Source organism: Miscanthus floridulus, chromosome 8 (genome assembly GCF_019320115.1).
Source record: "Miscanthus floridulus cultivar M001 chromosome 8, ASM1932011v1, whole genome shotgun sequence".
NCBI classification, from domain to species: Eukaryota; Viridiplantae; Streptophyta; class Magnoliopsida; order Poales; family Poaceae; genus Miscanthus; species Miscanthus floridulus.
Genome location: NC_089587.1, coordinates 88,942,789 through 89,014,120, shown reverse-complemented (window position 1 = coordinate 89,014,120; position 71,332 = coordinate 88,942,789). Strand labels below are relative to the sequence as shown.

Genomic DNA, 71,332 nt, shown 5'->3' with positions numbered 1-71,332 from the left:
CACTGCTCCTAAGTAAGCATCACTTCTAGATCCTTTTCTAACTCATTATTGAACTGCTCCTGAGTAAGTTGGTCCTCTAGTGCTTGCTCCTCATAGGTTGGCTGCTCATCATGATTGGGGCATCAGGCTGCACTGTCTGGTGTCCGCAATATTATTTCGTGCTTTGTTCTAATAGATGTAAAAAATGTGCTTTAGATACGCGAGAAGGTATAAGAAATTAAAAAGGTCTATAAACCAAAGTAGTCCTATAAAACAACAATATATTAAAAAATGAGTAGTAGCAGTAGCAGAGGCCTCAGAAACATGTCAATCATCATTTGATCATGAACTTAGAGCATCAAGGCATCATAAACAGAGAAGAGAGGAGAAGGTACTAGTACAGAAACAAGCTATACTCCCGACTGGGAAACCCCTTCAGTCCCGGTTTTCCAACCGGGAGCACGAATCCGGGACTAAAGGGCTCCTCCTTTAGTCCCGGTTTCTCACCCGGGACTAAAGGTCCATCTTTAGTCCCGGTTGATAATACCAATCGGGGCTAAAGAGGCCTACCGGCCTAGCCACGTGAGCCGGCCCTTTAGTCCCGGTTGGTATTACCAACCAGGACTAAAGGTTTTTTTCTTTTTTTTGTTTCTATTTTCAATTGCAATTCGTTTTGGTTTTCCAATAGGTTTTCGAATACGCCGTGAAACTTGCGAACTCTCAACGGTGCTGCATGATGTCCTTGTATGGCATCAACCTATCTGATTCCACTCCTTTGTATCTGCAATCTTCAGATAGATCAAATTGTTTCAGGCAGAGTGAAAAGCCACTACCACCATCAGATGGGTCAATTCTCAGACCTTGCTGTGAATGCACATGACAATTGCGGAAAGAACCGAAAGTGACAAATCAGATGGAGTGGTTCAGAAATTGGCACAAAATATTTGAGTTATACAACGACTAAGCAGTTTCTGACAAGCATAACTAGAACACACCAACCAAACACAGCTATTGTACTATCAAGTCTCACCGTTGAGAGTTCGGATAAGATTTAGGGAACATTGTGCCAATCTAGACAGTGAATATAGAAACCTATTTCCTAGCGAGTCCATCCACGGGGCACCGCCGCTGCAGTCGCTCGCCGCCGGGTCCGGTCTCCCCGCCACCAGATCAGGCCTTACGACCATCGGATCTGGCCTCCCCGCCACCGGATTTGGCCTCACGGCCACCGGATCTGGCATCCCCGTAGCTCGTAGGTCCGTAGCTCCTGCACCGATCGCTCCGTCGTCCACTGGATCTCGCCCCTCCTAGGTGGAGTCATGCACTGTTGAGGAGCTATGGGAGAGAGGGACGCCATGAGGTAGCCCAAATCCGGTGGAGAGGGAGGAAGGGGCCGGGGTTTGCCCCGTGCCCGGCGTGCCTCCGCCGCCGCATCGGTAGAAAGGGAGGAGGGGGCCTGGGGCCACACGGCGCCCAGATCCGCTGGAGAGGGAGGGGGGCTAGGGGTCGCCCCACACCTGGCGTGCCACCACCGCCACCGCACCGAAGGAGAGGGAGGAGGGGGCCGCTGCTCGCTCTGGAGGGAGAGGAGTGAGGGAGGGAGAGGAGTGAGAGAGGGAGGGAGAGACGGAGGAGGAGGAGGGATGCGCTGTGCGATTGAGGGAGAGGAGATGGGGGGAGGGAGGTTGACGGGTGAGTGTTTTTGTCAGGCTGAGATGGGCTGATATGGATGTGAGTGGGCCCGTCCACTATTAACCGAGGTGAGGGGACCTTTAGTCCCAGTTAGAGACATCAATCAGGACTAAAGGTTCTTTTCTAGTCCCGGACGGAGCCTCTAGCCGGGAGTAGACTTTTACTCCCGATTGGAAGGACCAACCGGGAGTAAAAGTTAACCTTTAGTCCCGGTTGGTAGCTCCAACCGGGACTAAAGGTCCCCTGCAGCAAAAGCCTGTCGCAGTAGCCATTGGGTAGGGACCTTTAGTCCCGATTGGAGCTACAAACCGGGACTAAAGGTCTCTCTAGTCCCGGGCATGAAAAAATACCGGGACTAAAGCCAAATTTCGAAGTGGATCAAAAGCCGTTTCTCTACTAGTTCATGCTTACCCTCTAAAAATCTAAAATTGAACTTCAGCTGCCTATCCCATAGTTTATCATTTTTCTTCTCTGGTACCTCTTTCCAGTTAGGGATTGCTGGGTTCAATTTATCACTTACTAGGGCCCCGATCGCATTACGGAATCGTCCTCTTAATTCCTTCGGCTCAAGGATCTCCCCTGCTGGCCCGACCTCTGTTATCACATAGCATGCCTTATCTGGATATTGATTTGCTTTTCTATCCCCTCGTTTCCTCTTAGGCTTGGTAGTCGTGGTTGTGTCTTGAGGTTGTGGAGCAGAGGCCTCAATGTCCGTCTCTGTGGCTATTGCCTCTGCTCTCCTTTCCTCTACTCCGTCTTGTCTAGCGAGATGTCACGGATGTCGACGTCATCTTTTTCGAGTTTCAGGAGAGACCAGTTTATACGATAGGTCAAAGTGTTAGCAGAGGTAACACAGCCAAAGCTTTAGCAAAATTTACAAGCTAAGGCTTTATCTCTACCTCCTCGTTCGGGTCAAAATCCTTGTCCAAATCTTTCTCCGTTGGCCTCCTTTTGGCTTCACGTGGGAAAGGATCCTCGGGACTTACATATCCCTCTTCTGAGTCATCATCATCATCATCCTCTTCTTCTTCGCCTTCAGCAGCCTCTCCTGCTCTTCCTTCTGCTCCCCTTTCTCCTCGTCACACTGCTCCTAAGTAAGCATCACTTCTAGATCCTTTTCTAACTCGTTATTAAACTGCTCCTGAGTAAGTTGGTCCTCTAGTGCTTGCTCCTCATAGGTTGGCTGCTCATCATGATCGGGGCATCGGACTGCACTGTCTGGTGTCCGCAATATTATTTCGCGCTTTGTTGTAATAGATGTAAAAAAGTGTGCTTTAGATACGCGAGAAGGTATAAGAAATTAAAAAGGCCTATAAACCAAAGTAGTCCTATAAAACAATAATATATTAAAAAATGAGTAGTAGAACTAGTAGAGGCCTCGGAAATATGTCCATCATCATTTGATCACAAACTTAGAGCATCAAGGCATCATAAACAGAGAAGAGAGGAGAAGGTAATGTAGGGGCGGCTGCTAATGATGCCAAGTTCCTCATAAGTTCTTGATCATCAGTTCATATTCCATATAATGTATGGACTTAGACAATTTCATCATCGGCAAAACAAAGGAGAGGAAAGGAAATGGGAGATTTGGCAAAAAAAAAAAAGCAACAGTTGCTTAACAAACATAGAGAGGAAAATGTGTAAAAAAAAAGCAACAGCTGCTTCCCAAACATAGAGGATATGAAAGGTGACAAAAAAAACAACAGATACTTATAAGTAGGGGTCATTCGATCATCATATGAGCTACCTCATATGCCTGAGTTGAGTCTAAGTTGTGGCATGGATTGTCATACTGACTTTGCTTGATCACACATGAACATCATATACTTAATATCTTCCGAACCTGATAGGCAGATCGGACAATCAGAATACACCACCGACTATGTCAATATAATAGTTGGTATATGTTAAAACGAAAAAATCCAACTGTGCTAGGTGGCCTAGTACATGAACCGGAAGAAATGCTACTGGAAGATTTTACCACATCAAGAGTAGAACATGTTCCTAGAGAATGTACTCAAGTAGCTCGTGAGCTTGCCAAGCTAGGGACTTCCTATTAGCTAGGACATGATTATGTAGCATATGATGTACCTGGTTGTATTATGGGTTTGGTGGCCAGCGATTTAGCTGGATCACTGGTTTAATGGAATCTCACAAAAAAAAACTTCTCAGAAGCAGCAACGAACCAGTTCAGTGGCGCCAAACACAGCAAATGGATGATACAATTTCTCAGGATCTTCAACGATTTAGACAAGAAACATAGTGGGTTGCACCTAATATTAATAAGTTCATAACAATTTTTCCAAATAAGTTCATAACAGCATCAACCATTGCAACACTTAAGCAGCAGGTCGAGGTTCTACTTCTACCTGTCATCAGGACGACAGTTGCCTGTTTAACAGACCAGGCCATACACTTGAACGACAGCGGGTTAGCGGCTAGCTTCCTTGTGCCTACCTGAAATGCTCTCTGGCTGTGCATGTCCTATAAACCATTAATGCCATTATCTTTTACCTTTCAAATTTTCATTTGCTAGTTTGCTGTCCACAGATTATTTTGGTCCAGGTTGTTACTTTTATAAGTTCAATAACTGTGATCCAACAAATATCATCACCTGGTGCTGTGTTTTTGTTTAAAAAAGCAGTGCACCAATATATTTTGCTCAGATTTAATTTTGTGTACACATTTGCCAGAGCTGGGTATGGATCAGAAAGTGAAGTAGATGATGAAGCAGCAATGGTAAGCCTGCCAAGTGATGTTGACAAATTAAACCGGGCATCGAGAAAAAGCGTTGTCAGACTCCAGGAGATTGAACCAAGGATGACTATGCGCCTAGTTAAAGTTGAAGCTGGGCTATGTTCAGGAGATGTCTTATACCCATGGCCTGGTGAGTTCCATTTAATGCTTTGAACACCTTAAATTATTCCCAAGTATTGATGCATCTTTGTTTTTTTTTTTTTGACTGATTTCCTTTTTATGATACAGTGGAGAAGGAAGTGGTGGGAAAGAAAGGAACAGAAACTGGGGAAGAAGTAGGACAAGAAGATGAGGATAATGCTGATGCCACAGATGAGTCCGAGGATGAGATGGAGGTATAGGATTTTAGATGTATCCGACAATGCGAAGGCTATATTTATGAAGTTGAGACTGGGGCAGAGTAGATGCAGCTGCCTCCCCTTGAGCAATTGAACCCACGGAATGGAAGGCTCCACACCCTGCCGGCCGGCCCTCCGACTCGGCGGGCACAGGGGCTGCATGACGGCAAGAGCAAAATGACAGTGGATGCAATGACCAGCGTCACCCAGACTCAACCGACAAGCCCCAGCTTCTCTAGACAAACCCAACAAATTGTTCCCTCTCAGTCTGCTAGCAGATCCCGATGACAGTGGAGTCGTGCTAACCTCTCTCCTGATGCCTTTCATTCTCATAGGAATCCCTTCTCTATTGTCCCCTATTTTAATTTTTGTTACTCTTGCCCCTGGAGACCTCAAATTAAAGAAAAAGAAGGGAAGAATAAGCTGGTTCCTATCGTGGTGGATTAACTTATATATATAACCACCAAACCACACTGAAGCGGAGCCTTATTTGTTATCGGTTTGCCTGTTAACTAGGATGACGGTTCCTATAAATAACATTCAATATGGGTATGTAAAATGAACCATTTGAAAGAGTGAAAAAGAGAGTGTAAGTACATCCACATCAAGCAACACCGTACCACACACCCACTGTGAACATGTGTACCCTAAAGAGGGTACAGACCCGTGTCCTACTGGAGCATTCTCTGAGGACGCATGCCATAGGCAGCGGGTGTTGACATGACGAACGTGTGGCACAATTTGAATTAGGATATTTTTGTGATATCAATAGACAACAACAGATAAAAAATTGTGTTTATGTCCTTTATTCCAACTTCGACGTCCCCAACACATGGATATGATATATACTTGAATCCAAAATACTATGATGTCAACATACAAGAAAATTTAATAAAAATCTAGGTTTCACTCATTTATTCCACGTTTATGGGTTAATTTGATCAAACACAAATTTTACTTCTATGTGTTTTCGTAAGTCAAAATGCACATGCCGGCAGGAGCGATGTGCATGCTGAATTTCATAGTTCAGGAACCACGAAAGATGTGGGCCCAAACATAAATCGATTTTGACAATCGTCTGGATAAAAGATTATAGGGTATTTAAGTTAATTAATCTTGACACTTGCACCGGACCTAAATGTATCATGACATGTCTATGAAAACTGCTATATCTCCATTTCAGTTGCTAAGGCTGAGTGGCCATGGTGTGTATCATATATATAATAATGCTGGTTGTAAATGAATGTCCAGCACAGTAGTTGCACTTCCACCTGAACCTGGTTGGTAGAATAGTAATCCAAGTATCAGCGGCTAAGTGGCGAGTAACTAATAAGCATTATTTGCAGGTATGTCTTCTGGGCCAGTGTCGTATATGCATATTCATCGCGCATGCCAACCTATCGTGCCAATCTGCAGAGGAAATATACGTCCCGGTACCTTCCATTCCTACTATATATAAATAAATAAATATACCCTTCTAAGAATGCTTCTAGGATCGAATGTATATGTGCAGACCGAGAGAAACAACTATTTCTTCTGTGAAGTTGCTGATATACTTTCTGGAATTATTTTAGATTCATATTATCTATAATTTTTCTATCCTTATTTATTTTGATATTGTTTGCCTATAAGAAATTTCTCAATGCTTATGCCTTAGCCCTGAATATCATTTGTCTTAGCCCTGAAATTTCTTCTAGCAGAGAGCGTGGCAACTATTTCTCAATGCTTTAACCCTGAATATCATTTGCCTATAATTGTTGTATCCTTATTTATTTTGATATGAACATACATCATGTAGGGATTGGAGAAGAAGCAGGAATGGAGAAGGGGATTGGCATACCTGGAGGAGACGGAGCCTTAGCGAGGGAGGTCGAGGACGGAGACGGACGGCGACAGCTCTCCAGGTCAGAGGAAGAACCCCGCGCGGCGACGCTGGAACGGCGTGGTAGCGGGCCGAGAGACCTCAAGGACAGAGCCAAGGGACGGAGGTCGCAGCGTCGGAGGTCAAGGTCTGAGATGGGGCGGCGGTGGGCCGGCCGGCCTTGGCCTCTCAAACCCTAGCCGCCGTGGAGATGGGGCGGCAGCGTCGCGGCCTGGGGATGTCGAGCTCCGGCCCGAGGGTGAGGAGATCGGGCGGCGGCGTCGGGGCGGCGGCTTCGCGGAGCGCGTCAGCGGCGGAAAGGTCTGGGAGGCGGCGGCGGCGGGAAGATTTGGCAGCCTGCCGGCGTCGGTGAAAAGAGTCGCGCCCAGGACTTAGCTAAACGTCAGGCCTAGGCACGCTGCGGCATATATACACGACGCGATTTGTAGGGGCGGCTTAAAACACCGACCGCCCCTACAAATCGATTTGTAGGGGCGGTTCCTGAGTAAGCCGCCCCTACAAATATTTTTCAATTTATTTTAATTAATAATTTTGTAATTTATATATAAAGAACACAATATAAATTTATATAATACTTTTTTTATTATTCTATATATGTATAAATAAAAATATATATATATAAACAATTTCATGATATATATATACAGATATAATTATATATTTTGTTCTTTACAAAAAGAATATTTTAAAAATTTAAAATTTAAAATTTAAAACAATTAAAACAATTTCATCTCCACTAAATCACCTTAAATGAAAATTTTGTAAACATCAAAGTTGTAGAACTTATCAAGATGTACAACTTATATTTTGGTCATCTTTTCATTTGATCAAATTTGAACAGTTCAAATTTTGAATTTCAATAAATGTCAACTTCAAATAAGATTTTGAAACCTTAAATTATTTCAAATAAGAAAGTCATGAACATAAAAGTTGTTGAACACATCACTATCTACAACTTTATTTTGGTCATCTTTTCATTTGATCAAATTTGGACAGTTCAAAATTTCAATAAATGTCAACTTCAAATTAGATTTTGAAACCTTAAATGATTTCAATTATAAATGTCGTGAACATAAAAGTTGTTGAACTCTTCACTATCTACAACTTTTATTTTGATCATTTCTTCATGTGACAACGTATTAGTAAACATTGTTCACAAATCCACATATCACTCGTAGTTTCATAAACTATACGAGAGACATGCTGATTTGTGAACAATGTTTACTATCATTTTGTCAGATGAAGAAATGATGAAAATAAAAGTTTTAGATCTTGATGAGTTATACAACTTTGGTATTCATCACTTTTTCAGCTAAAATCATTTGGTGTTTCAAAATCTTGTTAGAACTTGTCATTTTTTAAAATTTGAAAATTTAAATTGTTCAAACTTTGTCAAACGAAAAGAATGACCAAATCAACACAGTAACTTGATAGGGCATGATTTTAGAAAATTTTAGGAAAAAAACCATCACATTTAGAGTTAGTATGAGAAAGAAAGACTAGTTACAAATTTTACCCAGAGATTAAAAAGAAAAATCACAACTGTTCATGATGATCACTGACGAGTGTGATTTCTCTTTTTAATCTGTGGCTGAAACTTGTAACTAGTTTTTCTCCCTCATACTAACTCCAAATGTGATTGTTTTTTTTCTTAAAATTTTCTAAAATCATGCTCTATCATTTTAGTCTAGTCATCTATCTTTGTCACTAATTTTGAATAATTCAAATTTTAAATTTCACAAAATGACAACTTCAATCCTGATTTTCAATCACTAAATTATTTCAGTTGTAAAGGTGATGAATATAAAAGTTGTTGAATACATCACTATCTACAACTTTTATTTTTGTCATCTTTTTATTTGATAAAATTTGAACAGTTCAAATTTTGAATTTCAGAAAATGACAGCTTCAAACCTGATTTTCAACCACTAAATGATTTCAACTGTAAAGGTGATGAATATAAAAGTTGTATAACTCGTCAAGATCTCCTACTTTTATTTTAGCCATTTCTTCATTTCATAAAGTGTTAAGTGCTTTCATAAAGTTTTAGTAGTAATAGAGTGGATGTTGAAATAAATTCATCTGGATGTTGCAAAGGGTAGTCTCACACACATGTATAAATGTAGTCTCACACACACATAAATATATAGTCTTACACACATACATAAATATATAGTCTCACACGCATGCATAAATAAAGTCTTACAAACACACACATACACAAAACACTCCACGTTCAACAACTAGCTAGCCCGATGTAACGACTTTTCCCTTAACACCTTTTTGCTCCCATGGCAATATGTCTTTGGGCAGGTTCTTTTCCACAACACTGATCTTCTTAGGAAAGTCTGTGAATAGCGGCATCTCATCGTAGTTATTGTAAGCTTCAACATCATCCACGCCATCAACTCTGATAATGTGTTGTTTTCTAGAGGCAACCACGTGCTTTGTCTTCTTCGGGGGAGGTAACTTTGTGGGTCAGGCATATAGAAAACTTGTGCGACACGTGAAGCGAGCACCCAAGGGTTATCTTGGTAGCCTAGATTCTCGAGGTCCAGGACTCTCAATCCGATCTCGTTCAGTTGGTGTTGTTTGACCAACGGCATCAAAATAGGGTCACTGTTATATCCCTTCTATAGTCAAGTTCCCATATCTCTTCAATGATGCCAAAGTATTGGATCTTTCGCCCCAATCCATCGAGAGCTTCTATTCGAACGCTGTTGTTTTGGTTCACATATTTACTATCCTTTGCATGGGTATAGTATGTATATCCATTGATGTCATAAGCATTCCAAGATGTCACTTGTCTCGATGGCCCCTCCGTCAACCTACTGATGGTAATAGAGTCTATGGTTTCTTCAGGCGGTATGTTTTGGTCCTTCAACCATGTAGTTAGTTGTTGCTTGTGTTGTTTCATGATCCAATCATCTAAACGACCATTTCTCTCCACCATAATGATAGTCAAGTGTTCATCAATGTGCGGTTGCATCAGTTGTGTACTCTTCAAGACACTGTAATGCGCCTGACTCACCTCTTTGTAATCATGGTCGATGAACACTTTTCTACCACTGGTGCCCTTCACAGCGAGCTTACCCTTGTGATGAGAATCAGGTTTACCAATCCCTTTCTGTACTTTTAGGTACTCTTGACAGCACTCGACGACTTCTTTTGTACTGTAACCCTCTATCATGGAGCCCTCTAGGTATGCTCGATTATGCACGTATCGACTTAGAACCGACATGAACCGCTCGTAGGACCATATTTCATCCAAGTAGCAAGGGCACAGCGCCTGTATCTGATGAACCATGTGAATCATGAGATGTGGCATTATATCAAAAAAAGCAGGAGGTAAACACATCTCTAGTTGGTTTTGTGTCTCCACCACAAATTCATGTAGGTCACTCAGCTCTTGCTTGCCAATCGTCTTCTATGATATCTTCGAAAAGAAGTAGCACATGCGGGTGATGGCCATTTTCAAGAACTCTAGCTTTATAGCCCTGATTGCAATAGGTAGAAACACTGTCAGCATCACATGACAATCGTGAGCCTTGCAGTGTGTTATTGACAAGTCCTTCATCGACACTAGCTTCTTCACATTTGCTGAAAACCTAGTCAGGACTTTGACCCCTTCAGGAAAGTGCATATAGCTCTCTTCTCGTCTGGTGTTAGGTTGAAGCACGCCACGGGCAGAGTGTATTTTTCATTAGCCTCAGGTACCGGGTGAAGCTGTGGCATCACGTTTAGTTGCACCATGTCTTTCCGTGCTTTTAGACCATCCTTTAACTTGCATGTGTCCATCAAGGTAGCAATGAGACTCTCAAAGACATTCTTCTACACGTGCATAGCATCAATGGCATGGGAGACCTCCAAGTCTGGCCAATAAGGCAGATACTGAAAGAAGATCGATTGTTTCTTGAAAGGTACGCCTTCGACAGGAGGTGTGCTTCTATCTCTGTTCATCCCATCTAGATTCTTCTTTCCATAGACGACACGTATGTTTTTCACCATTCTGTACACGTGTTCTCCATTATGACGTCTCTCCGAAGGGGGTTCAATCTCTGGGGTGTTGTCATAAAATCTAAAGAACAATTTGTTGCGATACTTGTGACTTGTCTTTAAGAAGCGTCGGTTCCTTAGGTAAACTATCTTCTTGGATGCATCTAGGTACACGCATGTAGTACCATCCAAGCAAACCAAGCATCTCATCTTCCCTTTGATCTGTCCAGATAAAGCAAACAGCATGGGGTAATCATTGGTAGTAACAAATATTATTGCTCTACATATGAAGTCCTCCTTTCAGAACGCATCATACATCGGCTCCCCGTGCCTCCATAACCTCTCCATGTCTTGCATCAAAGGCTCGAGAAACACGTCTATATCAATGCCTGGTTATTTAGGGCCAAAAATAAGAATAGTGAGGAGAAGGTACTTTCTCTTCTGACACAACCACGTTGGGATGTTGTACATGGTCAAGATCACTGGCCAAGTGTTGTGGTCGTTCATCCTCTTATTGAAGGGATTCATTCCATCGGTGCTCAAGCCAAACCGTACATTCCATGGGTCATCGCTGAATTCTTTATTCTTCTCATCGAATCTTTGCCACTGACTACAATCAGTCGAGTGTGCAATCTTATCATCATTCACCTTGCGCTCATCATCCCACCATGTCATGAGTGTGGCTTCTTTAGGGATTAGGAAGATACGTCTCAAGCAGTTGGTCACTGGTAGGTACCACATTACCAAGGCCAGAATTCTTCTCTGCTTTGCATCATTGCCTAATGGAGTGTCCTCTAGGGGCTGAGATTCTTGTAGCACCTTTTTTGTACCCTTCTTATTCCTTTTTTCCCCATGGAGGCTTCGTCCCCACCGTAAAGGTCATTGTTCTTGTACCGGCTGGCCCCACACCGGGACATTTATCCAGTGACTTGAACGTTTTGCCACGAAAAAGTATACAGTGGTTGGGGCATGCATGGATTTTTCAACCCCCATTGTCAATGGACTTATGACCTTCTTCGCTTGGTATATGTTGGTGGGAACTGAGTTTGGTTGTGGCAGCACCCATGACAGGAGACGCAATAGATCATTGAAACTACAGTCTGACCAGCCGTACTTAGCCTTCAGGATGAGTAGCTCAAGCACAAAATGTAGCAATGTCTAATATGTCGGACAGCCCTTTTCAACACCATACACAGTCTCCTTCGATGCTTTTGTCACCCTTTCCAAATTTTCTAGACCTTTTGGGCTCTTTAGTAAAATCTCTGGTCCAAGGGCTCGAATCATGTCCTCCAAATCATCTTCATCCCCGACACGTGCTCCATCATCATTATCGGCACCACCTTCATCGTTACCATCCCAACCACCAGCATCACCACCTTGTTCATTGCCAAACTTAGGATCCATTCGTGCACCAAGCTCTGCTGAATATTAGGACAGGGATTCTAGGGTTTCATCATTGTATTCCTCCTCATCCTCGTCGCTAACAATAACCGTTTCACCATGATGAATCCACACTGTGTAGTCCTCAACAAATCCTCGCATAATCAAATGTGATCTGATGATAGTCACATCTATCCATGCCATACAGTTCTTGCAATCTTTACAGGGATAAATAATTGTATTCTTATTCTCTGTCAACGTTGTTGCATGCTTCTTTGTGGCTTCAATAAATTTATCCACCTCTTCATGGAAACCTACCTTGAACCTTAACGAACCATGCATCCAAGAGTTCCTATACTCCATCTTTTACAACAACAACAAAACAAACATTGTATATACTTCAGATATATATGAATATAAATTAATTATAATTACATGAAGCATACAAACACACCATGGTAGAGGAAAATAAATTAATGGCCCATTTATCCATAAATAATTAAAATACATATTTGTTGATTACAATAAACAAATTTAAAGACAACAATTAGCAACAATTATATTTTACCCAATATCTTTCATGCAAACCCTAGTCCAACTTCATCAAACATAAATTTTCAAAAACAAAATTAATAAAAAAACCAAACCCTATATCTAGATCTACATGCACATGAAACATCCATAAAACTAACTAATTGTTCAAGAAAATCAAGAAACGTGGACCAAATAAGGGTATGATCTTGTTCCCCTACCTAATTTACCCAAGTACATTCAAAACTTGGTCTAATTTGCTTCATAAGTAGCTCAAGCACCATAGAAGAGAGAGAAAAGCAAAACTCTAATTACTCACTAACCAACCATTAAAACTTCAAAAAAAAGTGTGGAATAGCATTTTCTTACCTTCTACAACCTCTCCACCAAAGGATTTGAGACCAAAACCTTCCCCCCTTAGTAGAGCAATTTTTGAGAGGTGCCCAAGGCCTCCCCACCTTTCTTTCACGGGTTGGAGTGAGTGACCCGAGGAGAAAGAAGGTGTTGCAGTTTGTTTTATATGTGAGTCATTTGTAGGGGCGGCTGGTGATTGAGCCGCCCCTACAAATCGGAGGTATTTATACGCGGGCATTTGTAGGGGCGGCTCAATCACCAGTTGCCCCTACAAATAGCAACACCGGGGGCGGCTGCTGAGTGAGCCGCCCCTATAAATCCGACTCATTTGTAGGGGCGGCTCGTATTACCAGCTGCCCCTACTGTTCTATTTGTAGGGGCGGCTGGTCTCGTGGCTCCCGAGTACGCCACTGTAGGGGCGGCTCCATCACCAGCCGCCCTTATAAAAAATTTGTCCCATTGCTATAAATTGTTTTTCACGTAGTGGATGAGCCAAGGGGGTGACTTTAGCAAAAGCATGTCAGCAAGGAAAAGCTCCTTCAGTTCACACTGTAATCAGCTAGGCCATGTACCATGGTTAGTAGGAAGGAGATGTTTCCTGCATTCACCATGATAGTAGATGAAATGAAGAAAGTGCTAATCAGGGGTGCAGAAACTACAATCACGTCTTTATTGCCCAAGCAACTTTTTCATTGGCATCCATGATTGCCTTAAGAACCACTTCTCTATGTGCTACATCAGTTAAACCCTTACATTTCAGTTAAGCAGAGTAAGGCCATCACTTATCATCCTTAACCAGAGCAAACAACAAGTCTAGGGTAACCAAGAACTGAGTTTTCATTAAACTAAAACATCAGACCCCAGAGCATCACACTCACACTAGGTTGGAGACAAATGCAACCATAGGGCATCAAAGCCATGTTCTCCATGAGACTTGCCACTACACCTAACCAAACACACAACATCTACAAACTTATTATGGGTCAGTCAAAAGACTAAAACCAAACAACGCTACTATTTTAGAATGGTTAGCATACATCAGGCATATACTTTGCAAGTTCACTAAATGGTCAGAGCATTATGATCAGTTTGACCACTCGTTATGGAAGAGCCAAAATAGCCTTTGGTTGTCTAGGTGATCCAACACATCCTTGACTGGAGCGACTTGACGATCGTCCATTTTAACATCCAACTCGATAGCATACCACTCAGATCGCACGGATTGGTCCCACCTTGAAACAGCATGTCTCGCCTGAGCCTCATTTGCCACACGAAGAATAATAAAGTACTTTGGGGAAGGTGTAGCAGATCAAAGCTAGTCCACCGCTAATGCTTTAAATATTAGGCTATAATGTTTAGCGGCGACCTTCTTCAAAAGGTATAAAAAGGTATAGCGGGCTATAGCGGAAGATGTTCATTTAGCAGTTTTATAGAAAAACATGAAAATTCTTAAGGAATTATGCATGGAAATATTTAACTAAACAAAAAATTATGAACAGAACTACTCAAATACATGTAGAATATCTAGGAGAATATGTTTTCAAGTCCATTATGTTGGAATAGACAATTTTGAACAAGAGAGAGAGGGAGGAGAGAGTTTGGCGGTGGAGAGGGGATACACGCTAGGGTTTTGAACAAGTGGAAATGAGTGGGAGGTGGGTCCCTTGCCCTCATGCCCTTGGGCACTTATATAGGCAATGGTTATTTAAAAGTGTCCCCTTGGTGGGGTTGGATTTCATATGACACTAATCTAGGTACTAGTTGGGACTCTTCTAGGGAAGACTTGGCCCATATACCACATGGTCTCCCCCAACATTGCCCCCGGCAAACACTTCAGCAAGAAGGGCTTCACCAACACTTCAGCGACTATAATGACTCACCCACGCCAACACTTTGATGCGAGGGGCCTCAACATCATATTCGGTGAGTATATTGACTAACCTTCGGGGCCAAAAGGTACAGGGGCTTCCCCAAAATCTCTAACATCAACAATAACAACATATCTTCGTCAATATCTTCAGCGACTTTAACAACTTTCCTCCACCAAAACTTTAGCACAAGGAGCTTTGTTGACATCTTCAGCACCTTCACCAACATCGCCTTCATCGATTCCTTCAGCACGTCAAAATTGGGCCTCAATGGCTACTTTTGGGCATCAGACGATGGCCCCACGAGCACCCAAGCGAAAAGCATCAGTGCAGGAATACATCTTCGGAGGTAAGAACACACTTGGCAGGCACCGAAGTGGCAGAGGCTCCAAGATGGGGTTGGTCGACCCCACCATGGACCCCTTTGCCCACTAGTCAGCATCCACTCCTCTTCAACATGCTTTTTGACTGGTTTGCCATGCTCCTTTCCACTTTTGATGCATTTTCCATTACTTTTGCTTATTTCCCTTTTAAAATAAAATAAAAATAAAAATAAAAACAAGAAGATCCACATCTAAAAATGAAGTTTGAGAAAGTGACATTATTTATGACATTAGAAAGATAGAAGCTTCATAAGGTCTAACTCTTTGCATATGCTTATGCTTGTGGGAAATATATCTTGATAGGAGCATCATATTGACTAAGTTGTAAACAAATGTGATATAGTTCTTGGCTCATGATTCGTACCTTTTCTACTCAAAAGTGCTTAGAGGTTTATTTTTGAAAATGTCATAAAACCATAGCATCACTTACTCCTCAATAGTAAGAAAATTTCCTACCAAAGCCATATATGTTCATACAATGTTTAGAAACCTTCTTCCTATGCTACATGTTTTTGCATTTAGTCAAACCTTGTGACCCTTGTCGAGAATTCTATCATAGTTCCAAGATCAAGATCACATACACATGCTGCTTCTATATTGGAAGTACGCAAAAACATGCTTTCCATTTTTCACCAAATAAATACTCCAAGTTTAGTGTGATCTCTCTCTGAAATTCTTGCAAAAGAGACGGCTATGCAAAAGTATTCAAAAAAAGAGAGCATAAAGTGAAAATCTCATGTAAAAGAGACAGAGAGAGAGATAGCCATATCTCAACTAATCATAAGTAAGAGAGATCATGCTTGCCTAAGGAGTACAATAAAGTCTATCTTCATTTTTCCACACATCTTGATCTAGGTTTATGACATTTTTCTCCTTGGATCCTTGTTTTGATTTTACAATATATGCAATGCAAGTATGCTATCATGTTAATCCCTACATGAGGTCCACATAAGCCTGATAAAAGTAGGATGAAACACAAGAAGGCAAATTCATGCTATGCCTTGGTAAGGAACCATACACCTTTTGAGTGATCTGAGAGTGCTATTTGAGGAATCATACACATCTTGAACTATGTGCTTTATTTTGAAAAACTTATCAAAAACTCTAAGTACTAAGATGTGAACGGGAAGATGACTTTATTTTGAGAACTGTTCCATTTTTTAACATTTGAAGGATATATGTTAGACAGTGCCACATATCCCACCTGTATAGGATGTCTTGAAGAAAACTTTACGTTTGTTGTATATCTTAAAGATGTCATAATCATTGTTTACTATTTTCTTTAACCTTTACTCGAGGACGAGCAAAGACTTAAGTGTGGGGGTCTTGTTGACGGTAATTTCACCATGTTTTACATCACCAAAACCATCAACAAAACACTCTTTCTGGGAGCTAACAAGCAAGGACTTAGTGACTTAGGTACAAATAACCTGGTTCCACATGTACATGTCATTATTTACTTGTAGGTACACAAAACATGAGCTTTGGGTGGCTAGAGGCTCCACCTTGGCATCGGGCGACGACCATATGGGCCCACTGCCCCCTCTCAAGCTTTGCATGATCCTTCCACACACACCGAGAGTCAATCTCCACCCTTGGATCCTAAGCTTCTCTTCTCTCATTGGCCAAAGAGGTGAGCACATGGATCCATGGGCCCACAAGTGAATCAACCAACGTGACAACTCAAGTTCCAAGGCATCAACCACATACTATGACAAGTGGGCCAAGCTTCTAGAAGGAAGAGGGAGGCCCCATCTATCATAGGGGGTCGGCCGACCCCCATTTGGTGGCTAACCGAACTCAACTTTCTTCCACCGCCTCTATGCATACCTCCATGCATGAGGTTCAATCCTCACCGTTGATTGAAGTCGGTTCAAGGTCGGTTTGATCCAATGGTGGAGGTGGAGAAGCACACGGATCGCTGACGTGGCACTCTCCCTCACTCTCATTCATGACACATTAGAGTAAACCACCCTCTAGTAGCTTTTAGCGAAGCTCTGCTGTAGTGCTATGCAATTAGGGAGAGAGTGAGGGAAGTCTTCAGGAGAAAGCCCCAGGCCTATCGAGAGTCTTTCCCAAGGTGTACCTCGACAGATGCTATCTTCTTGTAAGTAACATATCCGAGTTCTTTATAGTATTTGATGTTCCGTCTCTGCTAGTAGTTATATAGCTTGATCTTACTTGTACACCGCATTACTTTAGTAGAGTGCTCTAGCCTCGCTAAGGGAACTTAGTGGGCCAAGGTTAGAGTAGTAAGTGTAGTGTAGACTAAAGATGGCAATGGGGACCCGATCCCCGATTCCCCGCGGGGAATTCCCCTATTAAGGGACGGGGATGGGAACAAATTTATCCCTACGGGGAACTAAACAGGGAAGAAATGCCCCCCGTCGGGTCTCATGGGGTCGGGTACGATTGTGCATCCCCATCCCCGTATCTCTGATTCCCGCTTCGCAGATCGCAGAGCTCTGCGCTCTGCACAACTATGTCCGCTCGGCCCATCGTGGCCCATCATAATTCATAGCCCACATAAACCCTGCATATAAAAGCAACGAAACCTAAGTGTCCAACCTCCCCAGACCCTAGGTCTCGCTCGCTGCCGCTCGCCTAGCTTTGAGTTACGAGCCGCGCCGCCGCTGCCCTTCTGCAGTCCATCACTCTCTCGTTCCTCCCGCCGTAGCATATCCTCGCAATCGCGCTCCTGCAGCGAGTTCGCAGCGTGTGCGTCCATGCCATGCTCCCTCGAGAAGTAAAGATGTATGCTTCAGATCAGGAACCAGCTGCTCAAGCTCAGTGTGGAGATGAGATGACGGCATGTCTTTGCTGGAAGCGACCGCTACAGCTCCTGTTGCGTCCTGCAGGCTGCAACCAGCGCTAGGTCTCGTCAGTGAGTTGCAGAAGACAGATGCAAGATGCTTAGCAATGGATATTCGTGGATTTGGGGTTTTCATGTATTTATGCCTTGTATTTTATTTGCGGTTTGTGAGACAGTAATTAGCAATATTTGTTGGCAATGGACATGCAAGAAATATTTGCACAGTTAATGTACGTTTTGAATTTTTTATGCATTTTCCCCTCATCTATCTAACGCGGTGAAGCGGGGACGGGGAACCTGCAGGGACAAATTCCTCGCTCGGGACGGGGATGGGGGAAGAATTCTCTCCGACAATGTTCACGGGGACGGGGATGGGTGAACTTTGCCCCCGCGGGGACGGGGATGGGGAGCCGACCCCCGACGGGGAATTCCCCATTGCCATCGTGAGTGTAGACGTGGTGTCTAGACTATATCTTGCCTGTGTAGACAGCTTGTCGTACGAATAGATAGTGGTAGGTAGCAGGTGGTGACAGCCCTGTCTAGCCTTCGTACCCCACCACGTGTTGTGGGCAAGTTCTTAAAAGGTAGAGGGCCCATAACAAGATAGCCGCATCGGATAGGGTTTCACTCCCTATTGTTCGCCTATCACCTCTTGTAAGCATGTGGGTGACTAACCCTTTATAACTACTATCTTTACCAGATATCATTGCTACAAAGATCCTCTTTACCCAAGTTTCATAGGCTCTTTTGTATCATCATAGGACGATCTTGATCCTTAGTTAGTTCACTTCATGTTCCCTATGGAAATCACGATACCTGGAATACTCCTGGTGAAGACTACATTGGCAATTGTACACTTGCGGTTTACCCATTTGCCACTTTAGGTGTCAACGTATGCTAGAGTTGTGTGCGTACTCTTTCTCGCCATGCCCTTTTTCCAACAGGGTTTTGGGATGGAGTTTTAGTGAGGCACACACGTGTAGGTTGCAAAGGGCGATCCTCGTGACTTGGGTTCGAGCTCTATTTGCGCCTCTTCTATTATGAGCATCTATTAGGTCGTGTTGTACTAGCCATAACCTAATAGCTTAGGGGCCACTGTTGGGGGAGCTCATGAGGTCTGTGGACCAAATCTCTCCCCCTAGAAGAGGCTCAACTAGCAGCTAGAGTAGTTTCATGTGAAATCTAACCCCACCAAGGGGCCACATGTAAATAGTCATTGCCAATATAAGTGTCCAAGGGGCATGTGGGCAAGGGACATCAACTCCCACTCATTTGCACTTGTTCAAAACCCTAGTGTCCTCTCTCCACCATTGGGCTCTCTCATCCCTCTCTCTCTTATTTGGAACCATCAGTTCCAACACATTACTTAACATTCATCATATCGATCAACATACTATTGTAATCAGCACTTGGTATTCAAAAGTTCAATAATTACTTAATGGTTTGTTACATCATTTATTAGTAAATAACCAAAAGAAGAGAGAGACATAGATTATAGTAATGAATATCTACCTCAGTCAGGATTAGTTGTGCTAAAAATTTATCACAGCAAAACCAAATAGCGATGTTTAGCAAAGCTAAAATGTCATTAGCAGGAATAGTGGAAGAATTGCTAATAGCATAGCGGTAGACACTTTGAAAAGCTATATCGGCCTATTTAAAACCATGTCCATTGCCTAGTCAATAACATCACCAATCTTGCTTGGCTGACAAATATATGGTGATGTCTTTGCCACCATTGAGCATACCAAGACAGGCACTACATAATCAACTATAGGAGCAAATTGTCCGACCCGTTCAGTGTCCTTATGTAATACTGAGACAGGCATTACATGATCAACTATAGGAGCAAATTGTCCGACCCATTCAGTGTCCTTCTTTAATCTCTCAATGCGGCTCCAGTTGTTGTCAACAATATTCAATGCATAGTTGGTATACTTGGTAGCCAAGAGCCTCCTCCATAATGGAGTCTTTCACAACTTCAACTTGAAGACTGAGCATTGATTTGCACAATACCTAGATACAGAGAAATCCAATCCAATTCAAAGTGGTTTTCATTCCCATAATGTACCCACTTGTTGAATTAAGATTGCAATTAAATTGCAAGATTGAATCAAGTTGAATCAAGATTGGTCATGAAGAAAGGCATTCTGGATATCAATCTGACGAAGGGACCAACCTTTTGAGATTGCAATTAATAATATGAGATGGATTGTTGTAGCCTTGACTACTAGAATAAAGGTGTCCTCATCGATGCCATAACATTGTTTATACTCTTTTGCAACAAGCCGTGCCTATATATCAATCATGCCATCAGATTTCCTTCTCATTTTATAGACCCACTTGCACCCTATAACATTCTTGCTTTTTGGAGGAGGTACAAAGAGTCTTGTTCCAAAGCAAAGCTTGATATTCACTTTCCATTGTTGAGACATATTTTTTGTCACTAAGGGATTCATCAACAGTTGTAGGCTCTTTTGCAGAGGACATAGCAAGCGGAGCATACACCAACTGTGGCATCAGTTTAAGTTTTGGGTTTGCTAAATACCTTGTTGGAGCAAAGTTGTTGGTCGTTCCGGTGCTGGAGTCACAGAGGGGCTGACAGAGCACTAGCCATAGACGATCCGTGCGCCACCCAACGTTGGAACCCAACAGTCCACGGTTGGCTTATCGAAGCAATCTATTGAGGATTCTTTGCAATAAAAGCTAAAAAGAGGGCAACTTAGAAGATGAAGATCAATTGTGTTGCTCTTCTAAGTCAAGTTGTGACCTCCCCTTGTACCCTAGAATGTGATTAGTTCATTTAGATCTTTTTGCCCAACTTGACGGCCCGCTAAATCTAGAGAACTGTTTGCGCTACTGGCAAGTGTAATTCTCTCTTCTCCTTATTAATATATGCCAGCTACGTTCTAGATCTTAAAAAAAACGATTACAAATGGGCTCTGCACAGCCAATTCGAGGGGAAGCTGAGCGAGAACGGTCAAAAAGATCCAAATTCGAATCAAGAGTTTGAGGATCCTTGTTCTTCACTTGCAACTGATTAAGGTTCAGAATGCTTTCCCGAACTATCAAAGACTGAAGATTCAGGAAAACAGAAACGATCAAAACCTGATGATTTAACATGAGCCTGCCTAACTGAAGGTTGAGCACTTGTAGAGGTATCAGCATAAAATTTGCCCTTTTTCTTCTAAACTTCAGCCCAATCAAACTGTGGCTAAGATTAAGTGGTGATAGAAACCCGAGCTCTAGCTAAACCATTAACATTATAGAGGTGAAAGTAAGCTCTAAAAGTTCTGCAAGAATTACCTCTCAAATTTATAAATAAACAGTCCAACATTTTTGCACGATACTGCAAATATTAAAATTCTGTCTTCAGTCTCAACATAAAGTAGTTGTAACTTGCAACTTATAATTGAGTCAGATTACTCATTCTTTCACTGTTTTTTAGGAACTTCTGGGTGCTGCTAGATAGGGACTTGTCAGCAGCAAGCCGATCAAAATGATAATGGAAGTGCAACCAAACAATACGTATAGCTAGCTTGGTTATTATAGTGAATTATGGACTTTAAGTAGTTTGATTGACTGGCTTCCATGGACAACATAAGTTATACTCAAGGATATGTGTAAATCAGTATCGAGTGTGATAGATGTTCATTGTGACATTCTAGAACTGAACCTACATGAATGAATCAATGTTGTGATGATGTCTTGACATGGATACCATTTTTTCGGTACAATGTATATTATTACATTCAAATTAGTTTTCTTTTTTTATCCAACTTAAATCATCCTGGTAAAAGTTTATATCAATGCCACTCACATCGATTAATGTGAGTAGTCAGGATAGGTTTATACTGACTGGTAGTGTGGCAGTATGGCTTTTACTGACCCTAACAAAGTCACAGATTTGGGGTTGTGGTATAGTAACTATTAACCAGAAATCACTCAAGTACCCAACATATTATGGTCACATTTATTTCTATCATTACAAAATTCATTTTGCTACTCATGGTAAATACTCTTGAAGTCTTTTGATACAATGCACATGGTTATTCATCGCATCAGCGGTTTTAACCTTTAAGCATAGATATACAAAATGAGGGACGCAATATGAACTCTGTACCAAACAATCTAACTCGAAATAAGGCAAGCATACCGTATGAACGCTTTTGCAAAGTGCAACTTGGCATCTTCTGCAGTCCGACAACTTGGAGATACGGCAATGGACGGAAGACACAGTTGAAAATACCAGATTGGCTACTAAAATTTCCATGAAGATAATGGCGGGGTCTCAGAGTCCTTCCAAGTGTTGGCCACTTGAGCATACCGGTCACCCAAGACTTCACCTGCCGCAGCATAAGACTCAAGTTCAGCCATCTCATCTGGTGTAAGCTTCACAGACAGTGCCTCCACATTCTGGTTAAAGTTCTTGATTTTTGTTGTGCCAAGTATGGGGCAAACATTGCTTCCTTGGTGGTGAACCCAAGCCAATGCAAGTTGTGGTGGCGTGCATCCTTTTCGTGCTGCCATTGCATTCACACGCTCGAATATCTGAGCATTCTTGACAAGATTCTCTGGTTGAAATCTAGGCATACGCTGCAGAAGTATGAAATCATCCTTAGAAAGGCGCAATACACCATATTTCTAATTCTTTTTCTTTGAGCATGTAATGAGACCATTCCATATATCAAATAAACTAGACCAACCTAGGAGGAACTAGGTGGCATTTTATTAAGAAGAAAATAGGCACCCAAATTCGCCTCGACGAGGACTTATACCTGGGTATACATCCACACCCTTGACCAACTAAGCTAGTTCAGCTTCTTATGAAGAAGTTGAACCGAAGGATAATAATAAATTATCATGCTACCAAAGCCAATCAGTGTTCAATAGGTAATAGTTTGAGTTCACCTTGCGGGAGTCCTGCTCAGATAGTGAGTCAACTAGTTTTGCTCCACTAGAGAAGAAACCTCTGCCAAGTGGACTGTAAGCCATAATTCCAATTCCAAGTTCTCTGAAATTGTCACAGAAAGGTGATAATTCAGAGAATAAAGCTTCCTACTTATTGACTGCAAACTCTAGTGTCTGTTCATGAAAGTACCTGCAAGTGGGAATTATATCTTCTTCTACATCTCTAGACCATAATGACCATTCAAGTTGTACTGCGGTGATAGGATGGATTGCATGAGCTCTTCGGATTGTTGATGCAGATGCTTCGGATAATCCAATGTACTTTATCTTTCCTTCTTCCACTAGCTTCTTGAGTTCACCAATCTAGCAGCACAAAAAGAAGACAATCTCAATTGTCCAAAAGGAAATGGTTCATCTCTTACAAACGTGAAGAATGAATTGGAAGAAACAGCACAAACAGGACTTCATATGTGAAATGGCAACAATGGCAGCAGCAACACAGGCTAATAGTAGTGTTAGCCCCAAGCCCCCAAACAGAAGTAGGCCATGTAGATAGGAAAGTACTCCGATATGAAGCTACCGATTTTCCCAACAGAAAAAAAAAACATCGTTGTGTTTTTGCTCTTGCCCCAGCACGCACCTTGGTGAGCACTTCAACCTTTTGTGAGATAGAGCACTCGGCACCTCTATAGGCTTCTCTAACGCCCTGCAAGACTGCTAATAACCTGGTGAGTGCTTCAACCTTTCATTCAATAAAGCTCTCGGCACCTCTTCAGGCTGCTCTGACACCCTGTGAGACTACCGATCAGTGTGATTTGAACCCCAGCTGCCTGCATATGTGGGGCTAGGCTTGAGACCACCAGCCATCCTCTTGCGTTGGGCTGCTCTAACATGAATGATCCAGAAAGGGTAGTAACTACTAACTAGTGCTTGCCGGGACACATAATTCCAGATACAACTTCGGATATGATTGATCCAATTGTTGCCTTGCCTTGCATAGTACTCCCTCCATCCCAAATTGTAAGTCATTCCAAGAATCTTAGAGAGTCAAAGCTTCTCAAGTTTGACCAAAATTATAAAAAAAATTACAAAAATTTATGACATCAAATAGGTGTACTATAAAAATATAATTAACAAAGAATCTATTAGTACTTAGTTGGTATCATAAATGTTATTATCTTATTATATAAACTTGGTCAAACTTGAGATGCTTTGACTCTCCAAGATTCTTGAAATGACTTACAATTTGGGATGGAGGGAGTATATGCCAATATGCAATGGTGCCTCATAAACCTCCTAGAAGTTAGTACTCGACTAGTTCTTGGGGTTTGAGCTCTGCTAACAGTGTGGGGGTCCTGCCAGATGCGCCCTTCTCATACATGACACGTTAGATAAAAAAATTGATTTCTTTTGTTTCTGGGTTAAATTCCGGGTGGTCGTTGAGATATATAGAAAGAGAAAACCTTGCATCATATATACCACCAACCACCATCAGTCCCACACTTTCACTGCCACGCAAGAACACTCCCCTCACATTTGCCAGCCTCCATTTGTATGTCCACATCAAGCCTCCATAGCTACCAAATAAAGAAATCAAAGTGCACAAGGACTACTCACCGTGACCTCGATGGGCACCCTCTTGTCGATGCGGTGCTGGCAATAGAGGTCGATGCAGTCAACGCCGAGCCGCTTGAGGTTGGCCTCGCACGCTACCCGCACGTAAGCTGGGTCGCCGCGGATCTCCTATTTCTCATCGGCGAAGGCGATGCTGAACTTGGTGGCCAGCTCGACCTTCTCCCGCACCCCACCTTGAAGCGCCTGCTCAGAATGAATTCAGAAGCTTTACATCGAACATCTTCAGTGCAAACTGGAAAAAGGCCGAAGATGTCCAGAATCCGAAAGGTCCGAGAGACCGACCGAGACCGACCTTTCCCAGGAGGACCTCCCAGGAGGACCTCGTTGGTGTGCGGGCCGTAGATGTCAGAGGTGTCGAGGAAGGTGACCCCGGCGGCGACGGCGTGGTGGATAAGCTTGATCATGTCAGGCTCGGGTTTTGGCGGCCGTAGAAGGCGGACATGCCAATGCAGCCAAGGCCCTGCGCGGAGACCTCCAGCCCCTGCGAGCCCAGCTTGATGCGGGGCACAGACACGGGAGCGGCAGCCATGGCAGTGGCCTACAGGGAGTCGGGTGGCACTGCAGGGTGCTGGTGAGTGCTGGGCTGCTGGCCTGGTGTGTAGAGAGGTCTGCACACCGGACAGGTGTGGGCTTGGAGCTTCATAGAGTGAGAGCGATGCCCTGTCCGCTGTGCCAGCTGGGTAGTCGATTTGATTTGATAACGTCACTGCTCATGTGAGGTTATACGCCATGTTCGCTTGATTTGTTTGGCTGATAAGGCATAGCTGAAAGTACTGTTGGTTGATTTGGTGTGGGAGAAAAATATTGTTCGTTGGTTGAAAAAGTACGTCTTATAAGCCAAACAAGCCTAAACAAACCGGATGAATAAAAGATGACGTCTATATTTATTAAGTACATTGGCAAATTGGCCAGCCTGGTATAATATAATTACAAAATGGTAATGTTGCTGATAGTGCGTCCGTCTGTCTGGACGAACCCCGCTCGTGTCGCCAGCTCAAGGATGGATCCCGCCCGCGCCGCCCCCGTACGCGTCGCCCGCTCGCTCTGCGTCACCCTAGCTTGCGGGATGGGCCTGCCCTCGCTAGCGCCTCCTGTTGTGACCGCGGTCCCTGTCAAGGTCTGTGCCGCCGACGAGTTCCACACTGGCGACCGCCGCGCCACTCCGTAGCATCAAGCTCGAGCTCCGCGTCGACGAGCCTCTATTTTCATCCAAACAGAAAGTAGATATTACGCTTGAAAGCGTATGTTGCAAGCATTTATTTCAAATATTCTAGATGTTTTGAGAGATATATTGTAAATATTTCATATGGGTGTTATAAAAGTAGATCGAGATGTTGCATATGTTGCAATGGTTGTACACGTATGTTGTAAGCTTTTGTTCATAATGTTTCATCTATTTTTTTAGACTTATGTTGTAAGTGTGTTTATCTGGATGTTGCATATGTTTCACACATTATGTTTATAAATGTTTTATCTAGATGTTGTGCATGATTTTACAATGGTTTCAAGTGTTTTTCAGGTGTTTTTGCAAGTGTTTCAAATGCATATTTCAAGTGTTTCATCTGTCTTCAGACGTATGTTGCAAGTGTTACATCTAAACGTTTTAAAAGTAGATCAGGAGTTGCATCTCCCTCCTCGCCTTCTGCTACCTCGCCTCGGTATCTCCTACTCCCGGCGCCAGCTAGGCATCCTTCTCCTCCTCCTCTTCTCGATGCTAGTGACGTTCGGGGCAGCGGCGTAGCGCGAGCCCCACGTAGACGCATGAAACGGTGCGAAAAAATAACTACAGTGCATCCGAACGTTCGGGCGCTAGCAAACCTGATTACACAATTGAGAAAGATTAGGCCCGGTGTAGCCCATGTTTTATGCGGACGATTGTCATCGCCGGATGGAAACATTACCTTCCTCGATCAGCAATCAATGTGATTCATTTTTCTCCTTATAAAAAAAATCATATATCCTATATTTGAAATTACTAGCAAACATGTGTGTGTTGCAAGTTACAGTGAGACATATAATTTGTTATACGGTGTCCGTACCAATGATAACGAGCTTGCTATTTTCATTTTTTATAGAATTTAATTAGGCTTGGAAAGGCACCCAATTGTCGATGCGGGACCCACAGGATACCCCGCAAGGGAGAGAGAAGATCTAGTTCAACTAGGATTCTTTCCATGTAATCTTAGTAGTAGAACTATTAAGTAATCCTACTAGGAAATCTCATTGTAAACCGACTAGGACTCTGGCCTCCTAACTATATAAAGGAGGGCAGGGCTCCTGAGAGAGGACAATGGTACAACACAACACATCACAATCAATCCAACGCAAAGGCGAACACCGACTGGACGTAAGGTTATTACTCGATCTACGATCGAGGGCCTGAACCAGGATAAATCGACTGTCGCTTGCGTTAACCATCGAGTTCAGCATACGCCGAAGCCCGAACATACTGCCCCGGGTACCCCCGTGGCAGGCTATCGGTGGTGAAACATCGACAGCTGGCGCGCCAGGTAGGGACCTTCGGCGACTTTGCATCCGAGAGCTCAATGGACCTCGATAACATGATCTTCCCGACGGGATCAACTTTCATCTTCGGCTCATGGATCTGCGAGGCGGACAACTACGATAGGCTTCAAAGCCATCTCCTCAAAGATCCGGATCATCATGAAGAATTTCCTATTTCGGCAACTACGACGAATCAGCTCACCAGAAGATTCGCGCAGCTCACAATATCCGATTCAAATAAGATTTCACGGCTACGCGCATCCGACTCGAATTCAAGCTCCGTGTCCGAGATGAAGTCTTATTCGAGTGCTTTCAAGAAACCGAGTTCTTTTTTGGCAGGATTCCAGAGCACAACCCAAAACAACTCGGATTACCCTCAGAGTTCTTCCAAAGAGTCGAGTTCTTTTCCACTTGGCCACTGACAGGAGCTCAGGAGGGTCTCGTACTAACGATAACATCGCAAGACTGTATCATCCACTGGCCAGGTTCCGTTCCTGAAGATAGCGGAACCCAACTAGTCGGCACAACAACAACAGCTATTCTACCTTACCAAGAAGGAGACTCGATCTGCGACATCGAGGCGTCTACTGAAGTCATCAGCAACTCTGACGGTATGAAAACTAACACCAATAACGGAACGGCTCACGCACAGGAAGTGCTCATGGTTCGACGTCCTCGGTCACCATTAAACCCCCCAGAAGCACCCGATGTCAGGTCATCAGATGAGTCAGAATCCAACATATCACCCTTTGCCCAGGGCTATGATGGAGAAACCAAGAGTCAGAGACAGGCTAGAGAAAGGAAAAACAAGTTGAAGCAAGGGCGCCAACACCACGCTAGGCAGCGCAGAGAAGCCTGGGTCAGATACGAGTCAGATTTGGCTGAATATGATAAAAGAAAATCACAACAAGAAGCCGAAAAAAGACGCACGGTGAATACACCTTACGATAAGATTCGAGAAGCATTAGAAGAACTCAGGGCAACTTCACATCGCAGAGAAAAGTACGAACAGCTCCAGGACTTGCTCCGGTCGACGATCCCAAGAACACATGAAGAGAGAGCCCGATCGAGACTACTCGCCAGATCAACAACCCGCAGGCAAGAAGATCAAAATCAAAGGAAATCCGCTTTCGAAAGACTTGGGCCAAGTGGAAGCCATAACGGAGAAAGTAGGAAGGAACATAATCAAGGCCACCAATTTGAACAACCAAGGAAGACCAGGAGTAGGGTGCCTACCCAGACAGCCTCGTAGACTTATTCCCATCAAAACAACACTTGGCCAGAAGAAGGGGCCGAATCCGAATTCAAAGAAGCCGGAACGCACGACAGATTCCCCTGTTTCACGAATAGGTTGGCATCAGTACGATTACCTCACAAATTCAAACCGTCTAACCACTCCAAGTATGATGGCAAAACCGAACCAAGGCAATGGCTCAGAATATATTCACAATCAATTGAACTAGCCGGAGGAGACGACGATATCAAAACCTTGTTCTTTCCCATGGCACTAGAAACTATGCCCCTCCAATGGTTCGACAAGTTAAATCCAGGATTCATCAGAAATTGGGAGGACTTGCAAAGAGCTTTTTGTGAAAATTTTGCAGGAATCATTACACACCCAATCACTCATGCAGAACTGAAAGGACTCAAGCAAAAGGGAGGCGAGAGTCTCAGAAATTACTATCGACGATTCGGCGAACTACGGGCTCAAGTGCATGACATCACCGAACGAGAAGTGATTGAAGCTTTCTCTCACGGAATCATGGCTAGGTGGCAATTTCAAGATTTCTGCAAAGAAAATCCGAGAAACAATGAAGAATTCAGGCGGATAGTGGAAAAGATGATTACTGCAGAAGAAAAAACACGAGAGAGGTTTCCGGATAGAAGCAACCAGGACAACCCGGACAAGCAAAATCACTGAAATAGTAGACATCAAGAAAGGAAACGTAGACCAGACAATACCGTGGCGATGGCCGACAAATCAAAGAAATTTTCCAAACCTAGAAGATATGATGACATTGAAAACATACGTTGCCCATTACACCCTAATGGGAGGCACACCATCGGAAATTGTTACACTTTCAATGATCGATACACAAGAAAAGATAGTAAGGAGAACACCAAAGAGGACAATCAGAAAAAAGACGAAGACAACCACGAGGACAAAGGATTCCAAAAACCCAGGGGAACGGTAGCAGTGATCTTCTCAGGGGCTCCAGATTGCAGAAGCAAACATCAAGAAAAACTAGCACTACGGACTATCATGACAGCAGAACCAGCTACACCAAGATATCTCAATTGGTCACAGTACCCTATCCAATTTACCAGAGAAGACCAATGGACTAGCATGGGAAACGCAGGCCATTATCCACTGGTTCTAGATCCAACTATCGCTGGTATGACTGTCACCAAAGTATTAATCGACGGGGGAGCCGGACTCAACATCATATTTTCGGAAACACTAAGGAAGATGGGACTACAACTCGCCGGGATGATCACACCAACAAGCACACCTTTTTACGGAATAGTACCCAGCAAAGCAGCCATGCCGCTCGGACAAATTACTCTACCAGTCACTTTTGGAACACCCTCAAACTACCGTACGGAATTCATCAAATTTGAGGTGGCGGACTTTGAGTCATCATACCACGTGATTCTTGGACGACCAGCACTAGCAAAATTCATGGCGATACCGCATTACCCGTATTTGCTGCTCAAGATGCCAGGACCTAACGGAGTACTTTCCCTTCGAAGTAACTTGAAACGTGCCTTTGACTACGATGTTTAAGCAATCCAGATTGCAGCCAGAGCACAAGATGACCAAAGTAGAAAAGAAATAGCCACAATTGCTACACAGATGAGCCAAGAAGAATTAGAAATATCGGCTAAAAAGCCCAGCATCATCACACCGCCAAAAGAAGCCGACATCAAGCAAATCGACTTGGGCACCGGCGATACCTCCAAGACAGCAACCATCAGTGCTCACCTCTCGACGAAATAGGAACTCGCGCTCACCAACTTTCTTCGGGACAACAAAGATATCTTCGCTTGGAAGCCGGCCGACATGCCAGGTGTCCCAAGAGAGTTGGCTGAGCACAGAATTGATGTTAATGAAAGCTCCAAACCTATAAAGCAACGACTACGACGATTCTCACCCGACAAGAAGGCAGCGATTAAAAAGGAAATCACAAAACTGATGGCAGCCGGGTTCATCAGAGAAATCATTCATCCAGACTGGCTAGCTAACCCGGTCCTTGTGCAGAAGAAGAACACGGACGAGTGGCGCATGTGCGTCGACTACACAGACCTCAATAAACATTGCCCAAAAGATCCGTTCGGGCTACCACGCATTGACCAGATAGTCGACTCAACAGCAGGGTCTGCACTATTATCATTTCTCGATTGCTATTCAGGGTATCACCAGATCGCATTAAAAGAACAAGACCAGAGCAAGACGTCTTTCATTACTCCGTTCGGTGCTTACTGTTACAAAACCATGTCGTTTGGACTAAAAAACACTGGCGCCACATACCAAAGAGCTATCCAAACTTGCCTTGGGGATCAAATCGGTGAAAATGTGGAGGCATACGTGGATGATATAGTAGTAAAAACAAAGAACCCAGACACTCTGATTGAAGATTTAAAGCAAACCTTTGAAAACTTGAAGAGATGGAGATGGAAGTTGAACCCAAATAAATGTGTATTTGGAGTTCCCTCGGGACAACTACTCGGATTTTTGGTCAGTCAGCACGGGATTGAAGCCAGCACCAAGCAAATTCGAGCTATAACAGAGATGGGCCCACCTAGAAGTATCAAAGATGTGCAGAAACTAACAGGATGCATGACGGCCCTCAACCGTTTCATATCAAGGCTCGGCGAAAAGAGGTTACCTTTCTTTAAACTACTAAAGAAGACAGAAAAGTTTGAGTGGACAAAAGAGGCCGATGAAGCTTTCAAGAAACTTAAGGCATACCTCACATCCTCGCCAATTCTCACACCCCCAAGGAAAGACGAAGATATGATGCTATACATTGCGGCGACTACTGCTGTGGTCAGCACGACTATAGTCGTAGAAAGAGAAGAAGAAGGACACGTGTATAAAGTACAACGACCCATATACTACATCAGCGAAGTATTATCTGAATCAAAAATCCGGTACCCGCATGTACAAAAACTACTCTACGCTCTACTTATCACCTCACGCAAGCTTCGCCACTATTTCGAAAGCCACAAGATTACCGTGGTGACAGACTTCCCGCTCGGAGACATCTTACACAACAGAGATGCGACGGGACATATATCAAAGTGGGCAGTTGAACTCAGGGCTCTTAACATCGATTTCACCCCGCGGAAAGCGATCAAATCTCAAGCCCTTGCCGATTTTGTGGCCGAGTGGACAGAGATTCAACAGCCTTTATCAGATACAATACTTGTTCACTGGAAGATGTACTTTGATGGGTCACTCAAACTAGGCGGAGCCGGCGCAGGCGTTCTCCTCATTTCTCCAGAAGGAAAACAACTCAAGTACGTCCTTCAAATATTGTGGCAAGCTACAAATAACGAAGCAGAATATGAAGCCCTCATCCACGGGTTACAAGTGGCAATTACCCTCGGAATAAAGAGATTACTCATATACGGCGATTCAGCAGTAGTCATCAACCAAGTCAACAAAGATTGGGATTGCACAAAAGAAAACATGGGTGCTTACTGTGCTGAAATACGGAAACTTGAAAAACATTTCCAAGGATTAGAAATTTTACACATCCTGCGCGATTCCAACATTGCAGCAGATGTCCTTGCCAAGCTCGGATCAGACAGAGTGAAGGTTCCACCCGGCGTATTTATAGAAGAGCTATCAGTTCCCTCTATCAAACAACCCAGTGAAACAACCCATGAAATTCAGGCTAAAGACGTTCAGATCTTGGTAATCAACACTTCATGGAGCCAAGTTTTCATCGACTATATCAAAGAAAATAAATTGCCAGCAGATAAAGCAGAAGCCACCCAAGTTGTTCGCAGAAGCAAAAACTACGTTCTAGTAGGAGATAGACTTTACAGAAGAGCAGCATCATCAGGAGTACTCCTAAAATGTGTCTCATTTGAAGAAGGCAAAGAGATCCTAGATGAAATACACTCAGGTTGCTGTGGAAATTATGCTGCTTCAAGGACACTGGTTGGCAAAGCATTTCGCACCGGATTCTACTAGCCAACCGCTTTGAAAGACGCAGAAGAACTTGTCAGAAAATGCAAAGGTTGCCAAATGTTTGCAAGACAAGCCCATGTACCAGCTCACAATCTTATCTGCATCCCACCCGCTTGGCCCTTTTCCTGCTGGGGGCTGGATCAAGTGGGACCCCTGAAGAAAGCAAAAGGCGGCTTCGAGTACATCTTCGTAGCAATCGACAAGTTCACCAAGTGGATTGAATACAAACCACTCGCGAAATATAGCGCAACCAAAGCAGTCGAGTTCATCCAAGACATTACACATCGCTTTGGCATGCCCAATCGAATCATCACAGATCTAGGCTCCCCCTTCACAGCTACAGAATTCAAAAGCTGGGCACAAGACTATGGTTTCAGCATAGACTACGCATCTGTTGCACATCCAGAAGCCAACAGACAAGTAGAAAGGGCTAATGGACTCATACTAGCCGGATTAAAACCAAGGTTATACGAAGAACTAGTGGACTATGTGTCCAAATGGATTGAAGAATTACCTAAAGTAGTATGGGGGCTACGAACTCAAATAAGCAGAGCAACAGGCTACTCACCCTTCTTCCTAGTATATGGGTCAGAGGCCGTACTGCCTGCCGACTTGATCTGGACATCACCAAAGATAGAACAATACGATGAAGGAGAAGCAGAACACACAAGAAGATTAGAACTCGACAGCTCAGAAGAAGTTAGAGTAAATGCTACCCTCCAATCAGCCAGATACCTACAAGGTTTAAGACGACACTACAACAAGAGTACCCATCCTCGATCACTACAGGTCGGAGACTTAGTGCTAAGAAGGATACAAAAGACTGACGGATGACATAAGCTACTCAGTCCATGGGAAGGTCCGTTCATTGTCACAAAAGTCACCGGACCAGGCACATACAAGTTAATAACCGAAGATGGAAAAGAAGTCAGCAATACATGGCACATCAGCCAGTTAAGAAGATTCTACGCGTAAAAACAACTCAAGAAAAAACAGATATGCAAGCCACAAGGGACCAACGTTCACAATCGACGAAGGACAATATTCTTCAACAACATATGTATTAGTTTATATTCATGATCAATAAAGATGATATTCATCCACAGCATGTCTTGTCATGACTTCCAACGAGTTGTTTTCACGAAACAAAAAGCAAAATGGCTGAAAACATGCCTGAGCATCCTGGCCGAGAGCAAAATAGCTGAAAAGATGCTTGAGCCCGCCGATGAGGGTAGCTAAAAGCTAACACCCGAAACAAAAAGCAAAATGGCTGAAAACATGCCTGAGCATCCCGGCCGAGAGCAAAATAGCTAAAAAGACGCTTGAGCCCGCCGATGAGGGTAGCTAAAAGCTAACACCCGAAACCAAACGCAAAATGGCTGAAAACATGCCTGAGCATCCCGGCCGAGAGCAAAATAGCTGAAAAGACGCTTGAGCCCGCCGATGAGGGTAGCTAAAAGCTAACACCCGAAACAAAAAGCAAAATGGCTAAAAACATGCCTGAGCATCCCGGCCGAGAGCAAAATAGCTAAAAAGACGCTTGAGCCCGCCGATGAGGGTAGCTAAAAGCTAACACCCGAAACAAAAAGCAAAATGGCTGAAAACATGCCTGAGCATCCCGGCCGAGAGCAAAATAGCTGAAAAGACGCTTGAGCCCGCCGATGAGGGTAGCTAAAAGCTAACACCTAAAACCAGTCGACCGAAATTGAACTTCAAAAGACCCTCCAGCTCTTCGTTCCAAAAAGTAAGAGGCTCGGGGGCTACATCCAGATAGGCGCCACTCAAAAAAGCATTCGGATGCCGAAGTTCATCAAGGCAACATTCTATGCCGAGCCGTTTTTACATAGCGCGGACGAAAGGTTGTCAACACAAAGATTTACATCTAACAAGTCATAGCGTGGACAAAGCACTCGACGGATCACAAAAGAGGAAGAAAAGAAAAGTACTCGACAAATCAAGGGGTCTCGTCAGGATAACGCACAGAGTTGTTTTGAGGAGCAGAGACGAAAACGGGACAAAGTATTCAGCAAGCCAAGTAACTTCGACCACACCCAGGCAAAGAATACATCAACGAAAATAAAGAATCTTCATTTAAAGAGGAGTGTAATATTACAAGGGGCTAGTCAATCGGATCAGGCATTGTCATCAGGAAGGGAAATATCAATATTTAGACTGTCTACAATCCTACTGGCTAAACCTTCGACCTCAGGTTCCATCCTTTCAACAGCATCAAGGTATTCTTGGCTTTCAGCTTCCTCTGCTATCTTGGACAGAGGCGCCTCCGGAGCAAGGACCCGGACCTGGGCCAGCACATTCTTGGTACATACTTGAGCACACTTCTTCGCGAACTCTTGGAAATGAGTCGGAATCTGGGGAATGAACTGCGCCCAAGACTGCCCGTCATCCGCTGGAGTTCGGAGAACATCAGCTACTGAACGAAAAGATTTCCACAAAATGTTCCAATTTTCGGTAGCCGTCGCCAGCTTCCCGGACAAGCCTTCAATAGTTTTTTGGGCCTGCACAAGATCTCTGTCAGCTCCACGCCTAATCAGCTTAGCAAGAGCGAGTTCTTCCTCAGCATGAGTAATTACCTCCTCAGCCTTATTATGACTAGAGCGGACAAGAGCCTTCATTTCATCGATACTCTCCGAGAGCTTCTGTTTCTCAACTCGGAGAACTAGACAAGACACCGAAGAACAAGTCAGCGAAAAAAGAAGTCAAAATGCAAGAAGAAACAGGCAGAACCCGTGACACATTTGCATTCATTCTTCGCAGACTCCACCATGGCATCTCTCTGCTTCTCCGTCTCCACTACCTGGGCACGAAGGATCTTCTCCTCCTTTTGGTGCATTTGATGCTCTGTCTCCAACTCAGCCCGGAGGAGGTCGAGATCGGCTTTCAGAGCGTCCACCTCCGAAGACAACTTTCTCTCATTTTCAGATGAGAAAAAGAAGCCAGAATGATCACGAGAGAAAGACTGAGCAAAAAGAGGCAAAGAGAAACAAGGCGTAAGGACAGAAGAAAAACAAGCATGCAAAAGAGGAGTGGCAATAAAACCTACCTGGAGCTTTTCACCAAAAGAAGTCGCAAGGGTCGACAAGCTCCCCCAGGCTGCGCTCAGCTCCGATAACCGATGGGTGGCATCGAACTGTTGCACCACGTCACTGGAAAAAGAGGGACCGCCGGAAGCAAGAGAAGGGGAAGGAGAGGCCGGCCGGGGCGAAGAAGGAGCGACCAAAGCAACCTCCAGGGAAGCCGGAGCCAAACCCTCAGAAGGACCCGGCGCGACAGCCACAGTCACCTCCGGAGCGGCCAAGTCCACAACTTCGCCAGGTAGCTCTGAAGCCCCCGCAGTAACTTCATCAACAGAATGTTGTGAGACCTGAGGCTCAGAACTCGTTGGCACGGCGGGAGGCAGAGAAGAAGTCGATGAAGAAATGAGAGAAGACGAAACACTGAAAAGTGATAAAAAGAAGCACCGATAAGAACCAGAGGAAGGAAGATAGAAGCCAAAAAGATAAAGCTAGAATCTACTCACCCAGCGACTTTCTTCTTCGCGAAGCCAAGAGAAGGCCTCACAGGGGGAACCACGACGGCGAAAACGTCCCCGCCACCCGGCAATGGGAGCAGGATAGCCGACAACAGAGCCGCGGAAGAAGCCAGGGCTGGAGCAGTGGAAGAACTCCACACTAGAGGAGCGGTAGAGCTCAGTACCGAGGCTACCAAAGAACTCGACACCAGAGCTTCAGAAGAAGTCGGCACGGGAGCCTCGGAAGAACTCACACCCGACCTCCGATTACTTCAAAAAGTTCAAGACTAAAAGTCAAAACAAAGAAGAGAAATTCAATGCAACATGAATATGAAAAACAACTCACCGCCACATGATGAGGGGTACTTCATCATCCTCTTCTTCCTCAGCCAAGGAAACCAGAGCACCTGCTGAAAAGAGGATGAAAAGTACTCGGTTCAAGAGAGAAACAGGAAAATAAAGGAACGAAGAGTATTAAATGTGCTCACCTAAGAGCATGCTAGCAACAACTGGAGTACCTGAGGGAGTACTTGGTTTGCGAGGCTTCTTGGAGACAGGCAGGCCAGATGAAGACCCGTCCGTTCGCCCCCTCTTCGGGACACTGCGAGGACCGCGAGGGACTAGACGAGGAACATATTCTTCATATACATCAACATATCCGAAAGAAACCCCAGGAAGGGTGGTAGAGGTTTGGGACTTACTAATTGCAGAAGTTCCAGCAAGTTTATCCCCAGTCTCCGCCACGGCAGGGAGAACATCAAGAGGGACCGGGTCGACAAAGTTCCGCCCAAGCTCCTGTGAAAAAGGATAAAACACCAAGACAAAGAAAAGCTAAGCAAGAACGGATGCAGCAAGAGTACATAAAATACTCAAACAAAAGATAGACAACTCATAGCTGGGGGCGGGTTGTTGGCTGAGAACTCGGGGACAGCAGGAGGAATAACGCTCACTCCTTTCAGCATCTTCTGGAGACGCTCGAGTACCTCCTCACCGGTCAGCTCAAGAGCTGGGACCATGCGTGAAGGATCCTCGGCCCCAGAATACTCAAAGCCAAGATGCTCCCGCTCTTTCAAAGGCTGAACCCGGCGACGAAGAAAGCTCGAAACAATACCAAAGCCGGTCAAACCCTACTGTTTCAGCATGCTAATCCTATCAAGGAGTGGCTGGATCACTTGAATCTCAGCAGGTGACTCAAGCTTCTTATCCCATTGGTCATTCACCACAGGACCAGATCCGGAGTGGACGACAAGGGAAGGGATCAAATTGGCAGCGTAAAACCACTCGGCACGCCAATCTTTGATAGAATCGACCAGGTCATAGTCAAAAAACTTAATTTTGAGACCCTGGCGAAACTAAATCCCGCAACCGCCAAGAACGCTGGTTTCTTCACGGCGGGGTTGAGGTTTCAGATGAAAGAAAAAGCAAAAAAGAGATAGAGAAGGAGGGATTCCAAGGAAAGCTTCGCAAAGATGAACGAAAACAGAAAGATGAAGAACGGCATTGGGGGTTAGGTGGTTCAGACTAACCCCGAAATAACCAAGAAACTGATGAAGGAAAGCGGAAGCAGGAAGGCAAAGTCTGGTGCGGACAAAGGAAACGAAGAGGACAATCTCACCGGGACCCGGAGCTGGAACACGATGCTCGCCCGGAACTGTCCATTCAGCGATGACTTTGCTTTGGATCAAGCCGTCGCTAACGAGCTCGCGCAGCTGGTCTTCGCTTGTTGTTGGAGCCGGCCAAACCTTCTGAGCAGCCCTCATGGCCACGAACTCCTGGTTTTTTATCAAAGAAAGGGATGACTCCTCGTCCACGAAGGTTGCCTGAGACTTGCTTGCGGTTTTCTTCTTTCCCATGAACTGGCAGAAGCAAAAAAGGCACTAAGGAAGATGAAGCTAGGATGATGGTGCTCGGGTGACGGCGATGATGACGGCGGCGGATTTCTAAAAGCTAGGGTTTAAAGGCAAGAGCTGGGCAGCAAGGGAAAGGAAGATAAAAGGTCTTTAAATAGATTTTTCAGTGATACAAACGGCCCACAAGGCCCGTTAAAACACAATGTGGGAACGCAACGGTCCATTTACCGACGCAGCTAAAACAACGAAGGGCACAAATCCACACAACGGTACAAACCAACGGGCAGATTTTAGACTTATCCGTCCAGCACCACGGCAGGGTTATCAGATCGCTACAAGAACAACCCGTCAAACCAAGAAGAAAGAAAGAAGAAAGAAAGGGCTACCTCACGAGGAACAAAAGAACCCGGTTATGTAAGAAAGAACTCGGTAGTCTCATGAACGACAGGGATCACAACAGAAAAGTAAAAGACAACTCAGAAGACAAGATTCGTTACATTACAAGCGACTTCAAAAATAGAAGATTACAAATCTTACAAGACCCAACGAACTCGGCACCATGAAAAGCAAAGTAGCAAAGAGGAACACAGACACGGCTAGGCTCTGGAACGACTACGTGTCCTAAATTGCTACTCAGAAGGACAAACCGCCATCAGTTGCACTATTTTCTCCAAAGGACGGACACAGTGCACCCAAGGCGGAAATCGGCAGCACGGCAAGACAACATGGAGCAGAGAAGGCCGGCGGGCATCTGTCTACCCAAGACCGATGTGATGCTGGATATGGTGTTGATCTGCACCGGACAGTCTCAAGACAGGCGACGAGGATCAACCCAGAACTGCCAGATGAAGAAACGAAGCCCACATCACAAGACTTCCACCACCACGTACATCCTAGCACAATGCTGTCGCGGGATTAGCCTACCTCTAATCCCTATCACAAGACTTCCTCCAGCTACGACAAGACACACAGGAACTACAAAATATGCCCGGGGGCTGCTCTACTTCACAAACTACCATGTTCATGACCACGAAGGTTTCAACAGAATGTCCAATGGATGAAAACAAGCACTCTGGGATAGTATTTATAGACCAAAGGAGCGGCGCACATGGACTAGGAGTACCAACGAAATAAGCCTAACAAAGGACACAGTGAAAAGACAGGACTCAATAATGGATGACTCAGGCGAGAGGAAACAGTACTCGAAGACGGGCATATTCGGAAGAATATACCAGCACAGTACAACCCGTGAACAAAAGGCATTTACACTCAACCACCACCATACAACTACATCTGACAACGGCAGACTATCAAAGAATAGGCCAAGACCTCACATCCGAGTTCTTCCTGAACAAAACAACACGGATATACACTCGGGGGCTTGGCCAGCATCATAGCTTAATCAACACTAAGCTAGGGAGCCCGGCCTTCATTTCAACTACTCTTGGAGGCTCGGAACCAAAGACAAAGGACCAAGAATACAAGAAACTCAAGACTACAATGACGACGACACATCAAGACTCTTCATCCGACTCCTTTTCTAAAGAGAAGAACTCGGAGAAAGCACGGGGCTACGGGATAGACCCTCCAACTTTTGCAAGCAAAAGCAAGAGGCTCGGGGGCTACACTCAGTGAGTGCAATTTTACCCAAAAAGAACCCGGACATAAGCTCGGAGGCTGCATGCCGCGAAACTACTCGGATGATGGTTTAATCCAAGACTAAAGGGTCGCTTCAGAAAGATGCCGCGAAACTACTCGGATGATGACATAATCCAAGTCTTGGGGACTACTTCAGAACACAAATTTTCAAACAACATAAAGGATCAAGACCCTCCAACTTTTTGTTCTAAATAGCAAGAGGCTCAGGGGCTACACTCAGTGAGTGCACTTTTTCTTCGAAAAAGCACACATCACCAAAAGACTTCCTCAACGCAGACCATTTCAAGACATCACGACATAAAGAACCCGGAACGAGCCATATTCGAGTTCTTTTTGATAAAACTTCAACGAACAATCAGAACAACTTCAAGACAAGATCCTCCAGCTCCTTGTTCCAAATAGCAAGAGGCTCGGGGGCTACAACCAGATGGATGTATTTTTTCTTCAGAAAAGCACTCACCACTCGAAGATCCCAAGAAGCGCTACAAGGTTTCACTCCAGAAAGCACTCGGATAACATCTTGTTCCTACTCAACAAGACTTGAAGGAGCAGAGCGAGACTTTCAGAGCTCAACCATGAAGTGCTCGGGGGCTTGTCGATGCGGGACCCACAGGATACCCCGCAAGGGAGAGAGAAGATCTAGTTCAACTAGGATTCTTTCCATGTAATTTTAGTAGTAGAACTATTAAGTAATCCTACTAGGAAATCTCATTGTAAACCGACTAGGACTCTGGCCTCCTGACTATATAAAGGAGGGCAGGGCTCCTGAGAGAGAGGACAATGGTACAACACAACACATCACAATCAATCCAACGCAAAGGCGAACACCGACTGGACGTAAGGTTATTACTCGATCTACGATCGAGGGCCTGAATCAGGATAAATCGACAGTCTCTTGCGTTAACCATCGAGTTCAGCATACGCCGAAGCCCGAACATACTGCCCCGGGTACCCCCGTGGTAGGCTATCGGTGGTGAAACACCGACACCAATCTTATTTTTTTCTATAATTGAGCGTATGTCTTTGGTGGTGCTGTAAGGAAAATGGACCTTATGCTCATTTACTTTGGATTTTGATGTTTGATGACCAACACAACCAAATTGGACTAATGAATTTGTAAGTAATTGTTTTATAGTTTAATAGGGTGCAAGACGTGACTTGGATGAATGTGACATGATGATCACACAATCAACACCATAAGCAAGACTCTAGAAGCACAAGAAAAGACCCAAGAGATCAAGCAAAGTCTAAGCACGAAGATGGAAACCAAGCCAGACGTAAAATCGCGAAGAAATGAGCTCGGCAGAGGTGACTGAATGCGGCCCTAGGAGGACCGGACGTGTCCGATCAGTTGCTCGGCAACAGTAGACGTTAGCAGCTGTGACAGGACGCTGAGCGAAGCAGTGACCAGACGCACCGATGACACTATTCTTTGTCACGGCAATATTTTCAGCATGACCGGACGCAGCGGCACTGGATGACTGGACGCACAAAGTGCAGCGTCCGATCATGTCCAGAGAGGTTATAGAGCGGTAGAATTGCGACCGGGCGCATCTGTTTGATGATGACCAAACTCAGCAGTGCGTCCAATCTCTACGCGCGCGCTCAATGGTCAGGATAACTGAACGCGTCCGGTTAGGACGATAGCAGCGTTTGATCAGTAGCAGAAAGCTGGGTTTTATCCCCAACGGCTACTTTCTCCAAGGGGCTTATAAATAGACCCCCCAACCGGCCATTTGTGAAGTGAAGAGTTGAGAAAACATACCAAGAGTGTTGATACACCATTTTAGTGATCTCCACTTGCATAGTGCTTAGTGATTCATTAGGTGATTAGCGTAGGTGCTTTGCGAAATACTTAGGTTGATTAGACCACCGCTTATTCGCTTGCTCTAGGTTTAGGCCTAGTGTTTAGTGAGGTTTGCATACCTCTTACCACTCGGTGCTTGTGCGCACCATTGTTGTACATCGGAGGAGCTTGTTGTCTTACAAGATCACACCAACCGTGTTTGTGGTGTGGCCACCACCATGTACCGAAGGGAATAAGGCCCACGGCGGTTTGGCTAGAAGCTTGATAGTGAAGACGGCGAGGAGCGGTCCGGGAGAGGCTTGCCGGAAGGCACACCAGAGACCCAATTGCGCATGGGGAAGGTCCGGGGCTATCCACAGAGTTACCCAACCAGAAGCTTGGCCCTTGCGAGGGATTCCTTTTGAGGGATTCCTTGCGAGGGGCCCCAACGAGGACTAGGGGGAAGCTTGCGCGCTTTTCGATACCTCGGTAAAAATATCAGAGTCGTCGATGGGAGTTTGCATATCTCTACCTTACTCTTTAGCTTCTGCATTTACATTATTTGCATAACTCCTTTTGCAGTAAAGATAGCAACATACTAGCAAAATCGTAGTTGCACATTTAGATAGTTTATCTTTTTGCATAGGTTTTGCTAAGGTTAGAAAAAGAGGCCATAATTTAGAGTTAGAGTTTTAAATTGCTTAATTCACCCTCCCCCTCTTAGGTGTCACGGTCCCTTACAAGTGGTATTAGAGTCGGTTGGCTCAATTTGGACCTTTGGCTTCACCGCCGTTGAGCCAATGCTATTTAGAGAGGTCGCAATGGACAATGAGCAACTCAAGCAAGAAGTGGCTCACCTCACCAAGGACTTGACTCGAGTGAAAGGCAAGATAGAGCAAGCCCAACTTCATCAAGATAACACAGTCAAGGGAGTGAAGAAGCTTGATGAAGGACAAACCATTGTTTGCTACGTATGCTACAAGGAAGGCCACAAGTCCTATGAGTGCAAGGCGAAGAATGGGGGAGGAGCTAAGAAGAAAGAGAAAAACAAAAAGAAAACAAAGCAAGCTCTCCAACACCTACACCAACAAGGTGGACAAAAAGGCATTCACACATTATCTCTTGAAGAAGAAAAAAAATGACAAGGCGGTGGCCATCAAGGTGAACAAGCAAGCCAACAATGGGGCCAAACACATTTGGGTGTCAAAAGAGATCATTTTCAACATGAAGATCACCAAGAAGGTTTGGATTCAGAAAGGAAAGTGGGAAGTCCGATGGACTTCGGGGAATTTAGAGACTTGGCAAAGTATGGGTGCATTTCATGGGGTGCATCATTATGGACAAGGTAATTACCAAGTGGGTTAGTGAATACTATAGACCCAAATTTTCCTTCCCATGTTAGGTAATTAGATTTAATTTCTTGCAATCTCAATTAGCATCTAGTTCCTTTTCATGCCTAGGTTTGCATTTGCATGTTTAATCTTTTGTCTTGTATACACTAGGTATATCTTATGGTAGGCTTGCTCGGTTTCACTCTTAACCCTTGGAGCAAACCTACATGGTTTAAATTATTTAGGAGCACGACACATAGCTTGTTTTACAATTGTTCATCTAATATGTGTCAAAGTCCAAATTGTAGATAATTTCTCCCGAATATCACTTTTGAAAATGATTCTCACATTTATGTGATGTCATCTTTCAAGTGGTATTTTTTATTCTAAAATCAATGTGCATGTCTCCTACAAGTATTCCATACTTGTGTGCATAAATTTAGGGGGAGGTTACTCTACAAGTTGGATACTTTGAGACTAACACCTTTTCAAGCTTATCATATGTGTAGTAGTCTCATTGCAAGGAAAATAGAGTCCCCGGAGTTAAGCATCATACTTCGAATATCCACCACATATTGCAAGTGGTATAAATCAAATTGGTTTCCACATGTGGTATTTCTAAACTGATATCATCATGTTGATTTCACTTTGGTATTCATATGCTTTCTCCAAGCATTATATAGATTAAACTCCCTTGAGCATTAATTTGCCAATTATGCATAAACTACATTCTCTATCATATGTATGCATATATTTAGGAGGAGCTTAGTATATGTAATGTGAGAGTCAAATTTTGTGACCTATTCCACTCCACATACAAAGGATCACAAAGTTTGACCCTCTCTTGTGCTACTAATGTCTTCCTTTTCGGTGTTTGATTCCAAAAGGGGCAAATTTGTAGGACTAAAAGCAAGCCCGATCATAATAATTTACAAGTGGTAATGGTCCGAGAAAGGGAGGATAGTGGATTATGGAGTTAGGGGGAAACTTAAATCCATAATGACACATGAGGACATTTACAAGGGCAAGATAAGTTTCCAAAGATGTTTACATGTGGTATCTTTTAGCTTTACATGTGGTATCTTTTAGCATCATATAACCTTGCCCTTTGCATTGCATCCAAGAAAGTAAATAGTGCTTAAATCCATAATGCCACATGGAGACATTTACAAGGGAAGATAAGTTTCCAAAGATGTTTACATGTGGTATCTTTTAGCTTTACATGTGGTATCTTTTAGCATCATATAACCTTGCCCTTTTGCATTGCATCCTAGCAAGTAAATAGTTTCTTTAAAAATTCTAAATTTTTATTATTTGCTTGCTTTGATCGTGTTGTCAGCAATCACCAAAAAGGGGGAGATTGTAAGGAAAATAGACCCTAGGCCCATTTACTTTAGATTTTGGTGTTTGATGACCAACACAACCAAATTGGACTAATGAATTTGCAAGTAATTGTTATATAGTTCAATAGGGTGCAAGACGTGACTTGAACGAAGGCGACATGATGATCCCACGATCAACACCATAAGCAAGACCCTAGAAGCACAAGAGAAGACCCAAGAGATCAAGCAAAGTCCAAACACGAAGATGGAAACCAAACCGGATGCAAGATCGCGAAGAAATGAGCTCGGCAGAGATGACCGGATGTGGCCCTAGGAGGACCGGACGCGTCCGATCAGTTGCTCAGCAACAGTAGACGTTAGCAGCTGTGACCGAACGCTGAGCAAAGCAGTGAACGGATGCCCCGATGACACTGTTCTTCGTCACGGCAATGTTTTCAGCGTGACCGGACGCAGCGGCACTGGATGACTGGACGCACAAAGTGCAGCGTCCGATCATATCCAGAGAGGTTCCAGAGCGGTGGAATTGCGACCTAACGCGTCCGTTCGATGATGACCAGACTCGGCAGTTCGTCCAATCTCTACGCGCGCGCTCAACAGTCAAGATAACCGGACGCATCCGGTCAGGACGATAGCAGCGTCCGGTCAGTAACAGAAAGCTGGATTTCGTCCCCAACGGCTACTTTCTCCATGGGGCTTATAAATAGACCCTCCAACCGGCCATTTGTGAAGTGGAGAGTTGAGGAAACATACCAAGGGTGTTGATACACCATTTTAGTGATCTCCATTTGCATAGTGCTTAGTGATTCATTAGGTGATTAGCGTAGGTGCTTTGCGAAGCGCTTAGGTTGATTAGACCACCGCTTATGCGCTTGCTCTAGGTTTAGGCCTAGTGTTTAGTGAGGTTTGCATACCTCTTACCACTCGGTGCTTGCGCGCACCATTTTTGTACATATGAGGGGCTTGTAGTCTTGGGAGATCACACCAACCGTGTTTATGGTATGGCCGCCGACGTGTACCGAAGGGAACAAGGCCCGCGGCGGTTTGGCCGGAAGCTTGATAGTAAAGACGGCGGGGAGCGGTTCGGGAGAGGCTTGTTGGAAGGCACACCGGAGACCCACTTGCGCGTGGGGAAGACCCGGGGCTATCCATGGAGTTACCCGACCGAGAGCTTGGCCCTTGCGAGGGATTCCTTACGAGGGGCTCCAACGAGACCTAGGGGGAAGCTTGCACGCTTATCGATACCTTGGTAAAAATATCAGAGTCGTCGACAGGGCTTTGCATATCTCTACCTTACTCTTTAGCTTCCGCATTTACATTATTTGCATAACTCCTTTTGCGATAGAGATAGCAACACACTAGCAAAACCATAGTTGCATATTTAGATAGTTTATCTTTTTTCATAGGTTTTGCTAAGGTTAGAAAAAGATGTCATAGTTTAGAGTTAGAGTTTTAAGTTGCTTAATTCAACCCCCCCTCTTAGACGTCACAGTCCCTTACAGGTGCCTTGTCAATATATAGCAAAGATTTTTCTTAAAGAGCATCTCCAACGGTTTTATAAAACAATTAGCTATCTTGATTATTTAGAAAAAAGGAAAAAAAAACCCTTCTAATAGTTTGGTAACAAAGCTTCTTAAAAAGAAAATGTGTCAAATATTATCTCCAACTCATAAGTTTCTAAAGCCGAGAGGCTCCATATCCGCTCCTCATCCAGCGTTTTTCTCAGAAGATCAGAGAAAATTGTAGCATGAGTAAACTAAAAAAACTAAAGAGTCCCAGGTAAGAAAACGGTAAGAAGCAAAGAAACTATTAAAAAGACTTTGTTGGTTAGAAATTCAGGTTGCCAATACAAAATAGTTTAGAAAAGTAGTGTAGGAAACTGTTAGAGAGGAAAATAAATTGAGATTGCTACCTATTTTATTAACTTGCTAAACTTATTGATTTAGCAAGTCAATTATAGGAAATACCTAGAATTACTCTAAGTTATGTCTGTTGAAATTATCTTATTATTCCAATGCCAATTACATGCATACTTTAAGCTCACACTATTCTTATAGGATTTTTTTTCATTTATTAGCTATGCTCATATTTAATGTCCTGACTCTTGAGTAATCATAATTGTTGCAAATAATCATTGTACACGAATACATATATTTAAGGTAATCGACCAAACTAAGATATTCTGTCAGCCCCCCCCCCCCCCCCCCCCCCCCCCCCCACACCCAGCAGTGACTAATTCGCGAGACGAATCTATTAAGCCTAATTAATCTATGATTAGCACATGTTAACTATAGCATCAAATAGGCAAATCATGAACTAATTAGACCTAATATATTCATCTCATGAATTAATCTTTATTTATATAATTAATTTTATAATTAATCTATATTTAATACTCCTAGTCTGTATAAACATCCTATGTGTGCCTCCTGTGACCAAACACCCCCTAATTCTACCGCTAGCTTGAGGGGCGTTGGTGCAGGGATGAAAACGGTACGGATATTTTCCGACCGTATTCGAAACCGAATCCGTTTAGAGGGGTTGAGATCTGTCCGTATCCGAGTCCGGATATCCAGCATCCGATACCGTATCCGTATCCGAATACTCAAATCGCATATTTATGATGTCGATATCCAATCGTATTCTATCCGACATAGTTGACACTATCCGTATTCAAATCCAAATCCGAACAGAAATATGAAAATAAATATAATATCGATGATATCCGTCCGTATCCGATCCGTTTTGATCCATGCGTTGGTGGCCAGGAGTTAGTGACCACACTGTTCGGAGGCATAGCGAGTCCTGCACACTGCAATAAGTTATTATTAACAGATTCGTGCGACATTTTGCCAGTGTACTGCACTCTGGACCTCGCTCCAGAAAATCAAAACAAATCAAATCTATTAAATACAATCTTATCTCTCTCTTTCTTTTTTTTGTGATAGGTCGTCGTCGTCAGTTACTCGAGGCCACAAGGCGAACCAACTTCACAACATCGACAGAAGAGAGGAAGCTACACCTGGGGTTTTGCACCGCGGAGACGAGCCAGCATGGATATTTCAGCGCATATAGCAACCGATGCGATCACAGAGTCCGCGTGCAATTGCTGTCACCAACCGCCGTCCGCCGAGGTCAGCGTGTTACCTGTCAGGTCGGAGCTTGAAGTGCCGGTTGCACTGCGCGTCCTGCGACACCAAGTGCCAGCTGCAAGCATTGCTGCTTGGTTCTGTCATGGAAGGCAGTGGCCCCTCGAATGTGCAAATCCTGGAATCTCTTTGCTGCTTGTTCTTTTACTGATTCGATTTGCATTCGTAATGCTGTCTTACCATCCCAGTCGCTTGTGAATCAGCATCCCTGCAATATAGAAACAGAAATCGAAACTGACACACACACACACCACTGCATAGAGAGAAAGAGAGCACAAGAGAGGCCTCTATTTGATTTTGTACAACTGCCGTTTTGTGGAGCTTGAGAACGTGATTTGGTAGAACCGCTGTAGCAAGGGCTGAGTCTGAAGTTTACCTCTGCATGTCAGCTTTCAGAAAGTTCAGCTCTACGTGTCTGTTTAAACTGACCACACCGAGTAAGGGTCCAGTTTCAGTAGCCCAGAATAGAAGGAGAATAACTTGGCCTCGCCCATGGTCATGGATCGTGTTGAGCAACGATATATACTTGCTAAGAGAAAGAGAATAATGTGGCGAGCTTCTTCCCGTCAAACGGAACTTCAAATCCAGTGTCCTAAATAACTGAAAATAAGAAAGAGAAAATGATTTAGATAGAATAAATTGTGCGTTGAACAGTATGTATATGCGTAGATAGGCAAACAAAACAAAATATAAACAAAAGAAAGCAGTAGCGGGCTCTACGTTAGGAAATAGAAATAAAACAAGGTAGTAGAAGAGAGGTGGTAGATGCAGGAGCACCGAGCACGCACCTCAATTACTCTGAGAGTCACCACCGCACAAGGGGAGGAACCTCTTCATGGACTTCTTCTTTTGGGCCTCTGTTTCTACGGCAATGTATTTCTCTGGAATTGGAGAGACAAAGTCGAAGTACTCCCCACCTTCCCTGCAACGTCTCTGCAGGTCGGGGCAGCCCTCTATGTATAGGGATCTGAGGTCTGGGAGCCGCTGGAGGAAACCCTCCGGGAATTTATGGATCCCGCGACACCTCAATTGCTCAAGAGAAGTGAGGCCATCAGCGCTTTCAGCTCACCACAGCCGCACAGCCAGAGATGCCTCAATTTTGCTAGATCTCCAAGGTTTGAAGGCAGCGCCACCAAACTTTTGCACAAATCGATCTCCAATTCCTCAAGTAAAGCGGGCAGCTTCGGAATCTCCAGCAAACTATCACACTGTTCGATATTTAACCGTTCCAACTGGGGCAGACGAAGGATTTCCTCGGATGATGAGCCCCTCCCCTGTAGTTTGTTGCAGGCGCTAATATACAGAAACCGAAGGCGAACCAAGCATCGGAACTCCTCCACTGGCCAGCGGACAATATTGTTGCATGACCGGATTTCCAATTGTTCCACGAAGGCCAAGCAATCCCCAAGCCCAAGTTGCAATTTGGATGAGTTGAACACTGATATGAAGCCATTGTCATTGTGTACACGCAACCTTCTCAGTGAGTCTAGCGGACGTCTTTGGCTTTGTTTTTTATCATCATTTACAGGACTCACCAAGTCTACCAGCGTCCCAATATGCAAGCTCACTAGAGATGGAGAAGATCCCAAAGGCATGCCCATAGGAACAAAGCCTTCTACAGGATTATTGTAACAATTTAGATAAATGAGAGCTGGGCTTCCCGGAAGAGTTGCAATTTTGTTGCAGTTGATGATGCGCAGCTCTTCTAGCTTGGGAAACACCACCAAGCTATTAGGCACTCCTGCACTGTTTTCTGCCCATCTCTCCAACTCGGGTAAACTATCCAACACCATCGTTTTCTACAGGCTGTCCATGTTGTCCATGTTGTCAATACAATTTCTCAAGAGAAGACGACAACCACACTAATGGCAGATCCTTACATCTTGGGCAGTTGGAAATATATAGTTCTCTTAAACACTGGAACATTTGTGGGTCTCTCATCCATCGTGAGATGGATAGGCCAACATACCCATATAGCCCCAATGTTTTGAGCTCAGCATGAGGTACAAGAGATTCCAGGACCTCTTCCTCATTATTACTGATGACCTCATAATGCAATGGATTGTAAAATATGTCACAACCCCAATGCAAAAACAATTCGGTTAGGTTTTGTTTCTCATGAAGATTGGCCTTTGATCCACTCTTTACTTTGCTTAAATTGAATAGTTCCAACCTGTTTCCAAGCTGTCTCAGGTCTTTGAGCTCCTCAATACCAAAGCCATCTCCAATGTCCACAACAAATTTTGTCAGCGTGCAGAGGTTGTGTAGCAAACCAAGTTTTGGAGGCATCCGCTTCAACCTATCAAATCTTATTACATAAATGTGGGCGAGTCTTCTCATAGTTCGCATGCCTTCAGGTAAAACCTCTAAGTTCTTACAATGATTGAGAATCATTGATTGCAAATTATACAACATACAAACTGAACTCGGCAATCTAACAGTATCTGACCAAGAAAGATCAAGATATCTTAAATGTGTTGCATTTAAGAGCTTTCCATGGATAACAGATTGGCCTTCCCAACATACTGCTCTTAATGATATAGTTTTAACTCCGTAAGTGCCTTGTAATCAGATCCTTCAGACAATAATTTAATAAGGTGCATAAAGGACATCATGTGCTTTGACCGAGTTAATAAAGTGCGTAAAGGACATGAATTTTGCATTAATCTTTTGATTTGCTGTTTCATATCAGATTTAGACCATGACAACTGGACGTGACGTACATTGTTTATCAATGTTTTCAGCTGAATCAGCTCTGCTTCACCAGCACACTCATCTGTAGTCTCTTTTGCTAAGTCATGCATTAAATCATGCATTTTACATCCAATTGCCTTGTATGGAGCCAAATACTTGTATGGAATCGGAAATTGGCTTTCATATATCTTGACATTCAAATCCTGAATAAATGACCTCCACACCAACACGTTAAAAACAAGCACTGCGTTCGACTGGTAGGTTCTCCGCTTGTTTCAGCTAGTTTCAGTTTATTCTCTCTCACAGAATACTATTGAATTATCCGAAATCATCCGAAATCAGCCAAAAACATACCAGCCGAACGCCCTCACCTTTCTGTACCAAATCTGTCGTTCCCTCTGCATGAATAAAATTGTTTGCAATCCATAGTTGGATTAACTTATGTTGGATATATATTATGGGCTTGGTCGTATAATATTTAATAAATCAAATAAAACTCTATGGTACGTAATATTAAGCATTGTATGGTTTAATACTGTATGAAATTTTGACTGAACGTTTACTCAGCTTACTTGGTTGGAAATTATCCATCTTAATTAAGATGCTGAGAAAAGGACAAAGGAGTACCACACGTGCGCGCGCACCGCCGTCGCCGCCGACCGGGCCGGGCCATGGGGGTGGGCGTGGCAGGCGAGCGGACGGGCGTGGCTAGGTTTTGTCACTTAATCCACATAATTATGGGAGTTTCTCTCATTGATGGTGGAGGCGAGTTGATTGCGCCAGTTACCGTCTCTCCGTATCTCCGACTCCTAAATTCCTCCGCTGGCTCTCTCCCTCCCCGCTGCAGGCATAAAACAGAAAGTCCTCCGTCAGTCCTTCTGCTTCCTTCGCTTCCGAGAGACCACATCTCAGCCGCACTTTGGTTTTTCCCGTCGCGTACCTCTGCGCGCACGGAGTAGCGGGAGAGCAGGTGCCTCCGGAACCCTCGTCCGCCTACAAACCTTGCATGGGGTGTGCGGCGATTAGGTTTTTGGGGAGCGATTCCGTGACTGCTCGTCCGACGTCTTCTTCCTGGTGATCGCTCGTGGAACATGTCTTCTTTCTGGTGACTGTTCGTGGGACTGCACTGCAAACATCTTCCTGCATCGACTGTGGTCCACGACTTCGAGCAACGCACTATGTCTGGTGCGAATGGAGCCTCCGATGCCCTCGGCATGGGACCCTCCACTGGGTACAATCTTATCTCTGTGATTACAGTACTTTGCGTACTTACTGTATCGATCAGTATATCATATATGCATGCTGTAGCGTTTGTTAGAGATATACACATGCACAAATATGTCGTCACGAACTTGCTGATGTTTATTTCTGGATTAAATTGATCATGAAAATGCCTAATTATCTAACAATCCAAAAACCTAATGTTAGGCAATTTTATGGCAGTAGTTTTGCTGTTGCTTTAAAGCTAAATAATTTTGATGGTCAGAATTTCATGATATGGCGTGCCAAGATGGTATTGTGGTTGACTGCTATGAACTGCTATCACGCCACACAGGGGAGGCCTGAACAATTTACTCCTGAGGAGGAGCAAAAGTTCTTGGCTGCCGATAACCTGTTTCTAGGCGCCGTGATTAGTGCACTTCATAGTAAGTATGAGAAAAACTACATATCTTGCACATCAGGCAAAGAGTTATGGGATGCTCTTGAGGCAAAGTTTGGAATTTTTGATGCTGGTAGTGAGCTGTACCGTATGGAGCAGTTGTATGACTATAAAATTGTTAAAAACCGTTCTGTAGTGGAACAGGCTCATGAGATACAGGCGCTAGCAAAGGAACTAGAATATTTTTTCATATATGTTACCCGACAAATTTGTGGCCGGCGGTATAATCGCTAAGCTGTCACCTTCTTAGAGGGATTTTGCTACTTCTCTAAAACACAAGAGACAAGAGTTTAGCGTGGCTGAGCTTATTAGATCTCTTAATGTTGAGGAGAGGACGAGAGCAAAAGACAACCGTAGAAAAGGAGTTAAGTCTTCCACTGCCAATATGGTGTAGAAGAAAAACTCATTTGCATCCCGTAATAAAAAGAAGAATAACATGCAAGAGAACAACAATACAAAGCCTAAGCAAACTGCTCAGTTTAAGAAGAAAAACAATAAGAAAGGTGAAGGTTGCTTTGTTTACGAAAGTGATGAGCATTGGGCAAGTGCGTGCCCAGACCGTAAATATAAGCAAGACAAGAAATCAGCAAACGTGGTGATTAGTGAGACTAGAGGAGGAACATCTAGGTATGGTAATTCTTTACCTTTTGTTCTTTCAGCTTGTCTTTCACTTGAGTGGTGGATGGATAGCGGTGCTAATATTCATATGTGTGCTGATGTTTCTTTGTTTACTTCCTATCAGGCCAGTAGGACTGGAGCCTTGCTGATGGAAAACGGTTCGCATGTGCGTGTTCTTGGTACTGGTACGGTCGTTCTAAAGTTTACTTCGAGAAAGACGGTGCTATTAAAGAACGTGTAGCATGTCCCCTCTATCAAGAAGAATCTTGTTAGCGGTTCTCAAATATATCGTGATGGCTTTAAAATTGTGCTTGAGTCCAATAAGTGTGTTGTGTCGAGACATGGAACATTTATTGGAAAATATTATGATTGCGGAGGCTTGTTCCTCTTATCTTTGCTTGATGATGTGTGTAATAAAGTAGTGAGCAATGTTAATATTTTGGATGAGTCGAATATATGGCATTCACGACTTTGCCACATTAATTTTGGTTGTCTCACGCAGCTTGCAAATCCGAATTTAATCCTGAAATTTAACTTAGTCAAAGGTTCTAAGTGTCAGATATGTGTGCAATCGAAGCAACCACGCAAGCCTCACAAGGCTGCTGAGGCGAGGAACTTAGCACCATTAGAACTCGTTCATTCTGATTTATGCGAAATGAATGACGAATTGACTAAAGGTGGTAAACGATACTTCATGACATTTATAGATGATTGTACTAGATTTTGCTACGTGTATTTATTGAAAACTAAAAATGAAGCGTTGCATTATTTTAAAGTCTATAAAGCTGAGGTAGAAAATCAACTTGAGAAGAAAATCTAACTTTTGCGATCTAATCGCGGGGGAGAATATTTCTCAAATGAATTTTCTGAGTTTTGCGCGGTGCATGGAATTATTCATGAGAGGACGCCACCATACTCACAACATTCCAATGTGATTGCAGAGAGAAAGAACTGCACTCTAACTGATTTGGTTAATGACATGTTAGAGACTGCGGGACTATCTAAGGAATGGTGGGGTGAGGCTATATTGACAGCGTGTCATGTCCTGAATAGGGTGCCCGCAAAGAACAAAGAAATTACACCATTCGAGGAATGAGAGAAGAAGAGATTAAATCTCTCTTACCTACGAACTTGTGGTTGTTTGGTACAGGTGAATGTGCCAATAAATAAAAAGCGAAAGCTTGGACCAAAGACTGTTGATTGTGTTTTTCTTGGTTATGCTATTCACAGCGTGGGTTATAGATTTTTAATTATAAATTATAGTGTTCCTGAGATGGCTGTTGATACAATCATGGAATCTAGAGACGCTATATTTTTTTAGAATAAATTTTTCATGAAAAATGCACCTAGCATGACTGGTCATAAATTTATAATTTCCCATGAGCATGAAAATTTTACTCCGACATAACAAATTGAGGAACCCTATATGCAAAATCCTGAGGAGGATGACACTATAGTCACTAGAAAAAGTAAGAGACAGAGGACTGCAAAGTCTTTTGGTGATGACTATATTGTGTACCTTGTGGATAACACATAAACGACTATTGAAGAGGCATATTCCTCTCCTGATGCTGACTTATGCAAGGAAGCAGTACAGAGTGAGATGGATTCTATTATGTCTAATGGAACTTGATAAATAGTTGATCGTTCCTATGGGTGCAAGCCTATAGGGTGCAAATGGGTGTTCAGGAAAAAGCTTAGGCCTGATGGTACTATCGAGAGGTACAAGGCAAGACTTGTGGCCAAGGCTTATACTCAAAAGAAAGGTGAGGATTTCTTTGATACTTATTTACCAGTTGCTCGATTGACTATAATTTGAGTTTTGCTTTCCCTGGCAGTCTCCTATGGTCTTATCGTTCATTAAATGAACGTTAAGATAGCTTTCCTAAACGGAGAGTTAGAGGAGGAGATCTATGTGGATCAGCCGTATAGGTTTGTAGCAAATGGTCAAGAAGACAAGGTGTGTAAATTATTGAAGTCATTATATGGCCTAAAACAAGCTCCTAAGCAGTGGCATGAGAAGTTCGATAGAACTCTAACATCTGTTGGCTTTGTTGTGAATAAAGTTGACAAATATGTGTACTATCGGTATGGTGGGGGTGAAGGAGTTATTTTGTGCTTATATGTTGATGACATACTGATCTTTGAATCCAGCCTCAAAGTGATTGAGGAGGTGAAGGAATTTTTATCTACTAATTTTGAAATGAAAGATTTGGAAGAGGCTGGTGTTATTCTTAATATCAAGCTTCTAAGAGAAGGTGATGGTGGAGTAACTCTGTTACAATCCCACTATATGGAAAAGGTGCTGAGTCGCTTTGGGTTTAGTGACTGTGAACCTGCTCTTACACCTTATGACCCGAGTATGCTATTGAGGAAAAATTAGAGAATAGCAAGGGATCAATTGAGATATTCCTAGATCATTCGTTCGCTCATATACCTTGCTAGTGCAACAATGTCTGATATCTCATTTGCTGTGTGCAAGCTAAGCCGGTTTGTGTCAAACCCGGGAGATGATCACTGGCGTGCTCTTGAGAGAGTGATGCGCTATCTAAAAGGCACTATGAGCTATGGTATTCGTTATACCAGACATCCGAAGGTGCTGGAAGGCTATTATGATGCCAACTAGATCTCTGATGTTGATGAGCTTTATGCCACAAGTGGATATGTGTTTTCGCTTGGAGGTGGTGCTGTTTCTTGGAAGTCTTGTAAGCAGGCTATCTTAACGAAGTCTACAATGGAAGCAGAACTCACAGCATTAGACACCGCTGGCTCTGAGGCCGAGTGGCTTCGTGATCTCCTTATGGATTTACCGGTTGTTGAAAACCCCATACCGGCTATTTCTATGAATTGTGATAACCAGACTGTGATTACGAAGGTTAACAGTTCTAAGGATAACATAAAGTCCACAAAGACATATTAAGAGACGACTAAAATCTATCAGAAAATTGAAAAACTTCGGAGTAATAGCGTTGGACTATGTTCACACGTCTAACAATCTGGTAGATCGGTTCACTAAGGGTCTATCACGCAATGTGATAAAAAGTGTATCGAGAGAGATGGGTTTGAGACCCACATGAAATTTACTATAGTGGTAACCTGTTCTATATGATCAGAGATCCCGTGAAGTAGGATGGTGAAACAAGCTAGTAGTAAATTGTGAGAAAAGATCCTTAGTAAGACTAATTTGTGATGCATATCTTTCCTTTCTGTAAGGTAGGTTGGTTTTTACCTTAATGTGTTCCAAGTGGCTTGCTAAAGCAAAGATGTTGTCCTACAGAACATCTTTTAAGGAACACACCTATATGAGTCAGACTGCTGGTCACAGTCTATGAGATTTGGTTGCTCTCTAAATATTTATGAAAGGCACTGGAGTATAACTTATATGCTTCAAATAGAGGGGATGCCTTTTGTAGCCTAGTATCAGCTAAGGACTTTAGTGACATTCACCTCACACAAAACTGTCAATTAAAGGCTTAGCCAACTGTTCAGTTGTGACTGAGTGAAACTATTGCTTTAGATGGATGTTCAACTTAACAATCTTCATCGAAACACTGGTATATAAAAGAAATGTGGTTCTGAGACTACTTTGTTACAAACCCTAGAGTTTGGTGGAAATTGTTGGATATATTATGGGCTTGGCCCGTATAATATTTAATAAATCAAATAAAACTCTACGGTACGTAACATTAAGCGTTGTATGGTTTAATACAGTATGGGATTTTAAGACTGAACGTTTACTCAGCTTATTTGGTTAGAAATTATCCATCTTAATTGAGAAACTGAGAAAATGACAAAGGAGTGCCACACGCGCATGCGCGCCGCCGCTGCCGGCCGGGCCGGGCGGGGCCGTGGGCGTAGGCCGAGGCCGTGGCCCGTGAGCCGTGAACCATGGCCATGGGTGTGGGCGTGGGCGTGGCGAGGCGGGCGGCGAGCAAGCGGACGGCCGGGCGTGGCCAGGTTTTGTCACTTAATCTACATAATTATGGGAGTTTCTCTCATTGATGGTGGAGGCGAGTTGATTGTGCCAGTTACCATCTCTCCGTATCTCCGACTCCTAAATTCCTCCGCTAGCTCTCTCCCTCCCCGCCGCAGGCATAAAACAGAAAGTCCTCCGTCAGTCCTTCTGCTTCCTTCGCTTTCGAGAGACCACATCTCAGCCGCCCTTTGGCTTTCCCCGTCCCGTACCTCTACGCGCACGGAGTAGCAGGAGAGCAGGTGCCTCCGGAACCCTCGTCCGCCTGCGAACCTTGCACGGGGTGTGCGGCGATTAGGTTTTTGAGGAGCGATTCCGCGACTGCTCGTCCGACGTCTTCTTCCTGGTGATCGCTCATGGAACCCGTCTTCTTTCTAGTGACTGTTCGTGGGACTGCACTGCGAACATCTTCCTGCATCGACTGTGGTCCACGACTTCAAGCAACGCACTATGTCTGGTGCAAATGGAGCCTCCGATGCCCTCGGCATGGGACCCTCCGCTGGGTACACTCTTATCTTTGTGATTACAGTACTTTGCGTACTTACTGTATCGATCAGCTGTATCGATCAGTATATCATATAGGCATGCTGTAGCGTTTGTTAGAGATATACATATGCACATATATGTCGTCACGAACCTGCTGATGTTTTATTTCTGGATTAAATTGATTATGAAAATGCCTAATTATCTAACAACTTATCCTTATCCATCTCATAGTCCTTAGGGAATATTGCACAGAAGGCAAAGCATTGCTTCATTTCAGAAGACAAGTGCATGTAGCTCAATTTTAGAATGTTCAGTACTTCACCTTTGCCAACCCTATCATCCTTTGCAATGGCCTCCCATTCCTTGATTTTATATTTGGAGCTCATCAAGCCACCCATTGTCTTCAAAGCAAGAGGTAGTCCCTTGCATTTGTTGACAATATGTTTGCCAATTTTTATCAACTCTGATTGCTCCTCCACTCCTTTACTAAATGCTTTCTTCGAAAATAATTCCCATGAATCATCATCACTCAAGCATGCTAGTTCATGGGGTGAAAGGGTGCCCATTATGGAGGCAACCTTTTGGCTTCGACTTGTGACAACAATCATGCTTCCCAATCCAGCACTGGAAGAACATAGTAGTGGCTTTAGGCCGTCCTCCCACTTCTGTTGCTCTTCGTTCCACACATCGTCTAGAACAAGTAGGAACCTTTTCCGGCAAATGACTTCCAGCAGTTTCTCTCTCAACAGCTCTATGGTTTCAGGCAGGTCACATCTCTCATTTGTAGCCAGTTCTATGATGGATCTCACAACAGCAGTAGCTTCAAAGTTGTCTGAGACACAGTGCCACATCTTCAACTCAAAGTGCCTCTGAACTTTGTTGTCATTGTACACCATCTTCGCCAGTGTGGTCTTGCCCAAACCTCCCATACCAATGATGGGCAGAACTTGCACATTCCGCTGATCTTGCTGGTCGAGTAACAGCTTCACCACGACTTCCTTGTCGTTGTCTCTTCCAAGGATGTCTGCAGACTCGTCCAGTGCAGAGTGCGTCTGCCGATACAGAGGTTGTGGCGCCTCTGGCTCTCTCTGCAGCAGATCAAATTTCTTCATATCCTCCACCAGCTTGTGGATCTTATCCAGGACGTTCTTGAGGTCCCTGCTAGCCTTATGACGGAACACGAGTGGATTCCTGGAGGTGAAGTAGTCAAGTACTTTGCTCGTGGTAGACCGAAGGCTTAAGGCCTCGTGGCGCAGCGCCTCGTACTGGAAGTCATCGAGGACGTCGTCGGCCTGGTACGCGGCGGCCCTGAGCTCCTTCATCCACGCCTTGACGACGCGGCCGGCCTCGGTGTCCGCCTCGGCCTTCGCCTGGGCGTCGGTCAGCAGGGACTGCACGTACAGCAGCTTGAGCTCTAGGTCGCGGCAGTCGCCGTCGACGCCCCACATGCGGGTGACCTTCTGGACGAGCGCGTCGGCGGCCTCACGGGGAGGAGCAGCGATTCAGCCATGGGCGGCGCCCTTGCCGGCATGGCTCTCAGCCTCTCCCTTGACTGCAAGCTGTACGCGCGATGTGGAATGCGAGATTGCGAGAGACAGTGGGGTGGGGAGTGCTGGTGGCGCGCAATCTGGAAGGAAGACGAAGGGGAGTGGGCCTGTGAGGGACGAAGGAATCAGTCCCTTTGTCGTCAACGCCAACGAGCGCGTAGCTAGCTAGTGCGCCTTTTAAATAAAATAATAATACCAAAAAAAATTGCTAGTGCGCGTGCCACCTGCAACTTTGTAATAGACCATTTAAAGAAATTACAGCCAAAAGGTATCTATGAAGTTCAGATCTGCTTTAGTTCTCATATCTAATTTTCGTAACTGCTCTCAACTTTTTTGGCCACCAAAACAACTTTAAATTGAAAATTTATCAACTACAACATTGCAAATCACATTGAGCACAACGATTCTCATATAAAGCCGTCCCTATATTTTCTTCATTTCTTGAGTTATTCGTGTAATTGCTGTATTAATCCATATATACAAAAAGAAAAGCAAAGAAAGCCCTGTCGGTGACTATTTAGGCAGGCCAGCTGCAGCTAAGTTGCAAGGTAGAACAGAGCACGCGAACAATAGAGTAGACTCTGAGAGCTGGCAGTATCATGTGTAAAAGAACGTTAGAAAAAAATAAAACGTCTACCTTCTGCTGGGATGATGCAGTTTTTTCTGTCAATCTTGCACTATCTGCAATCTATTCTGGTTGAGCTTCAAAATGCTATATGAAAAGATCCCTGCAATAATGCAAACTATTTTGATTAAGCAAGGCACAACTTTCGTATAAACCATCCACACCATGCTCATATTTCATATACCACAACAGCACATCTCGATATGTACAATCATCTTTCATCAGAATGGCACATCTACTTCATGATGAAAGAGAAGCAACTCCATTTACAAGCTTACTATGCATCACCTGCAGCAAACAAAACCAAACCGTTTGCCAGATGACTAAATAAGGACCACTGATGCTAAACAATAAAAAAGGTGGGGAAAGAAACAACAGGCGCATCATGATACTGAAGCCCTAGAACAACATGTACATAGGTTGCTTTCATGCCTTAAATTTGGATTGACTGCACGACAAGCTAGGACCGGGCGGGGCTGGAGCCCTGTTAGTTGAGTCGACCACACCAAGAGGACCTTGGTTTACTGAAGGTGTGGTTGCCAGATTATCTACTATGGTCCTCTAACAACGCAAGAATGTCTTCGTCGCTTGTTCCACCGTCGATTGCATACTGTAATGCTGTCCTACCATCTCGATCCATGGCTTGTGAATCAGCCCCTCTGCATACAAACGAAAAAAGAAAATGAGACTTTGTGTTTGCATTCCTGCCGCTTTGCTGGATCATTTCAGTGTTCTTCCCATAAAGAAAAGCAGAAAGCACACTTCGCTAAACAAAACAGAGCTCTGATGATTATTATTATATAGTATTATACTAGTAGTGATTCGAATAAACCTTGTTGACAAATCAAACATGTAGTCCAAGATCAAATTCCTGAATAGTCAGCTTCTTGCATACCTGGAGAGGAGAAGCTTTGCATGCCGATGTCGTCCTTTCAAAATGCAGTGATGAAGGGGTGTCCTACCCCTAGAATCATTCATATTTACACTAGCACCATACTGCAAAAGTAATTCAACCATCCCAACATCTGCAACACGGCATGCAAGATGGAGCAAGGAGAGACCTTCACAACCGTCCTCCATGTCATCAGTGCGTGAACTCGTGCTAGCAGGGGAAAGGGGCTCTCGAGGAGAAATCTTGTCATGTGAATTGCAATCAAAAAATCTAGGACTTCCATCAGGTGGTGAAGCCGGTTGCTCTTGCTGAAGTGCTTTTCCAAGAGTCAAAAATGGGCTACAAGGCATCTCTCCATAAACTAAATTTACATTGGCACGTGATCTCACAATGAGACTGTATAATGCTTTCTTATCATTTGCAGCTACACTATTCCACATCTGCTGAGCTAGCTGATTCTCATCCATGCTATGGTTCCGTATGAATTCCTTGTCTACATACTGCAAAATTTACACCGAAAAGATTTAAAAAAAAATCAGCAACCAAATTGGGATATATGACACATATTTCAAAATGAAGATCTTCAAATAGGCCTATAAATACACACATTGAACCATGTTTAACGCTATAGAGATTCTAGTTCATGCAGTGTTGTTTTCAGATGGTTTCATGGGCATGTGATCATGGATGAGCATTGGGAAGTGCCTAAAGTAATTTCGTACGAAACTTCAAGAATCTTGCCAAGAATGTAGCCCCTCCAGTCACCGCTAAGTGTCATTTTGGAATGCATCATGTCCAGACACATATTTTGCCACCAATTTCTACTGTAATATATTTTTCAAAACCAAAAGAAACATTATAGAAAGCTAGTTTTGAGACAAGCTTATTTGTACTATTTCTGCATGGTCTATTTAATATAATTAAATATAAGACAAATTCATGGTGGCCCTTAAACTTGTCAGGCTGTGCCATCGAGATCCATCAACTTATAAATTGCATTTTTTCGGACCCCTAAACTTGGAGGTGAACCACTTAAAAAGGTTATGTGCCTAAAACTGCAATTTGTAAGTTGGTGGACCTGACAAGGGTTGACCGTATATTTCACTCTAAATACATATTTGGACAAAGTTACAATGGTTTGACTGAACACATTCTTGGATGGAATTTTTGTTCTTTGATTGGTGAGAGTATTGATCAAAATACCAAGAAAAATACTACTGTGAGTACATCATCAATGTTAGTAGCTTGCAGGACGAACTATTATTTTTCCTTTTCCTTTTGATAATTACTCCCTCCATTCCAAATTGTAAGTCATTTTGGTTTTTTCTAGGTACATAGCTATATGGACGTGATGTCAAGATACATAGTAAAAACTAGAGTAAAGTGCACCAACGGTCCCTAAACTTGGTTTTGAGTCTCATCTGGGTCATAACAGGGTGATCTAAAAACTTTATATCAAAAAATAATTCATAACTTTTTCATATGAACTCGAATGAAGACAAACTTTATATCAAAATTGTAGCCATCGACGCGATCTACGACTTTGTAGTTGAAAAGTTTTTGAATTAAAACTGTTTAGGGTCCCAAAATATTATTGTATGTTTATAGATTTTGAAATTTGAAATTTAAAATTATCAAACAATCTTGGATATTGATATGGTCTATATGAAAGTTATAGTTCTCAATACGATCAACAACTTTGTAGTTGAAAAGTTTTTTGTTTGAAGTCATTTAGTGTCCCAAAATTTAATTTTAAATTTCAAATTTCAAAATCTATAAACATATAATAATATTTTGGGACCCTAAACAGTTTTAATTCAAAAAAAATTCAACTACAAAGTCGTAGATCGCGTCGAGGGCTACAATTTTTATATAAAGTTTGTTTTCATTCGAGTTCATATGAAAAAGTTATGAATTATTTTTTGATATAAAGTTTTTAGATCACCCTGTTTTGATCCAGATGAGACTCAAAATCAAGTTTAGGGACCGGGATGACACAACTGAACAAGTTTGAGGACCTAAACGGGTGATTTGTAAGTTTAGGGACCGGGATGACACAGTCGAACAAGTTTAAGGACCGAGATGACACAGATGAACAAGTTTGAGGACCTAAATGGTCGATTTGCGAGTTTAGGGACCGGGATGACACAGCGGTACAAGTTTAGGGACCGCTGGTGCACTTTACTCTAAAAACTATGTATCTAGAAAAGCCGGAATGACTTACAATCTGAAATTGAGGGAGTAGTTTCAACTCAATAACATCATGAAGAGTAAATTATCTAGTTCACATATAGTATAGCATATATGAGGGAAGATTTGGTGCCCAGGGGGGCTGGCGCCCTCGTTAGCTAAATACCATGTTGCAATGTTTTTAAAATCATGTATGTAGCACACATAAAGTTAAGGGAAAATGGTGTTCTTGCCCCTTACACAGATGTGCAATTGTGATTTTGCCCTCGTTTTTCTAACTTTGTGATTTTGCCCTTAACTGTTCACAAGTCAACGCGATTTTGCCCCTGGTCAACGCGAATTTGCCCCTATTTTTACCGTTGACCAGGGGCAAAATCGCGTTGACTTGTGAACAGTTAAGAGCAAAATCAGAAAGTTAGAAAAACGAGGGCAAAATCACAATTTCACAACAAAGTAGGGGCAAGAACACAAGAGCCCCTAAAGTTAAGTACAACCACAACAATTCAGTTTGAAATTCATCTTAGATGCCAAGAAACAAAATAGACAAGCAATCAACCACTGTTCATCATGTGCTGACAGTGACACTATGAATTGCTGTGGCTACACTTAACTTTCGGTGTACTACATACATGATTTTTGTGATGATTTTTGAAACATTGTAACATGATATTTTAGCTAACGAGGACGCCATATGATTTCCCAGCATATATAATGTAAAAGGAATCCATACAGTGGGTCTCAATTTATGAGGAAAAAAGGAGGTGAGCATATTGGCCGATAAAACAAAATAAAACCATCCAATCAACTCTCAGCTACAGAACCATGTTTTCTCTACAAAAGTCTATGCAGGACTTTTTTTTTCTCGAATACGCAGGAGAACTGTGTATCATTGTATTAATAGTAGAGAAAAGGAGTTATACAGAGACCCAAACACACACACACACCCGCTTACTGACTGAAACTAATCGCCATGACAGAGATGAACGACCTGACCAAAGATCTTGCACCCGCTTACTGACACACACACACACCCTCTAACCATCATCCCGAGCTGTGTGCAGGGACAGTCCCTTAGCACTAGCTATAGACCATAAAAGGGCTTCCTCCCGAGCCAGGTTCAAAGCCGTAGACAGTCTAGGGGTAGCTCCATTGAAGACACAGTCATTTCAATGCTTCCAGATGGTCCAGGCGCCTAGGATGATGAGGGAATGTTCAATCCCTTTCGCGCATCTCCGCTTACTGTCAAGACCGCCTTATCCCACTAGGCATCAAAGGAGGAATCGACTGGCTGCGGGGCAAGTGTTGCAAGACCGATGCTATGTAGGATGTCATACCAGAATTGTCTTGCAAACACACATCCAATGTGGAGGTGCTGGATGTTCTCTTCCTCTTGATCACATAGTAGACACCGGTCCGGGTGAGGAAGACCTCGCCGAGCTAACCTGTCTGCTGTCCAACAGCGATTGTGAGCAACCAGCCACATGAAGAAGCAACATTTAGGGGGCGCCCAAGATTTCCAGATGCGCTCATATGGGGCAAAACTGAGGGCACCCTCAAATAGTGCATCATAGGCGGATTTAGCTGTATATTCTCCTGAGGCTGAAAGCCTCCAAATATGCCTATCAGGGATCCCCTCCTGTAATACCACTCCTAATAATAAATCCCATAATTCAAAATATTCCATTAATGCTTGCGCTGATATTTCCCCATGAATATCTTCCAGCCATTTCTCCTCAACAAGAGCAGACATCACAGTGCGTCTGCTTGCCCTTCTTTTTTATACTAGAGCATACAGATTGGGTGCAAGATCTTGGATGCTCTTACCAGTCAACCATTTATCCTTCCAAAAAAGGGTATTGGCTCCATCACCAATTTCAGTAATAATGGCCAGGGAGAGAAGGCATTCAACATCCTTGCTTACTTGAAGTGGCAGACTTGCCCAGGGTTTATTAGGTTCAGATTTCTTGAGCCATGGCCATCTTACTCTTAGTGCAATACATCTATGCAGGACTTGACATTAACATTTTTCATTCATTTGAGGTCTGGGTTCTATGACTGATCATGGAGTAGGGTTCATGTGCGAAACACTACAGAACATCGGGTGAAATTTTCTTAGCAAGGTATGCAGAGAGTTTCCTTGCTTGATAATCTTTACGCAATGAGATACGTGTGCTAATTGTGTGACCTTGGAGAAACAGAGCCTTTTAAAAAAAAAGATACAGGTGGATGTCTAAAGCCCTCTTATTATATGGAAAATAATTGAATCAACAGAAGGAATGTCCAGAGCTGGCAGCACATCCTAATTGGCACTATCCACATTGGGACTGGAGTTCTCTATTTAGTAAACTGTTAAGGAGTCATATTTGTACAACCATTCTTTGCATGGAGACTCTTCGAGACAATTTGGTTTTACACCCCATCCATTGCTAAAGAACAAAGGAATACAGGCAGTTGTGAATGTAGTGAATACCTTGGCATGAATAAACTTCTCCTTGGCAGAGAATACATCTTTGTGTTTAGGCTTGCTAACAGAGAGGTACTGTGGTGTGTCTGATCCATCAGCACTGCAAAAGAAACAATGTCGCAAGTTTGTTACCTGGAGAGCAATAGAGAAAACATTGAATTACTTCATAAAAAGATTCAAAACAGACATAATATGTTACCTTGAATTATCATCGGGCAACATCTCTTCCCAAATATTGTTGACAAACATGTTGCCTAATGACTGAAAGAGATTGATTACAGATGGCTCCCAAACTCGGACATCAAGTGTCAGAGATCTCACCTGAAATAAGATGCATGTGTTTAGGCTACTAATCTATCAAAATAAATATAATTATCCTAAATTAGCAATACAAAAATGTTACTCAGCTATAAGAAACCCTATTTACATAATTTGAAAAAAAAAAATCATTGTTTTGGCAACAGGTTTATATTTTAAATCCTTTAGCAATTTAAGTTTTGACACTCTTTTTTTGGGCAAAGGTACAATCATGTTTCACTTCCTTCTCTATGCAAAACATGTACATGTTTTGTCACTTTAGGTGTAGCTGTCGGTGTGATAGCAACACTGCACCAAAGCCCAATTTATCTGATATCATGCACACACTGAAACAACCTCTAGGCTTTAAAGAATAAATGAATGCAGAAATCAATCTATGTGCATGACCATCAAGAGAAACAAACGTCTATAAAAAAAAAGAATTAATAGTTAAAAGTTTTGTGGTTACCTTTGATATATGCACTCCAAGATTTCTGTGCACCCCAGAACACTCTATGCATAGAAGTGCGCCAAGGTTTAATGATGCCCAATCAGGTTCCGAAGCACCACAGTCAGCACACATATTATTGCCATCAACTTTCCTAAGCAAGTCAATTGGTTTTTCAGGTTTCATGCTGGTTCTGTGATGATGTGTGCCTCTGACATCATGCTGCCCATTTCCAGAGTTCTTGTCCAGTACTAAATCATCGATTACAGAAGGTTCAAATTCCACTGAACTTGCAAAGGAGCTTCCATCACTGGTACTCCTATCATGACCACTGCCCTTAGGGCTTGACATAAAACACTGAAATAGAACAGCCAAGTACTGTAACCGGAATATTCCAGAATACATGCAATCCAAACAGAAGCCATCCATTACTAACCTGTTCTGGGGATTGTGAGCTCAGTAAAGAGGCAATAACACCAGTTATCTTTTCAATCCAATCCATCTGATCTACAGCACTCTCTGCCTGCATAAATAGCAGATGTGTTCATGAAGTATGAAAATCTTAATCATATTCAATAAGACAGACTGCTCCAACCTGTGCTATACCTGCAATGTGTAGATCTTTGTGGGTGAAATAATTCTGAAACAGAACCTCAGATCTGATTGCTCAGCATCAACTTTAATGGTTGATGTCAACAAATTTACAGTATGCCGTGCAACAGACTTCTCATCATGTATAATACCATGGTAATGAGAAGAGAACAATCTGCTCAACAACCCAGAACCATGTTCAGGGGGGTTAACGCTTCTTTGCATGGAACAACCAGCCTATATGATCAAAGGCAAAATGGTTGAGGAAAGTATCTGAACTAAAATATATCATGCATCATGGAACAAAATACTATGCCAACTTAATGAGCATTTCAACACTGAATGTTACAACTGAGACCTACAGGTGGCCTAGTAATTTGCTTTCGATAGTAGTACAACATTCCTCGACTATCAAGTACGAAGAACCTTCTTTTCCAGTCGGCTCTCAAGTTTGAAGATCTTTTCGAAAGATAACCTTGACGAATGGTCTGAACCTGGAAGTAGTACATCACAAATTTAACTTTCTTTTTCAAACTGTAAACCTGCTTTGGATCTCCAGTGTATTAGTGTCTTACCTTGCCTTTTGAAGTTGACTGCATAACTGCCTCAATCTGTTTATGTGAACTTCTGCCAATTGTCTGTATTCCATCACCATTATAAGAATCATTCAAACCATTTATAGAAGACCGACTTTCCCGGTCTATCTGCCTTTTGTACTCATGCATCCTCTCTACAAGAGAAGCTTGTTCCTTATTTGCCCTTTCTCTTGATTGCTGTGCATAAGCAAGAACCTGAAGAAGAATTTAAAAACAGGTCGAAGAAAAACTTTTTTGTCAATATTTATGAGTAGTTTAAGTAGAAGAACAGAAACATTGAAGAAACATGCAAAACTGTGCTGCGTCTTAATGAAGCAAAGCAGAAACAAACAAATCTCAGTAAGCATGGCTGGTTGACATAACAAAATTTTTGGCTATAATGTCAGTAACAAACAAGAAAATGCAAAATAAAGCGACAGAGTTGATCAATTTAAATACTAGCCAATAAGCCGCCTAGATAATATTGTCGTAAGCCAAAATCAACAGAGCCTTTTGTTATAGAACTGATCCATGTAATAGAATTTCATTCTATTTCAAAAAAAGTGGCAATTCTTAGTTACTTGGGGATAACTCAGTCCAATTATTTTCTCATAATAATCAAGACCATCATCAGTATATATAAAAGTAACTGCAAAGTTGCACTGAGCACTGAGAACTGGACTCATGCAAAGATCACCTCACCTGTCCAACTAGTGAATTGAAAGCAGAAATGCAGGGTGCTAATATTTACATGTTAAGATATGTAACTACTAGAGCAAAGCATTAACACCATAATACAAAGGGAAATGGTTTAAGAGTTACCTGATTAATGTATGGCTCCATTTGATGCAGTAGTTCATATCCCTGACAAATAGTAATTGATAGGATTAATCTCATTCATGCATAACATAGCTACACCACAAGGTAAAATACGCAAGGAGGTACTTGTTTAAAATATCGAAGATGTGAGTCCATCGTCGCACTAACAGCCTCCAAAAATTCAAATCTCTTCTTTGCCTCAACATGGGAAAGTGAAGTGACCTGACAAATTAACATGGATATGACAAACAATGGCATGCTAAGCATAGAAGCTCAGAAACTAAGGAGCAAAGTAAGGGACAATGCAAACCGTACCAGGTTGAAACGAGCTTGCTCAAATGAAGATCTAGCACTGTGAAGCTCCTGGTTATTACAAATGCTATTTAGTTAAGGGGGAGGGAGATATGCCTTAATTTGTGTTAACACTGTAAAATGTTGAATAAGAATGGTTTTTACATCTTCAATTGCCGTTGTTATGTCCGGTCGGGTACCTTTCTTCAATGATAGGTACTTCTCGCGAATCTATAACCAAACCAACCAGTTCACAAGTTAAAAGCATACTCTCTCTTAGAAATTTAGCAAGCAATAATATTACAATTATGCAGCAAAGCAACTGTGGCTGAAAAATATGAAAGAATAACAATTTAGCAGAAAAATAACAGAAACATAGCAAAAACATCAAGTAATGAACAGTTCTAAATTTCGATCAGGTGTCTCGTTATCAATCATTAAACAGACAGCATAGGAATCGCATGTACACGTTATGCCCAGGCAGAAACTTGCCAAATTCCACAAATATTGATGGGTGGGGAAAGAGGATGTTTTTGCTGTTATCTATGAAACGACGCAAAAAGAAAATACATCGCACGCGAGGAACAGCATTACCTGGTCATATGAGAGGCTAGCCTTGTCAAAGCGCTTATGAGCATCCTGAAAATGTATTGAACAGAACACTATATCATTCAATTATTCTCAATGTGGATTTTAATGATTTTTTGTTAATGGAAAATAATACTAGTACCTTCACATCATGCAAATCAATGTCAACAAAATTCAGTAATCTGTCATTCAACATGTGCTCAACCTGTCAGGAAACCGGATCAGAAATTAGAGCAGGTAAATTAATAAAAGTTAGATGTGTCATGGCATGATATAAATTAGACTTTCAATAAGGGAACAACAAATATCACATTCCACCCTAATCATATGACTTTGTAGTTTCAACATGAAATGATGCTTGGGAGACCAAATTCTTACATAAGGTGCATGTTCAGAAGAAAAGAGAAAAAGGTATAAGAAACGTAAAGTATAATGATATTCCTTCCCATAAAATATCATCTGGTAACTCACATTGAGACATTGATATTTCAATAACAGACTATAAAGGGATGTTTCAAGGTGCAGTCACTTTCAGGCCTTCCTTGTATAAGCATCTCATTATGAGGAAAAACAAGAATTTGGCCTAAGTAATACATATAATCACATTCTAAATAAGAAATGCACTACCTGGGAGCGCAGGACTTCCTTGTATGTTCCAATTTCTCTTAAGGCTATTGTAAATTTGGTCATTACAGGCCCTGAAAGGAGATGAAAATTCAGTATGCTCAATAGAGGAACTGACGACATTGAGCTCAACTCTACTCTTATGTGGGGAAAGAGTAATAAAGAAATGAGAAACAAGTAATATAAGCAGGTTGAAAAATGAAAGCAGTTAAAAGAAACAGTAAAATACTAAAGAATTGAACATTATATATTTTTCATGGACGAAGACATGGTGGCAAGAACAATTAAGCAAAACAAAACAATAAAAAAAATCCTGCTGCATACTTGCATGATAAGTTTATAAATGCTGCTGGGAAAAGCAGACAAAGAAAATAACATGACTAACCACCAAAAGCAACACTAATTGGATCATTGTGGCCTCCTCCAAATGTTTCAAGCGAGCTGGCAAATGCAATATCTCCATCGTATGCTTCCCCTAGCCCTTCACTGAAACAAAAGGGCATATGGCGCAGGGGAGTGAATTGCAGCTCAACCATACTCCCGGTGAGAAAATAAATGCATGGGCAATGAATGGTCACTTACGTATACTTACGGCAACCTTTATGGAACTTCAAACATCTCTCCCTCAGCAATTCAGCACTCTCCTCAAGTGATTGTATCTGTTTTCAATGGAACAGAAAGGTGCATAAAATTAGTCATCAATCAAAGGAAGCAAAGTTTCATTCATGACTGCAACCAGTAAGAAAATTCGTTTCTTCCATATTAATAGTTACGCTTGAACATATAAGTTCTGCAAATGCCTTCTAAATTGGACAATTCATAACATCTCCTTGAAGGAGCATTCTTTTACACTATGTTCAGAACTGAAAACTTTAAAAGTGCCGTGCAAGTTCATTAACGCATTTAAAAAAAATGGGAGACCTCTTATTTCATTTTTAAAAAAATGGGAGACCTCTTATTTCATTTTAAAGGCATCAGAATGAACAATCAGCAATATATGAAGCAGGGCTCCCCTACTTAGCAAATTTTATGAAATGAAGAAAGGAGAGACCAGATTATGGAAAACAATGCACGAACAGAAAACAGAAGATTCACCAACAAAACTATTGAGGTAGTTCCATGAATACTGAAAAACTAAATAGCTGTGCAGTAAGCATGAACTTGGAATGATATGGATAAGTCAGCTGACGTACATTACAACTTATACCAAGAAGCACATTTGTTTTAGTGACAAATTGAAATCCAACTCCAGAAAACAAAATTAAACTGCTTCAAAGCTCATAGGTGCTAACTGGTAACGAGAACCTACATTGTACATCAAACTAGTGCCAGTGTATGTACGACAAAAGATATGCAGCAAACAGAGATGCGCCTACAGCCACAGCACTATGCGGCATTAGTCCAGTAATGCCCCTTCATAGAAAAAAAAACGAATTTTGAAAAGAAATCAAGCTAATTCTGGACCACTCATTGTGGTGCCACGGAAAAATCACAAAATATTGGCAAAGAAGCAACAAACCTGACTAATTGACAATTCAACGACATGCTGCAATGCAGATGCACATCATACAAACACGCACACGCACACACGGGCACACATAGTAAAAACAAGTATATGCGACAATACAGAGCGGTCATAATAAAATGGAACCACATGCCGCAATGCAGACCTGCCGATCCGCGGAAGGGCAAAATCAGAGGGAAGGAATTACGCTTTCCACGTGCATTCACAAAACAAATAAACAAACAAATAAGGGAGATTCCGGGCACGCGCCGCGCATCAACCGTGCAGAGAAGAGAAGCAGCGGCGAGTTAGCAACGTTTCCCTTCCCGCAGTCCGCCACCGAGCACCGGCCATGTGTACAGCGCCGCCAAGGAGGTCAGGAAGAGACAATAAAATTTGGGGGCGGAGACACGCGCGCACGGATCAAACCTGCTCAGTGCCCAGTACCCACCGCGGCAGAATCCGGGAGCCGGTACGAATCCAAGCAAAAGGTGGTACACGCCCACGCACGCACGCACGCACCTACGGGAACTCTAGGGACGGAGATCCGCCGGATCACGATTATGCTCCTCTCACCTGCGTCCGGAACATGGGTGAGTCATCGAGCTTGGCGAAATACATGGCTGCCGCCGCCGCTGGCACAGTCACCGCCACCGCCTCCGGAAACTCGCCACCTCCTACCAGCCCATCCGCGGGCACGCTGCGGCGCTCCGCCTCGCGCCTGTTCGCCGCCGGCCGCCGGGACCCTCGCCCACCGCCGCGCGAAGGTAGGCAGCTGCGGGGGGAGACGGGAGAAGGTGCGGTGTCCGCGGCCTCGTCGCGGCAGGGCGGGGCGGGGAAGGGAATGGCGGCGATCTGGGCACGTGGAGGGCGGGGGAATTGGTCGGGTGGCTCGGCGAGAAGCGAGGCGAGGAGGGAGGGAAAGGGGGAGGAGTCGAGCGAGCGGGGTGGTGGAATGCGCAAGAGGGGAGGGAGCCTGGGAGGGAATAACGGTACGTTCTTTCTCTCTCCTCGTTCCGGGAGGGAAGGAGGAGGAGGGGTGGCAACCGGTATAGAAGTCCAACGGGACGGGCCGGTCCGCCACGGCACGGGCCCGTGCCGTACATGGCCCGATGGGGTTCGGGCCGGCACAGCACGTCGTGCCTACCGGGCTGTGCCGAGGCAGGCACCGTGTCTGACCTACGGCCCAGGCATGACCTGCTGGGCCGTTTATCGAGCCGGGCCGGCTCGAGAAGCACGGCTAGTCTAGCATGCTGGGCTAGCCCGGGCCCATGATGAAGCGCGAGCAGCGAGAGAGAGGGGAAGGGGAGGAAGCGTGAGCAGTCGGAGATGCAGTGGCCACCGACGACCTTGCCCTTGGGGCCCTTGACACCGGCGAGGAGACAGAGGGGGCGTCGGTGTCCGTGGCGTAGAGGTGGGAGGGGAAGGGAGTTAGGAGCGCGGTGCTCCGGATCTCTGCCTGAACGCGCCCGCTGGGTCTCTGCAGCCCGTGGAACCCCCCGTCGTCGCGGCCACCAGAGTGGAGGCTAGGAGGGGGGCGTCCGCATGAGGGCCGAGGGGAGGGAGGGGCGTCCTG

The 71,332-nt window shown here is 43.5% G+C and overlaps 1 protein-coding gene and 2 pseudogenes across 1 annotated transcript; all 3 read right to left on the bottom strand.

Annotated features, from left to right (window-relative positions):
* Positions 1 to 21,936: 21,936 nt before the first annotated feature.
* On the bottom strand, positions 21,937 to 25,109 carry LOC136472890 (probable aldo-keto reductase 2; annotated as a pseudogene).
* Positions 25,110 to 47,011: 21,902 nt separating this feature from the next.
* On the bottom strand, positions 47,012 to 57,977 carry LOC136476915 (disease resistance protein RGA2-like; annotated as a pseudogene).
* A 639-nt stretch (positions 57,978 to 58,616) lies between these two features.
* LOC136476916 (ADP-ribosylation factor GTPase-activating protein AGD3-like) lies at positions 58,617 to 70,733 on the bottom strand. The gene is made up of 19 exons (XM_066474898.1): positions 70,333 to 70,733; positions 68,835 to 68,911; positions 68,638 to 68,738; positions 68,256 to 68,326; positions 67,771 to 67,833; positions 67,635 to 67,679; positions 67,206 to 67,271; positions 67,065 to 67,112; positions 66,876 to 66,971; positions 66,753 to 66,794; positions 65,931 to 66,146; positions 65,718 to 65,849; positions 65,371 to 65,592; positions 65,201 to 65,287; positions 64,786 to 65,121; positions 64,219 to 64,340; positions 64,026 to 64,119; positions 59,369 to 59,865; positions 58,617 to 59,132 (listed from the first exon to the last, which is right to left on the bottom strand). Exons 1-19 carry the CDS (start codon positions 70,375 to 70,377, stop codon positions 59,018 to 59,020), a joined length of 2,475 nt encoding a protein of 824 aa, XP_066330995.1. The 5' UTR covers positions 70,378 to 70,733; the 3' UTR covers positions 58,617 to 59,017.
* Positions 70,734 to 71,332: the final 599 nt, after the last annotated feature.

Coding starts and splice junctions, on each gene's coding strand:
- LOC136476916 (XM_066474898.1), bottom strand. CDS start 70,377: ATGTATTTCGCCAAGCTCGATGACTCACCCATGTTCCGGACGCAG. Junction 67,834..68,255: donor AGGAAGTCCTGCGCTCCCAG/GTAGTGCATTTC, acceptor GTTTCCTGACAG/GTTGAGCACATGTTGAATGA. Junction 65,122..65,200: donor GCTCACAATCCCCAGAACAG/GTTAGTAATGGA, acceptor GTTCTATTTCAG/TGTTTTATGTCAAGCCCTAA.